Genomic DNA, 72,089 nt, shown 5'->3' with positions numbered 1-72,089 from the left:
AAAACTTATTTTTTGCAAAACTTTGCTGAGTACTTATTAGAAGCAAACTCTTCCCCATTTCTAGATAATTTTGTCAACCGCAGGAGCCCAACAAATTATTTTGTGCATCTTCTCTGTTGAATTGTTTGCCCAAAACTGACACTGCTTCAGCAAGAGAGGAGACATTTGCATGCCTTAGACAACAGCCTGCCATTGCTGAGCTGTCCTTTGAATATTACCTTGGGTTTATTAGCACAACACAGAGAGTGTAGCGTGGCAAACCCCCAAGAAAGAAGAATAGCAGCAAGTTAACACGGACTAACTGTGGGAAAAATCTGTGGGTTTAAGAGAACTGACCAAATCATTGTCAGCACAGGCAAATCCTATTAACGTGCCTCGCATCATTTGAACATAATATTCAGAAAACAAACAAACAAAACCCCAACAAACAGCTACAGGCACAGGCTACTTACCACAACAGTATATTGCCTTAAGTTCCTCACTGTAAATTTGTCCCCACAGAGGGTTATCAGCTGAATGAAGATTATTACTGTAACACTCAGCTAGCTAAGAAAGCTCAATTATTTAAAGCCTATGCATTTAATTGCTAAGAAAAATCAACTAAACGCTGAAGGTAATTTCTAAATGAGAAAGGAGTAAGAAATGCCAGTCATAAGCATATTGTCTTCATGACAGCATCTAATTGCTGACCCTATAATCCTATTGTGCTAAATGACAGCGGATCTTACTGATGAACTTCCTGATTCTGGGGAGCAGAAATGAAATTAAAACCTTGGATGAGACTGCTCTCTGATCAGGATGCTTACCGATCTTGATGGGCTTCATCCTCAAAGATGCTGAGTGCTGCTATGAAGCACAGATTGTGTGCGTTTTCCAGCGGAGAGCTGAGAGTATCCAGCATCATTCCATAGACCCCCAGGACCCTGCAGAATGGAGCTTCCTACCCAGGGCTTAGAAAACAGCTTTGGGACTAATTACTGCGCATTGTCTCCTTCCTCAGCATTTAGCATTGATGTCATCTGCCTATAAACCTTATCAGATCAGATCAATTTCAAACCAAAACCCTGACAAAAACAAGAACAAACTAATTTTTTTTTTTTCTTTTGGCTGCTACCTTGAATTCCACCTGTATGTAATATGGCTTATATACAGGGTGATGTTAAATCAGACGTTGTTTATGTGCTCATATATGCTGCTTCTGAAATGGTATGTTATCACACTGCACAATACACTGTACGATAAGCACTTAACTGTGTTAATACATATGGATTAGTTAAAAATAGAAAAAAAGATCTACAGGGTTATCAAGTCAACTCATTAAAGTTAAATCTCCCTGAACCTTAATTTAGCTAATGGAAATTAGTAATTCTCTCATTCTTAGCCTAAAATTAATTAAAGGCATTAATTTCTGGGAGACAACATCATGTATAGTTTAGTAGAGCAGGAAGAAAACAGAAAAGTGAACACTGCTCTTCAGACTGTCTGATTTTGCTTATGCTCCAAAGAGGTGTGTTCCTGTGAATCAAGAAGAACGATGATATCTGTAAGTGACCTCAGATTTTACTAATTATGCATTGGGCATAGATTAGATTATGCAAATGGTCTTCTTTCTTGGCATTTTTGTAAGGACAAAACTTGGTATGTGATGCAACGCAGTTTCAGGTGCTGCAATTTCCCTGGTAAGTACACTGTAAGTACAGTCCTTTTGCATTTCTTTCCTTGATCTCTTTGATCAAGGACACTTTGGGGCACTGAACTGAAATTTTGCAAGTACTTGGGAAGTAAATGTTTGATCAATTCAAATCTCATCCATCTAAATTTTTCATTTTTATGCTTTTAAAATGCTTAATTTGGCTTCACTTTTTTAAATTATTAATTATCATCCAAAAGCTATTTCCAAAATACGTGGAACTCTTGTTGAAATATGTGGGGTTTGTTTGCTTCAGAACTCTGTCAGAATGTTTTCTAAATGGAAAATTTATCAAAACGGATTCTTGGTTTTGATGAATCTGTGTGTTCCATAAAAAAGGTGATCAAAATATTCCTGAGCGGCTCCACTGTGAAACTTTATTAATGTTTGATCAGCACTTTGAAAGCCTAAAAATGTAAGTCGCTCTGAATATGATCATTAAAATCTCACAGCACAACAAGGAGATGGAAACAAAAGTTAAATAAAAGCAGGGAGGTGACAGTAAAGATGAAACTATTCTAAGTTACTCAAGAATCTTGAAATACATTTATTCTCGAGGTAGAATTTTGACCCATCGTGCTCAGTAGGACAGAACGAAAACATAGTCAGCATCACCACAAATATTAAAATTAAAATTAAATTGTACTTCTTCAAATGACACACACAACTTAATTTAAAAAGATCAAGCAGGTGTTATAAAACACATTGTTTCCAATATCAAATAAATGAGTGTCTCAAAGAACTGTTAATGGCGCATGCAGTGTCGTGGTCTGGCCTCAGACGGCAACAAAGACCCACGTGCCGCTGGGGAAGAATCGGAAGAAAAAGGCAAAACTCGTGGGCTGAGACACAGGCAGTTTATCAGAACAGCAAAGGGAACGAGAAAACAACAGTAACACGGACAGAGGAACGTACAGACACGGCTACGGAACCGCCGCTCCCCGCCCGGAGCCGGGACGCCCCCGCCCGCTCCCAGCGGCGATTCCCGCCCCCTCCCCGGCAGCTCGGGGCGGGCATGGCTCACAGGGCAGGGGGTACCCGCCTCCCTGCCGCAGCCTGGGGAGAGCTAACACTGTCCCCGCCGGAACCAGGACATGCAGATTTCACACATAGTTGTCATTAAACTAGAAGGTGTCTGGTTATTTCATACAGATCTATTGTTTGCTGCTCTAGAGAAATTCTGTGTGCCGAGTAAAGGTTTCCTCACACCAGCGGCATGAAACTAAGCCAGTAGAGACAGAAAGCGTAATACTGGAAGTGTAAAGCTCTCTGTCACACAAAAACAGTCAAGTCACAAAGATGATGCACTTTAAAAACTATAAATACTATAATCCACCTAAGGTTGGCTAGAATTGCTGCTTTGCAGGTGTGCAAAACAGTACTAGGATGAGAAATTAAGGAGAGGTTCCTTTTGTTAATGGAGGTGGGCTGTTGGTTCGAGCTACCAGTTTTTTCAGACTAGCAGCCTGCTTCTCCCAGTACCGAAGTCAATTGACTTTTTGTATCTGACACCAGTAAGAAAAGGCTCAAGCTTTGGTCCTAGCTGCACCAAGTATTTGCTATCACCATGCCGACTTTAATCCACAGCAGGGAGATAGTGCCTTCAAACAACAGCAGCTCCTTTGAGGATTAAAATATGTACTATCTAAATGAAAAGTAGGCAGAAATTTCACCAGTCACAGACATGCAGCTCTTCAGGAATACGATGGTGCCTATCCTAACAGAAGTCATACAAAGTGTGTATTGTATTATATTATGTTAGTATACAGTCTACTGTCTGGTTTGACGTGGATTATCGGGGAAATACTGCAGACTGATTTACCTTTATGCTTGTCCAAATACTTGGGGGCTTTGTATTGACCAGAGCAGGCTTTTTTTGTCTACTATCTGTGATTTATCCAGCATTTTGTTATACGTACAGCAAACCACTGACAAAACAGCCTCCCTCTGAGCACTGGTATTCCACTAAAAAATAGCACATTTAAAGCTAAATTGGAAATTCATCTCTTCAAAATAACCAGTTTAAAGAATTCCCAGTTCAGTTCATTTATTCTCCATCTTCTGTTTTGCCAAGGAAGAAATGCAGCAGACAAAACGTTGGAGCATTTACCAGCTGACTTTCCAGTAAGAATGATACATTTTTTTCCAAAAATGGCAAGTGCCCCAGTTTATACTGTAGCTGCCAACCCTCTTAATATTCAGAGTCTAATGCCTGCACACAGTTATCAAAGGCAGACACTTGTTTCTGTTCACTCAGGCAAAGAAATATTCCAGCTATAAGTACAGTCTCTTTCCCCTGTTTTTTTTCAAAATTCTTCCAAATAAATACGTTATTTAATAAATAATACATAAAAAGAAAAAAATAAAAAGCTTTCCTATTACTTTTCTACCACACAATGCTTTTGACATGACCAAAACCATCCAAAACCATCCTCCAACATTGATTTCTTTTTTGTGAAAAATAGACATCTGCTCCTGACCAAAAACCTGACATTTTGACTAGTGGAGGACAAGTCCACAGGAATTAACAAAATAGATTTATTGTTATCCCCATGCACCAGTAGGTTGGAATTGCCATCTTTTCTTCAAATAATATTAAGCCCAAATTTGCAAAAAGGCCATGTCTTGACCAAAAAAAGAAAAAAAAGTCCACAAATTTGTCCTCTTCTGAACTCCTTGTGTGATTCCTTTGGTTTCTACAATGTAAAAGGCAATGATTAGTTTTGATTACTAGTGTTTCAGCATATATTTACCCAGGGAATTCTGCAGTAGCTCTCTTGAAAACGTCTCAATGAAATAGGAATCCCTCGGTTGGTTCCCACTGCCTGTATTTTTATTCTAGCAATGCACCATTGATTTTGATTGAATAGAAATGTAAATTTGAAAAATGTAGGTATTCCAGCACAACCTCTGTATAGATATTTTAAAAATGGGTAAAACTAAATTACTTAAAATCGGAATACAAGATGTTACTGGTTTTTTGAGATAATTGAGATAAAATAGTGCATTTTTATGTATTCATTTAATAATTCATGAGGTATTTACTAAGAAAGAATAACAAAAAATTCTTTTGAGACTCCACTAAGACAGTCAATTAGCTAGATGCTAAATTCTATCATGAATACTTTCTAAAATGTTCAACTTCAATGTTTTTTACTGAATTGGAGTACAGTGCCTTACTGAAACAAACCTATCTGTGTTCTCTGGAACTCAAAGGGGTTCAGGGCTCCAAGCATCTGTAAGATCCAGATAACGTTAATTTAAAATGATGAAGCATCAATTAAGTCCATTAATAATTGAAGAAAAGAATAAAATTTGTACAGCAGTATGTGGTCTCGTCTTTATTGTCCAGACACTTCCATGATGTGTTATGGTTCTTTCTAGAATTGGGTAAATCTCTGTATTGATTTCACTGGTATTTTAGTGCCTAAAGTTTGAAGAAAATCTAAGAACTACCAGGCTTCAATATCTATAGTCAATCCTTTTTCCCTCTACTTACGTTTTCCTGTGGGGAAATCTCTAGGATTGAACTAGGCCTTATGTGTGGACAAACATTATTCATTTTCAGTAAGATTCTAGTCTCAATAAAAAGAGAACAACTGAAGATTTAGCCTGTAAAAAGGTGGTGTTTGTAATCCCTCAGGATTTGACCCAAATGTATAAACCCTGTTCAGGATTAAATTTATTTTTTCCTTCAGATGATTTATAAAGAAAAAATACTAAGTAGTATTAAGCTTAAAAGGGACCCCCAAGGAGTTTAGATATAAACCCACCCATCAATGATGATTCCCCATTAGCAAGTATATTTTGAGAGCTATTAGGCAATCACTTTTTAATTGTTGAATATGAGTTATTTAGTGCATTTTTCCGTAACGCTTTTGAGTTGAGATTTTCAGTTATGCCTAGTGTTTCCTCTGGAGTTGATTCATTTTCACACAATTTTCTTATAACCATGCAAGAGCAGGGGAAAAACCATTTAGTCTTTCATTTTATGTGCTTAGTCCTTAATTTTAGTTCAACAGCAAGGTGAGTTGAGTAGACTGCAGCTAATGATCAGCCAGCCTTGAACACAACACACAGCCCCACAGCGAACTCTTCTTTTACAACATATTGTTCTGGTTCTCTCCCTCCCAAATGAAGATGCATGTCAAAGTTTGATTAATGTATGTTATAACTGAAAAAAAATATCTGAAAGTTTTATAGAAAACACACTGTACCCTAAGATGGAAAATCAGCTTAGGGTTATAGTGAGTATTCTATAAAACTTTGAAATTATATTGGTTTAATCCTAACCTTTATTCAGTTCTTTCTAGGAATAAGAGTTCTTGTCTAAAAACTGTGTCCATACGGTGCTGAACAGGAAAGGAAAAGTGGCAAGACATGGGAGAAAATTGCTTAGAAAATCTCTTGGGAAAATTTAGATGGAAATTAACAGTTTCCCATGGATTTTAGAGGTGGCAACACAAGAATGAAATTCCAATGTATGAAGTATCTCATGCTATAGCTATTCATACCTTCACTCTTCCAAGAGAGATAAGAATAAGAAAGCAACTTCAAAGTCTGCGTCCCAGAAGCAGAACATTATTTCTCTCTCTTCAATGAGCCTTATAACAAAGCTACCTATGCTACTCACGGTAATTGTGGAAGTGCAAGTGGGGACTGGAACTCCTGATAACTTACGTTTGTGGGAATTTTATCACTTGTGATACCTTTCACCATAAGATAGGAAGCCACTGCTCTCAGTACTTTTATGCACTGAAAATTATTTTTGCATGCTTACTGAATTTCATTCAAACATTTGGAGAAGCGGGGCTCATATCATATCTTGAAGCTTGCAACATTCACATTACATAAGAATAATAAAGACAAAATGCAGAGAAATGGACAGGTCTTACAAAGTATTCAAGAATCCCCTAGAAGACAACAGCAAAAAGCAAAATCTCTGAGAAGGTGTAGAAAGGTAATCAATCTCTTGGATATCTTAGTTTATTGGCTGCTTCCTGTATGTGTCATACTTCAGTTCAAGCTGGAAGTTACTAAATTTGATAGAAACAGGCTTCTTCTGAAGTCTTTTCTATTTAAGAGTTGAACTAATGAATCCTTTGTTTTTCAGAGGCATCCACGTAAGGAGTTGTTTCTTTGCAAAACTGCAGAAAACTAAGGATTGATTGGACCTATTCCAAGCCAAGCTGTGAATACCTGTAGTTGCCAGGAGGCATTTTCCCAGCCCTTCTATGTTTGGAAATAGCAAAATCAACTCTTTGTGGGGATGCACTTATGCGTAAAAAGCACACAATAAATTTACTTCTCTTCCTTTTGCACTCAAACCTCAGGAATACACTCTGTCACACAAAGCCAATGCAAACAGAGAGCAGTGTAAAATTGAGCAGAGTTGCGTGGTGCATTGCACAATGGTCACAAAAGCCATCACACATCCCTGTGTGGCACATGAGTCGTCTTACCAAACCTTAATAACTGGAGGTTTTTCCTGTTTGATTTGAAACTTTTGCTTTCCAGATAAGGTGATCCTCCTGATGTTCCTATTGTACCTTATTCTAGTATCAGCTACATGCAAGTAAGATAAGAAATCCATGTAAGTTAAATAATTTTCTTCGGGCTAACACTGCTTTAAGTTACAGGAACCCTTGATAGTTAGATTTGATCTTCCAACTATCTACACAGATACTTTGCACAAATAAGTTTTCTGGTTGCAAACACTTGAAATTTTCTTGTTAAAAAAATTGTGGGAATAAAAGTTTATAGAAGGAGGCTATTAAACTGTGAAAGAAAAACACATAGAAAGAGCTGTTCATAGCAAGAACAACTCACCTAAAGACTAGACAGTTTATCGGAAAGATCTAAGAAATGCCGTGTACTTTGTTTTGTCTGGCATCATGGTTCTAGGTTTGTATTACCTTTAAAAAAAACCCTCAGCCTGAAGCACCAAACACAGAATCCACCTGTTTTTCCATACCATTAAGCTCTCTCAGTGATACCCATTTCAATTCTTCTCTTCTCCTTTTTAAAATTAAAATCAGAAAATAATAATGAAAAAAAAAATCAAAAAGCTGATTCAGGGTCAGTTCAGTGAACGTGTTTCCATTGAACCTCATGAAATACTTGCATTGAAATGATAATCTTTGAGAATGGAGGGAAAGTAAATACCAATAAGGAATTACTGTACTGGATTTTAAGAACTGATTTTGGTTTCATGTCATGAGTACCCAGCACTCAGTAAAAATTCCTGAAGACTTATGTTGCTGTTCAGTTTATAAATCATTGGGTTTTGATCTTATGAGGCAGTTTCAGAGTGTCTTTCTATTTTACATTGACGTAATACATTTCACCCTGAAAGATTCCTAAACATTCAAGATTTAATTTGCCCTCAAGTGAAGTAAAGGCTGATGCAAGGTGGAAAACAGTAATTCCTTAAACTGCTTTAAAGTACATTTTAGGACAAAACATGTAGAAAATCATGATAACCAGCAAAAGCTACAGAGTTTATCTACGTATAATATTAGGGCTAACTCTGTTACCTTTTAAAAATACATAAATAACTTTGTGGGAGAATTCTGATGCTTACTTAAACACCTCCACAATTCCTTCCACTAGCTACCTTTAAAGCATAAGAAAAATTCCTCATAAAATTTACCAACTCTTTGAAAAGCTTCTGCTGCTGTCAGACCCTCATTTCACTACTAGGTTGAAAAGGAAGGGGGGAAAAAACAAGGGAAAAAAACAACAAAAGATTGCTACTTCTGCTCACAAAACATACTTAATTGGTCTTTTTCCTCTGCTTGTCACAACCTGTCTGACACATAGATTGTAAGCTTTCTGAAGCAATGATTGTATTCTCTGCTGCCTGTTTATATAATGCTTAACATTAAGGGGAGATGCAGGATGTGGAGGTTGTGCTTTGTTCCTACACCATAACACCCTTGTTTTTTAAAAGGATCCAGTCGGTAGCATTTAGAGTAGAACACAAAGTCTAAAGCTTTTTAGCTGTATGTCAGGCCATTAATTCAACAAACCCACTGACTAAATCATTGGTATTGCTTCCTGCAGTTCCTTGATTTTTCTTGTGGGTGTTGCAGTCAAATACCAAAAAAGTCCAACCTTTGAGGTTCTAAGTGAATACTAGCCTTGTATAAATTGACTGATTATTCTACGAGAAGAGCTCTGCTTTATACAGCTTAAATTTCCAAATTTTTGCTAAGGATGAAAATTGCAGAACTTCAGTAGCCTTTTCCATTATCCTTGCTAGAAGAAGTAAAAAAATTATTTAAGACCTTCAGAATTCTTGCTATTTATGCTTAGAGTTTTGTTACTTTCTTCAGTCTCACACCAAGACAAACATCTGTTTGCCTTGGTACATTGCAGTAGCTTTCACCCTGAAGACGTTGAACTTGCAAATTTATGATTGAGCTTTTGTCATTTCAGTGGTGGCTCAGCTATAATATTGAGCTGACTGGAATAAAAACTTATAAAAATGATTTACTACAAAATACTTCTGTTACAGACAGTGCCATGTCTTTTCCATCCTTTTTTTCTACATTTACCAGACTAATTCAAAGTTTGCTTCTGTTTTTAAGCCTTCTGAGCTAGTGGTAAAACAATATGTGAATCTGGAAATACTAACAGGATGAAGTGAGAAAGCTAACAGTGGCAAAGAAAACCGTTTTCTCCAATGGGAGAATAACAAATAACAAATAAAAAAACCTAGGCTAAATGCTCTGTTTTCCAAAACTGAAGCAGGAAAGTGCTATACTCATCCTGTTTTAACTTCCGTAACACATTGACAATGTGGTCCTAAAAACTAACCTATGCCAATCAGAATAGCCATATTATGTACTAAAACTTCACAGCTGTCCAAACTGGAGACACAAAATGCAGATTTTTGCAGTAGCTACAGATACCTGCACTTCGTGAAGGTTCCACCACCTCTGCAAAGAGATGATATGAATAATAATGAGAAGGGTAATTCTACATTTTTCTGAAATCTTGGTTATTTCCGTTTGATAATGTAATGTACAGCTTGATGACTAGATTTTGCAGCATTTATGCTTAGTGAAGAGTAGAAGTAGTTGTATCTTAGACAGCTTAGTATTAAGATATCCACCTTACAAAACAGAACAAACTGCTTCACTGTATACTACTAAGGCCTCTGCCACTGGCTGGCATAACGACATTTGGCAAGCAACTTGGCTCTGTTGCACCATTTCTCCCTTTAAAACAGATATGAATAACGCTTTTAAAAGAACAGGCCCGAAATGCCCAAATAGTACTTTGAAGGACATATTTTTTTATTTTTTGCCAACTCTACTGAAGGAATCCTGCTTTAATATCTAGTTGAGCCGTCATAGCACCTGTAACATCAAAGCTACCATTTTCTGCAAACAGTACACTGACCCATTGCAGGGCTGGGACAAATAGGAAGTCCAGAATGGCCAGCCCTGGGCCAGGCACATGTGGCAGAGCTACACTACAGTTGACAAAGCTGGGGGCCTACTGAAGTTTTGAAATCAACTTTAGAGCTTCGAGGTCAGGTGAACCGATTGAATCATGTTCTGAGAATATATGTTAGTTTCAGTCCACACTGCTCTAATTGAAATCTGCATTTTCAGAGAGCTCTCATGAACCATTTTTAATCCATGTTTGGAAAAAAATGTGTAGGTATGATTTTCTCATTTGCAAAAAATACTGTATCTTGATATACCTGTACAATTTTGGACACAAGTCCTCTGGGTCAATGCCAATGAGCAATTCAGTGTTCCTATATAAATTATAATCAATTGATATGGGAAACAGAAAATTACTTCTATTTCAAAAGCAAAAGCTCATGACAATGGGCTTTTATGTAACAGTTACTTACTGAAACTGAGATAATATTGAGACTGTGTATCTCTCTGCAATCTTATCTCGTATTGTAAGATATCTAAACAACGGAACTACCTTAGTTAAGTGTTGTGATGTCAGAAAATTGTTATTTAATGCTATGTAGCACCTCTTTCTTCCCCAGCAGTCAGGGACTTCTGAATTATTGATCTCTTCATATGTTCCTCTTGGAGATATAATGGTTATTAAGTTAGAAGATGATTGTATTTCCTCCATATCCAAGCTGGGTCTGGCAAAGAGCTGCCATGTGAATTTAGTGACTTAAATCTTCACTAGCATTGGGCTATCTGTTCAGTATTCCTTTGCACAGTGTAGCCATTCCTTCATTTCCAGCATTAAAATTCCTTAGTTTACATTCTAGGCTGAAGCAGAATAATTTTGGACCAGGTTTTAGGTAACGTTTTTCACTCCTGTTCTTCAGAGCTAGCTCTTACAGACCTTTCCAGAGGCTCCAGTGATGCTGGCTGTGGAAGAAGCATATACGTGCACACCATAGTTTGGAACTGAGTGGTGAAAATGAGTTGTATCTACACTGTATAGCTTCTTTGGATTTGGATTAAATTTTGGATTAAACACTTATTCTCCATGTAGGGAAAGCACTCAAGTGTACATCTGTTCTTCTACTTTCACCAAAGGAAACACCTATGTATCAGGGAGAATCTCAGCATTTACGTAGACAGTGGGGACAGTTGAAGGCCTAGGATACCAAAACAAAGGAACATAGCTCTATGACATATAGTTGCACTCAAGTGTAGCATCTAATAGATTGGGTCTTTCCACCAAAACTGGATTTTATTTATTTATTTATTACATCTAGCACAGGAGAAGGCTTTACTCGGTACATAGATCTATGTTCCGTTGCTTTGGCTGCTTGAAGCCACCGAGTCACAGCTCAGGGGATTGCTCCAAATTTGTAAACTTCAAAAGGTGCTTCAAGGGACAGAGCACATGTCCACTGCTCTCCCAGTTAGAGAAATTCATACTATTCATCAGATCATTAAAGATGAATGGCACAAGAAAAGAAGTCTGATTCTATATTTTAGAAGATTCATGGGCTCTTGAAAAGAGAAATACAAGTTTGAATATAATTGCTTGCTCTTTTATATTTATTGCTGGGGAATTTTTACCTCTTATGCAAGGGTTCTTCCCATTACAATAATACATAAATAATAAATGCAGAGCGTATCATCTTCAGCAACATCTTCTGATTCATATTTCCTTACAATTTATAGCTACAGCTGACTATTGAAAGCTGGAAGTTAAAATACTTTCAGAGAGGAAAAGATAGCAGAATATGGGCTTCTTGGGCTATTCATAAGTATTCCACCCACACAGCTTCTGCTGTCTTCCATAAAAGAAAGTAAGTAATCTCAGTACAAAAGTTTATTAGTGGAATTAGCAACTGACTTGCAAACCAGAATTAAATCCTTTATCCCAGAGAGCGACAAGTATTTCAGAAACAAGATTCCTCTTGGTATTTCCTTCTTCTAGTGACTACAGTTTTGGCGATTCTTATGCTTAGGTATCCATTGCTTCACATGTGGCTTCGTCATTACGAGTTTGTACTGAAAAGTAGGTGATACAGTATTTAATGTTGTTTCATAGATCTAATTTTTAAGGTATCAGAAATTATTATTGTCTTCAGAAATATCATATATTTCTTGTTGTTCTTACTGTTTGAACATCAATAAATACATGGTATTGCCAAGATAACTCAAAACCAAAATCTGAACATTTATGTATTGACTATCCATGATTCAGATCAGACTCCAATGAAACAATAATAATGACCTACAGCTGCTATCAAAGATGGTAGGTGAATGTTCTACTTTTCAATAACATAACATGAAGTATCTTATGCCACAGGTAACCAATAATCCAAAAAGTCCCTTCACAACCATTTTGATGTGGTCCCTGCATTTATAATCTGTGTTTTCCGGAGAATCATCTATCTCATAGTGAAATTCATGTCTGTGTAGATAGGCAGCATAAGGCTTATGAACTCACTTACACCCCTAAATTAGAATTTAATCGGAGTATAAACAGTGTATTGGTCTTCTGCTGGTTCCAAGAACAGTCTTGCACTTTTAACTATTTAGTAAGTGTACAGAAAGATTTTTCAGGTAATTTGACTTAGTGCGTTCCCCTTTTCTGTCTTCTCATCTGCTACATTTAGGGATTAACAGAAAAATAAAATAATGAACTGTTGAAGACAGCAATTCAGAAGACGGAAATAATTTTTTTTTGTACCCTGCCAATGCTGCCATTGTGAACATTAGCAATCCAGAATCATCAGTGCCAGAGCCTGCATGGATTCAGTCCAGGGCTCCAGATCCCAAATCAGGCTGTCGTTGACTCTTTGTTAATATATAAATCATTTACTGAAACATAGCCAGTCAAAACAGAATACCATTTGTGTGCACGTGAAGGTCTGGCTGTTCCTGCCAAGAGTGACTCATGTTTAAGGGGCACAAAGAAAAAGAGGGCTCAAAATGGATATTTAAGGCTTGATTTTTTTTGTTGCTTGTAGCTTGTACCAGCATTTCTACCTGTGCAAAATGCTGCTCAACTGTTCAGAAAGTTTAACGCTTGCTTACATTGAAGTAACAGACAGTAAAAATTGTTACGGAATGGAAGTTCAGGTTCACAGAATGTGACCTGTGTATAAAAAAAGACCATATAAAAATGATTAGGATATGTGGGTGAGCTAAAAATGAATGTTTTTCATTATATTTTCTGTATTCCATTGCAGAAAAAAAATAGGTTTTATAAATTGACTTGTACACTCATTGTTTTTCCTAGCTACTGTACTATCAGAAATAGAAGAGAGCAGAACGGAACTGCTTTCTGTGATCATCACTTACACGTTGGCAAACGTGACTGCTATGCTGTTTATTACATATAGCACTGTAGTGGGCAATGACGTGTCTCAGGGTTAGAGACACGTTTGTGGCAGCAACTGTACATGCATAACAAAGATATAGACTATCTCTGTTTGAAGGCTTATCATCTAATTCCTCACCACCATGGAAAAGTTCATCACTTATATTCCTTTATTATAGCCCCTTAGTGACTACTTGGAACGCAAATTACTACTCAAGTTTAGCTTGCACTACTTCCCAGGCAACATAAAATAATCAGAAAAAGTATTTTAATTTTAATTTTTTTTTTTTTTACCAGAGTAAATGTACTATTCTTGTATCACTGCGTTAAACTGCACTAGTTTAATTCAATGTCTTAGCTTCTGACACCACCTCTCACTTTCTCATATAGACAAGCAACAACAGATGAGAAACAGAGAGAGGAACCCACCAGACAAAATTGTCGGCACAGCAATCTGTGGTCACACCAGATCAGGATCTTTATCCAGAGTCATTACATTCAATGAGATTGCCATTGATTTCAACAGCAGGAAGAATTCTTGCTGCCTGCTCTTGCCAGTAATTTGAATGCTAAATGATAATTGACTTGTATCAAAGTCCCTGTGTGTTGGAATATGACTACAGAAACTCCTGGATTACAGAGAAAAGGATTAGATATTTAAGTCTCCACTCAAACTGAGCATCTATACTACAGTTCTGTGAGAAGAAGTGAAAATTTTAGTCTGATTTCTTCGGTCCAGTGATTCCTCTGCAAGACTACATATTAGAGTAGGCATGTGTTTGACATACCTGTTAAACTCGTTCCTTACTCTTGGTAAGACCACTGTAGACATGTACCTGAGGACACAACATGCATGCTTCCGTTCTTGTGCGAGATTTGAAATAGTACCTGTTATTGAAATTCATCATTACTTCTTACTAACTAAAAACCTGAGGGGAGGGAAAAAAAAATTATAAACTTTGGGTCTTCCTGACAACTGACCTTTCAGGGTTAAAAAAGGATGATAATAACAATACAAAATAAATCTTGTGCTGGTCAAAACATTATCCCTTGTATCAGCCAAGGCCCTGCTTGGAATGTTAGTGTTTAGGTTCTTTTTTCAGGTTCTGTAAAGCCAAACTGTCTTTTTATACATGTATGTGAAAATGAATTTAGTGCCTGCTAAAGACTAACTCGTCAGGCTTCCTTAATTGGGTTGAATATGAGAAGATTGATAATTTTCTGTACAATACTCTTTGACAATAAAAACTTCATGATACCCTGCAACACTCCTGACAATCCAGTCCTGAACTCCACTGCTTAACCCTGACATAGATCTTGCTCACTGGTCTAAGTCGTAGGACTATTTAAATAGGCACACTCTCCTGGAATCCCAGAAAAAGCACTGCCTTCCCCCTGTCACTTACATGGACTTTATATGCCTTGTTTCAAAAGATGCAATTAAATCAACTGAACTAATCCTTTAATAAATAACAATATATGACTATGTGAATACCTGTATGTACAAAACAAAAACCCAAGATGATGTTTCACAAAGTACCAGAATTGAGGCTGTATATTAGTCACTCCCTGTGTACAGCTAGGTCTGACTTACAGTTTCAGCTTCATTTGATTTTCTTCTAGCCCTTTCTTACTTTCAGTAAAACTATCAATGTTTTGAATTCAACCAGCAATGGGTGAACCAGTAATTGAAACAGGATGACTGTTTTGGAAAGTGGACTCTTTAGTAAATCGTATTTAATAGGAACGAAATAGTTTTTCAATCTGAAATAAGCAACATAATGAAGCGACAATGCACTATTTAACTTTTATTTTCCAACACACGTCTTTAACAGCTAACCTCACTGGATACACTGAAAGTGGGATGAAAGACATTTTTTTTTAAAGTCCTGTGTTATATCTCTGCCGGCTTGACTGCAGTGTTTAAGTGCTCTCATAGAAAATTATTCTCAAAGACACAATTGCACTGTGTAGGAACATTTCATTTTCAGTAGTGGGATAGACATATTTTCTCATTCAGTTGAGACTCAAAACAGCAGACAAAAAAAAATGTTGTAGGTAGCAGAAAATAGACAGAATTTTCACAATTTTGGATATAGAGGAACAAATCAACAAGTCACCCATGTTTCCAAGTATTTTTCAATTTGCTGTGCAGACAACACACCTTTCTTCCTTGATAAATAACAGGAAGACTGAGAAGTCTTTACTTACGTGTCTTTTAGTGGTTTTCAAACTCTAGTTATGTAACGAAAACTTCAATTTTGCTGTCATTAAATCAATGAAATTAACACTGATTTAATATAGGTATACAGCAAATATTCAAATTAAATGAGAACACAACCTGAAGAAACCATGGGTGTAGTTAGCACCACTGCTGTATGATTACTTTCATGTAGGAGGATTTTCTCCTTGTTTGCAATTTTCATTCTTTCTTTGCAGTTGCCTTAGAGAAATATATTCCTTTGCTTCACTGGCTGACAAAAATACATGTCTTCAACATATTATTTTATTTTTTTTTCCTTTTCTCATTCCTCCTTTCTTTTAGTGAATTTCATTTTCCTGGGGTTTAGACTGGGATCTTAATCTCAAAAAGACAACTTTTGATTTCTACATCCTTTGAGAGTATTTCACTGTACAGTACTTTCCACTCAGATGGCTTTAGGACTGAGGCACTATGTGTCGTGTGAAAGATGCTGAGAATATGCTCCGAAATGACAATTTTTTTTAATGCTTATTGCTGATATGTTCTTACTTGCAGAGTGAATGTAAGTGTACATTGCAAACCAATGTCCTTAGAGGCAGATAGATAGTTAAAAACAATCTATGTGTGTTCGTAAGTCATTAATACTGCTGCAGCACTGAGAACATTCTAGGTACTGAAGGCGATTGTAAGGTTACTGTGAATACTTCAATAACATTCACAGATAACAGGTCACAGAGCAAAAACGCACACTTTTCATCCATGACCATGTATGCTGAGAAAAATGCAGTTCTAGTGCTCTGGCAGCGAAGGGTTGGTTGTGCTCCACTGCAGCCTCAGTGGCATTTCATTAGGGCACAGCAGCACAGATGACAGACTAGAGACCCAGCAGAGAATGCTCAATAAAACCACCGTTGTGTTTCAAGATGCCATCAATAAATGCCATCAAGATGCCTTCTGTCTAGACTATGCTTTAGGTTAAGCCAGAGGAATTCTAGTTCTGAGCTGTAAAGAGCAAAATCAAACATAAAACCTGACATGACTCCTTATGTTACACTGACACAAGTCTTTCTTGTCCCTGCCCTATCAAGTGACCATACTGTGGCTGTTCAGGAAATCTGAAATATGAAAGACATCTGCTTGTCTTGTCAACAAGTATATTGACTCATACTGACATTGACTCATAGCCTTTTCCAAGAACTAAAAAGGCAGAGTAGTTTTGCAATTAGGTGGCTGCAGTATTTACAGCGTTCAGTCTTTATTTTTATCTTGAATCAAGCCCTATTTAATTGTAAATTTAAACTTGTGAAGCTTTCAACCACGATTATGCATTTTTTCTCTCAACAAAAATGCAGCTCTTACATGTAGAATCTCATGCAGGTTCTTCTTTTTGGGAAGAACAATTAATAAGATCATTATCCTTTATCCACCTAATCTTGAGCAAATATTTTATCACACCTCAATAAACTTCATAAAATGTTACAGTAACATGGAGTTACAAACGCTGATAGACAGGGATATAAGAAAAGAAACTGAATATAGAATTAGTCAAAACTAGTAGGGTTTTATTTCAGTTTGGGCAGTGCAACGAGTATCACAACCACTAGAAAACAGGAAGATACTGTAAAAGAATTGTATGAAAAGTGTTTTTGAAATTTATAAAGTAAAATTCAAGGGCAGAATCTATTAATCCACAGTCTCCATTTTGAGACTAAAAAGACTGTCAAACCCAAAAGGGCAGATTATACTTTTAAAAGATGCCCTGAGAAAGGCAAACAACTGTTACCTTAGCCCAAAGGTTCAGTTCTGCTCCTGTCCTCAGCCATTAGAATTAAGACTCCCTCCCTTGGATGCAGATAGGGAATGACCTGATGAGAAACAAGATATGATTTACTTTTAGATTTGTTGTAGAGAAATACCTCTTGACCCCATGTAATGATTTTTCTTTCAAGTATCCTCAAACATTCAAATATAATTCCATTTAATGTTATATTACTGATTATATATCAAGTCAATCCAAGTGTTTTATTAAAAAAAAAAAAAAAAGGCCCATTTGTTATTGAAATTAACTTAATATGAAATTCGGGTGACTGAAAAACAAAACTTGCAAGTTTTCTACAACATGTCCAAATCTGATTACATACAAACAATATACATATTTGTAATGTTGCCATGATTTTAAGGTAAAAAGTAATGTAATATGACCTCCAAGAAACAGACAACTTATATTGGATTGTAAAACATTGGCCCTTAATATAACAGAGAACTCACAAAGATTTACAGATCATATTGACTTCTGAAACAATTCTTTATGCAAATAACTCACATTACCCAATCTTTATCAAAATTTAAATTCTGAATAAAATATAATGTTCCTGAAATATTTTTTTCTTTTTTCTCTGAAAAAAAAAAAAGTCCAACATTCAATTCAGGCGCGTAACAGTGAAGAAGATTGTTTTACTTTGTTTAGCATTACTATTATTAAAAGTAATTGAATAAAGAATTTGTCATATACTGTTTCTTGAAATGTAACCTTCAATGAAGGCATTCTATGATTAAGTGTATTATTAAGTATAACTCACATACAGTTAGATTGTTTTAGTTTGAAGTTATATTAAAAGACATTTTTTCCCCCTAGAAGGGCAGGGAGAAGAGGGAGAAAAGGAAGGGAAAGAAAAAAAAAAACCAAACACCACAAAAACAAAACCCAAACTCATGGGTTGAGATAAAGACAGTTTAATAGAACAATAACAGAAAAGGGAAATAGCAATAATAACGAATAATAGCAATAGATATTAGCAAGAATTCCCGCCCCCTGGGCAACCCCCATTTATGTACAGAGCATGGTGTCTGTGGTACAGAATATTCCATTGGCCATTCCGTTTTTCTGTCTATGTTCCTTCTCAGCTTCTATAGGAAGATGAAAAGAGTACTTGGAAAGCACAAACAGCACTTAGCAACAACTAAAACAATATACATTGCTGACATTCCTTTCACAGCAATCACTAGAAAGAAAATTAACTCTTTCCCAGCTGAAACCAGGACAAGCCTTCAGGCAAGTGACAACTCGTAAAGCTTCTTTAACCTTTTCCCAGTTCTTTGACTCATTGTGGTTCTTCAGGATTGTGTCAGTGGCAAGACCTGCTGGAAATAACACATTTTATAAGAACAGTTTTAAAGTTCACTTCTTTCTCCAAATTCCTCACTTCAGCCATAAGAACTCACATGTCTTTTTCCAGCTCCACCACAAGTTGCAAGGCTGTACTCTGAAACCTCACTGGCAGCTGAGAACAGATCAGCAGCGCTCAGCAACTGAGGACCAAGTCCTCAGCAACTTCAGTGCTTCTTCAGCACAAACTCCTCACCATGGGTAAATGTTCCCAGGTGCTTCTGGTAAGCCACTGAGATCATATCAGAAGGGGCTGGTTTCCATTATTGTTTGTAAAGTACTAATTGCATAAAGCACTCTCTATTGTTTTTTTTCATTTATTCCTCCCCCAATTAAAAATATTATCATCTGTATGTTGAAGGAAGTGATAATTACCTTGATTATTAATGAACATCACTAGTCGTTTTCTTCCTCTGTTGTTTTCTTTTTTTTATATTTATATATTAAAATATAAAATTCTGAACTCCAGTATAATTTTTTAACAAGTCAGTCAGCATAGATTTTGCTCTTTCAAAGCTCTGAGATTAACTTTGCCTGAATACTGGGTTTTTTCAAGCTTAATTTTACATTAAAACAAAGCTTACCACTTACAGAAGTTATACTATACCATCAGCAGTTACACCATTGCTCTGCAAAGACGTAATCAGTGGATTCAGCCTTCCCCTATATGCATTGAATTAAATGAGTGATACACCTTAAATAAAGGGTAGGTATCAGCCTATTTGGAACATAGTGAGGGTAGTTGGTGTTCAATTTATTGAATTATTGTTGTCCCAAAGCGGGGTCATTTACCCAGTGTGCAAGATGTCAATATACACACAGAGTAGATGTATTTATTTAAATAATTTCTGTAGAGATGGGTGCTAGGTAGTAATCCACAAAGCTAACACACAGGTCTACAAACTCCTGGGAATATTTATACGGTTTAAAACACAGAAGTACACAGCCTTGATTATAATTATTGGTTAGTACCTTATCTTAATTTCTATTGGTGTCCTGTTTTGGCAATTGGTTAGTACAGTCTCTCACTTCCATTCAAAGTTACAAGTTCCTTTAATTGATGTGGCGTGCTCCAGTACTTTGGGTGGGGTAGGGGGGTAGTCCTGTTTGGTCTCTGAGTTGCAATCTCCCACTGCCGCCTTTACCTTCCCCCCAGTTACTGCAAATCTTTGTTGACTTTGTGCTTCGTCCAGCAGCCGTCCAGTTTTCAAGTGGTTTTGCTGCCTCCTGTGGAGGAATGTTCCCTTGTTATCAGCCTTCTGTTCTTCGAGGGAACATTCATTAGCAAGGCATGTATTGTTTATATGAAGTGTCCAGTTTCACAAGGCCTTGTAACCTGTCTACTGCTCTTCGTTCTTGCTTCATGAGAAATTCTACCTTCTAAAACACATTGTACCTTTTTAAAACTACTTTATAGCTTTTTTAAGTACATCATTAAGAATGTAGTTTGATACACATAAGATGGTCCTCTTCTTGTCCTTCCCAGTCCCCCTCCTGCTCTGTTTCCTCTTCTCTGTAAATTAATTCCTTCCCTGAGGGGAGAATAACCACAGAATAAAAAGGACCTAAACAGGCCATGCAGAAGCCATTTCTAGAAAAAAAAGGCAGTAAGCCTAAAGTTAGTTCGTTTTGCAGTTCAGAGCTTGTATCTAGGATTTGTTAGCATATCATAATGATATGGGATGATGAGGAATTCTGTTTTCCTGATTGTTTTGCTTGAAACCTTGACCTCATTTATCTGCATTGTCCAGTAACAGGGTTGCATAAATATCTATGACCCTTTGGTCCAATTTAGTCCAATTATATTTACATAGCACTAAAGCATTAGCTTTTAAACTTCAATTGTCTAGCTAAATTTAACAACTAACACACTTTACCAGCTTTTATTATATGAACAGATATCTGCTGCTTGAATTTTGGTAACATTAATGTAGCAAATTGCACAAGTATGTGATGCATCACCTTCTTCACATCTTTTGCCCTTTGTGCATACTTCAAATATGTCTGCCATTTTTTTAAAGCATTTTAAAAACTGTTGCCCCTTTTGCCACACATTAGCCTCCAAATGACCATGGTTATGGTCAAACATTAAATACAATGCCTGTGACTGTCTAAAATATGTTGACTCATCAAGAAAAAAAAAAACAAAACACAGAAGGTCTATTGCGGTAGAAAACAAAAGCTCTCTCTTTTGCAAGGACAGAAAAATCAGGTCCATAGTTTGTAAATCAGTGAAGTATGCAGATTCAAAGGATTAACAAGAGCCTGTAGAAAATGGAAGATCATTAACATCATTTACACTCACCAACAAGAACGACTGGAAGGAGGATCTGGGGAACTACAGGCTTGTCACTCTGACCTTGGTGCCAGGGAAGGTTATGGAGCAGATCATCTTGAGTGCCATCATACGGCACATACAAGAAAACCAGGTGATCGGGCATGGGTTTATGAAAGGCATGTCCTGCTTGACTAATCTGATCTTCTATGACAAGATTACTTGCTTAGTGGATGAGGGAAAGGCTGTGGAGGTTGTAGTGAGGTGCGTGTCGGTCTCTTCTTCCAAGTAACAAGTGATAGGATGAGAGGAAATGTCCTCAAGCTGCACCAGGGGAGGATTAGTTTGGATATTAGGAAAAATTTATTCGCTGAAAAGGTTGTAAAGCATTGGAACAGGCTGCCCAGAGAAGTGTTTGAATCACCATCCCTGGAGGTATTTAAAAGACAGGTAGATGTGGTGCTGAGGGACATGGTTTAGTGGTGGACTTGGCAGTGCTAGGTTAATGTATGGACTGGATGATCTTAAAGGTCTTTTCCAACCTTAATGATTTATGATTTTAATGATTCTATGATTTGTTCTTTCTATCAGAGAATCCATGCTGTGAATGTGTAGGACTTTAAGACCCAGAAACTAATGTTGTATAAACACAGAAGCACCTTTAAAAGGTAGTTTCTTACCATAGCTTTCACTAGGATTTGGACTGTAACAGTGAAATCCCGCAGCAATGAAAGCCACAGCAAATGACAGTGTTGGATTACGAACCCTGTCACACAACCCTAGAAGAAAAAAAATTTCCCTTTTGCATTCATAGGTCATGCACTGTCCATGTTTTAGTCCAGTAGTAATTAGTAATTAAAGTATGTAGCATCTACATGTCATCATATGAGAATTTATGTAATGTTTATGTTTCTCTTAGTTTTTGCAGAACTAACAGTTGGTAGATTGAAGTTTATTCCAAATAAGTGCAAACCAAACAATTATGTATCACCACTCAATGCACTTTAGCCGATTAATAGGAACATTTAATCATAGAAGAAAATTATGCTGTTTCATATTCCAAAGAAGTCTGGGTGGATAAAATGTAGACTTGTATGTACATCTTAATGCTTTCAGTAGATTTAACTGAATTTTGCAGGATTTTAAGCTTTATCTCTATGGTTGGGCAGCATCTGTGGTAGAGCTAAATTCTGCAAATATGTATGTTTCTTAAAAAAGGTATTTATCTAACCACTCAGTGCAAATATCTGTGAAATGATGAGCTGTCTCAGCTCCCTTCCGTGAAAATGAAGGATACTCAGCATCTCAGAGAATCAAGCCTCAAGCTAGTAAAATTGATCAGCCATTTCCGCTTACATTTCAATGCAATTCTTTAGACAAAATAAAGAAAATCCTTAAAAAAACATTGAGTTGATGGCCTATTGCATATATGTGTATTAGGTTTTTCAGGTATCCAAAGATATCTGTGTCTCACCTGCTCTTATTTAAAAAGACTATAGTTAATTCATGATATCGCATATAGCTTTCCAAAATACACTTATGTTTATGAAAACAAGAATTACCTGGAAAAAGTGGGAAAACCCAGCATCAGACTTAAGCTTTTTCATATTCAATATTGTACTCATCCAAATGTCATATTTTCCAGTGTCATTATTAAAAAAAAAAAACAAGCAAAAACCAAACAAACCCCAAAAAACCCTATAGGATATAATTATGCAGAAAAGAAGACTTGGCTTCAATTTTTATAATCAATAGCCCAAATCTAGGGAGAGCAGAGAGTAATATTTAAAATAAGCTCAAAGTAGTCTCAGAGTTATTGATTTGATTCCACTACAGTGCATTTCCAGCACTGCTATTCTCAGTGAGTCTTATGGGTATAATTATTATGTCCTTCAGAAACTATACTGGTTAAGGCAAAAATGACAAAACCGAATACATTTTGTATTATATTTTTTTAGTACCATATTGCCCTTTAATACTGTGTAGGAAGGATTTTTTTTCTGTCATTTGTTACATACTTAAGAAAGAAAGAATGATTGAAAGTGGGTAGCTCTTGACAATTTTCAGGTAGGCTTATCCTTTCATAAGCTGTGCATCCAATATTCTTGCATAAACCTAGGATGCTTTCTGTTGTCAGGGCATCCCCAAAAATAAAGACAACAATAACTTCATTTTCTCCTGTCAGTTTTCCTACTTGTAAGAGAGGATAAAAATTATATTTACTAGCTAACAAACCTATCACACAAGATGTATGGGAGGATGAACTTGTTGACAAGCTACATTCTGGAAGCTTAGTAAAGATCAAATGTCTATTTAAATGTGCAATGCAAGTTGATTTCTATAAAATTGCATACATGTCAGAAGTCCTTAGTTACATTTTGGAAATAAACAGTTGCTCAAAGTTGAAGGTCTCAATCTTAGCTAAACACAAAAGTAAAGACCTGTATTTCAGAGCTGCTGAACACCTGTGAAAATCAGGACACCTTAAGAGTGTGCAAGTCTGCTGCTCTGTGCACTAAGAGTATACATTCACAGAATACGCAATGGCAGTCAGGATGTCACTCATTATACTGCTGATGGAGAAGACTCTGCTGGAAATTAACTTATCTGTAGGATACTCATCCAAAGAGTGTGAAAACGGGTTTAATTCTTTCCTTAGACTGAACAGTATCCAGCTCACATACTTTATTTCATTTGCAGATGCTCTAACCCTGAAAGTTTATGCAAGATGCTCTCTTTCTGCTTCAGTTAATACACTTTCCTATGAAGGATATGAGACCGATCGGGCTATTGACAGAAAATGCAAGACATGTATAGTCATACTATATTGTCCCTTAAAGACCTACACACAAGTCCTAGTTAGTATTTAAAAATGTTGCAGTTACTCAGTGTTTCCAATGGAGCTTTAGATTCTCTTGAGCTACACAGTGTATATGAGAAGCCATGGCCCACGTTCATGTGGAAACATGGAGGGTATATACAGTGAAACACCATCAATTTTATGTATTGGAATTTCTCTGTTTTTTAGTAATTTATCTCTTCTTGTACTCCCTGGTGCTGCTTATGGAATTCTTTGCACTGTTTGATGTGCTGTTTGCTACATTTGTAAGTATTAAAGCACACAATACACTTCCGATCAAGGCAAGAACTTGGATATGTCCTTTTTGGAGTCTGGGCTAGGATATAAGCAAATTGAAATCTTTATCTCCATGTGAAACCATCTTTAAAAACCTTGTCTGGAATTTTATTCAGCTTTTGTGAATGAAAATGAAAAGGATTTTCAAAGCAATGTTGTGGAAGTGCAACATCTGTTCTTAAACAAAAGGTGAATACTTTCAACAAAGTAGACTAGTCAAACGTAAGTCGCTATGTAAGGTTAAGTTTTACAGAATCAATTTCAGTATTCTTCTATGTATGTGCTAGGAAGACTGTGTGCATCTTGATATGCACATATTTATAAACACATACATGTATATATATTACAATACTTAAAAACCTCTCAAAGATTATACGAAGTAGAATACTGTTAGGCAGGAAACTAAGAGAGATTCTGTATTTGAATTAGTTTCCAGACTGTAATGTTTCTTATAAGCATGCCATGATTTTATATTCTGATCCATTATAAAAATTGGCTCAGTCTGTACAATGTTTTCAATGCATTTTAGTTGCACATTTGTAATTATATGTATATCACTGTGGTAGTAAGACTGTTGAAGCTGGCTTTGCCAGTGGAGATCATGTATGGCACACATCTCCACTATGCTAGTCCCCAATATTGAAAACAACTGACTCTAATTTGCTATTTGTATTTTCTACCAATAAAACTCATTCCTTCCTCTTATGAAATACTTATATTTTAGATGTTCACATTTGTTCTAAAGATCTACCAAGCAATATTATTATATTTTCTTCCTATTATCCTCACTGTCCAATCTCCACTCCACCTTAGCTTACTCAAGAATAATTAATCAATATTTTAAACAAATTTGATTGAGAGATAGCTATCCATTGGAAAGCTCTAGTGTGTAAGTGCTGCAAGCACCTACGCACTTGTACCTCCTGATTAGAAAAGATCCCAGTTCTGCTGTACCCCATAAGGGCATATAAAATGATTCTACTCACAGCTCAAATCAGTTTTAGTTTAATGATTCCAGAGACCTAATTTTCTCCTGTATGGTCTACACTACCATAAATCACAGGAATCAAATCCCCTTTCTCATTTACCCCATTAGATTATAAAGTTAGTAAATTGGAGTAGCCTGAAATGAGAATTTGGCCTGGCTTTTTAAGGATGATTGAAAAGGGGGAAAAAATCCAATCAGTTTAGACTCTAATGTAAGCTTTATGAATATATAGAGAACTTCAGAAGGAATAACAATCTTACACAGCTCATACCCAATTCTGAAATATTTCAGTAGTTCCAGCTTTTGTTGGATGTATATCTGCTTGCATCTTAAAAGTAAGGGCTCAGATAAATAAGGGTTTCTGAGTATCTTGTTTGAATGCAGCATAAAAAACATAAATTTGTTTGCAGACATATCCTTTCAAAATTAATAGGAACATTATATTTCAAAAAATTTATTGGTATAATATGTAAAGGCTTGAAACCTAGTATTTTACATTCATATTGACAGTATTCCCTTAACTTGTAGTCATGTATCACAAAACTCTTTTATTACAAAATGCTTTAAAGTTTAGTATACATATAAACTTTTATCAGAAATTACATATCACTGTAAAGGAATTAAGGTTTTTATCCAATATCCCGTGAAGCCAATAAAGTCTTTACACCCATAAGGTACTTGTGTGGCTACTGGAGTATAAAAGACGGAAGGGAACTCTGTTCCTAAATTGGTTTAAATGTGCTAAAATTAAATAGAAAGTAGCTAATAGAGATTATTTTGAAAGAGAATGTAATTAGCATGTTCTATCAAACTTCAGCTTCTTGAGCAGTTAAAGAAATTGGATAAACAGATTTTATCTAAACTCAGTAACGATGTATATGAGACAAAAAAGAACCATGTAGGCAACATTAAGGAAACTATAGTTCAGAAGAGGAAAATTAAACATTCAGAATGTGAGGTCTGATTTCATTGTAAGAAAAAAAAACATTCTTTTTCGTGTTTATTCCAATATAACCTCATGAACTGAACATTTAGGGTCTGTACTCTCAGGATGGTAGGACATGTTAGCATGCAAATATAGTTAAACTGACTGAGTGTTTTAATGTTTGCCGGTGTGTGTCTCTCCCTCTCTGTGCCTTTCCTTGTATTTCCTCATGTTAGAAACAATAAAAACACCCATGTAGGTGACCCTATTTGCCTCTTTCCTTTACTGATAAATTAGTTGAATACATCCTTTAAAATTTCCACGTAGGTCAAATTTTCTAGCTTCTTTAAATTGCACTTGACTAAAACTACCTCCATAAAGCCTTCTTGTTAAATCTCTGCATAGCCATTGGAGTAGCCTTGACCCCCGTCTAGTTCCCATTCTTTGTCCTTTCCTAATTCTGCATGTTCCCTTCTCTTTACAGCTGTCGGATATTCTGCCCTGACTGCTGTGTACTCTCCTCTAGCTTTCTCTCTGATTTTGCTCAAAGGCATTAATATTCACCATCTCTTTTCTGCCTGTGATGGGTCTTGCTGGGATGAAGTTATGAAGTCCACTTTCTTCATAGCAGCCCCTACAGTACTGTGCTCTGCGTTTATGGTTAACACACAGTTGATAAACACCCCTGTACTGCTGAGCAGTTCTGACACAGTGTCAGCGCCTTCTGTTTCTCTCTTCACCACCCCCGCCCCACCAAAGTGAGTAGGCTGGGGGTGGACAAGTTGGGAGGGGACACGGCTTGCATAGCTGACCCCAACAGACCAATGGGATATACCATACTGTATGACATTGTGCTCAGCAGTAAAAGCTGGGGGGGAAAGGGAGGAACTTTCATGGTTATGGCATTTGTCTTCCCAAGCACCCGTTAGGCCTGCTAAAGCCCTGGTTCCCAAGGAGCAGCTGGACATCTGCCTGCTGATGGCAAGTAGTGAATGAATTCCTTATTTTGCTTCACTTGGACACAGAACTTTTTCTTTTACTATTAAATTGTCATTGTCTCAACGCACAAGACTTTTTACCTTCCTTCAATTTTTATTTTCTCCCTATCTCCTAGGATAGAGGAGTGAGCAAAAGGCAGGGTGGGAGTTTAGCTGTTGGCCAGGGTCAACCCACACCATAGTCTGTTGTTTTTACAGTCTGGATTTGTGTCACCTATTTACACAAATTTATCTTCTGTTTCTATATGAGTTACTCCCAAATGTCCCAATCCTGTCTTTTCTGTCCAAAAAAATCTATTAATAATTAGTATTTTTATATTAATAATTTTTCCTCATGCGTGTCTATTTAAACACAGCTAAACCGATTCTCTGACTCCTCCCTTCTATGAAACAGTGCTTGTTACCATCTTCCTTGATAACTGCAAATATCTGCGATATCCTGCCTGTCCCTCAGGTCCATAAGAAGAAAATAATTTTTTACTCTTTGCAGTGCTTCATGGATAAGCTATGGCAAAATCTTGAAAACTGTGTTTCTGTAAGAGTAACAAAACATAACCCTTTTTCCCATTACAAAATCCATCCAAGTTATTATTACACTTCAGCTACCCTCACATCCTTTCTCCAGACAAATTCTAACTTGACCCAGTTGTATCCATGCTGATGCAAGGACTGTTTTCCAGGAAAATTTAAACACCTACAGCCTAGTCTATCAAAAATACAAATATCAAAATACATAATTAGACATATTATCAGAAGAATAATAGACACACATTTAGACCATCATTCAGCAAAGTACATGTAGTCAGAAAGGTATTTAAGCATTTGCTTAAACAGACGGCACGATAGCATTTAATGAACTACTGAAGCATAAACAGGGCCTAACGAGAGAATGTGTTCATGACATTACTTCAGCTGCCTTTAACACACACTTTCATAAGTAATGAATCAGACAGCTATTATCAGTTATTATGATTTTCTGGAAAGATTGCAAGATTTTTAAAAATGTCTTGCATCTTCTTCATGGTTCAATGTGATACAGGAGCACCAAGTACAACTCTAGACTCATGTGTTATGTGCAGTGAGACAGATCAAGCAGAATGATGAATACATGAATACAGGAGAGTGCGACAGATAACTTTGACAGAGAAACTGGTTTACTTAAGGTTACTAAAGCTGGTTGAACACTGCAAAACAGCGTCTATGAATATTTATTTAATACTGAATTGCTATTTGGTTCAACCACATTCCTTCTTGTTAGGCACTATTCATGCATATTTGTGCAGGGAAGCTTTAATTGTCATAAATCCTGATGAAAGGTTGTCCAGCATATCAGGTCTTATAGGTGACCAAAAGCATCTGTGTAAGAAAAATTCTCTTTATTTAAAATACTCAGTTATCTGCACAGTCAGCAAACTTAGTATAGCAATCATCTAGGACAAGCTGCAGGAAAGAGCTCACAATCTTTAAGATTTAAACAGCATTTCTAGAGAATAACATATGTAACATGTCTAGGTTCCAGATAACAGATATCTAAATGCCCCCCTACTTACAGTTTGACAATACTTCCAGACACACAAAGGAGCTGTGATACAGCTTACTACAAAAATAACTTTTACCTTTATGTAAGTCCTCCTTTTTTTACAGCCATAAATTGTTACATCAGCTGAAACTTGCAAATAAGTATGTTCTAGAAGAAGAGAAAAAAAAGTGCTTAATTCATGTTGAATATTCACTATGACTATTTAGCTAGCTCCTACCTGAAAGATATTAGTCTAACCCCTTTTCACTATCCACCACTTGGTCTTGTCTATTGCAAACCATTATGGAGACACAACTCTAACAATAAGGGAAAAAGCAAGCTCATATATTAAATGACATATGTAGTCTACACTAGGTATCTTTCCTGACTACAGTGAATTTCCATTGCTGTTAAATACAATTCATCCCCAGTAAGACTGGAGTTACTCAGCACTTTTCTGAATCAAAGGAACAGAAAAGGGAAAGAAATTGATTACCTGTAGAAGTCCTACTTAATTTGATTTTCTCATACTATCTTTGTTTTAGATATGTAAATGAGTTAAGATCTGAATTAGCAGGAATTGCATCTGTGCCTTGAAAGACGAATAGGCCCCTACTGTTTATAATTGGTTCATTAACAACACGCAAAATATTGTCGGCAGATCTTCAATTGCATTAGCTTCTGATGAGAGTCTGTGTCACCGTTTCTCACAGTGTTCCCATTTTTTTCTTCAGATGATAATTTAATGGTGTGCTTAGGTATGCATTATGTGCTTGTGGAAAGGCATTTCAGGCTCAGAAGGACACTCTCTCCTGTCGTATCTGTATTCTTCAAACTAGATTAAAGAGGACTTTAACTTCCTATTTCTCACCTGCCTTGCCCTGCCCTGCCCTGTCAGGGTATTCACACTTCTGAGGTGGGCCCTCAGTATCCCCACACAATGTATCAAGTGGCTTAATTGAAAAAAAAAAAAAAAAAAAGAAAAAAGATTTCTACAAGCCAGGGAGTCACAGGGGCAGTTCCCTAGCAGAAAACAAGAAGGAGAGTGCTTTGACTCGCTTTCTCAGCTACTGAGGTACCTTTTACCAGTTAGTACTCATGGTCATATCTTTTCACCGGAGCTAGAAATCTAAGCTATGCCTATATAAAGACAGTGATACTGCTGCTTTCTAAATTCTCAAGTAGGTCAGAATGTTAGCACACTGAGATATAAGCCTTTTACACTTACTGAGATGTGCCACTTCCATTGAAACTCTTCCACTTTTTTCTAAAAAATATTTAAATATTCATTGAGCCAAGGAGCATGTGGAAATGACTCTATAGCCAATGAAGCAGCATACTTTGTTGGAAGACTGTCATTCTGCTCCCTGTATCAGTGAATATTTAAGTATAACATAATCCCTGTGCTGTTTGCCAATTGTTTTCTTCACAGCTGAATTTTTATTACAATTAAGCAACTTTATTTTTCTCATTTACAACCCAAATGGGCCATCCCAGGCCTTTTCCATTTATTCCTAGTAAGTATAAAACTGATTAGAATTGCTTGCACTACTCAGCAGCTTTCCAGAATAAGAAACATAGAACAAGCTATTTCTAAGACAAAACCAAACTTTATTAGTTATTTTTACAGAATAATTTTCCAGATGTTATGAAGATCACAATCCAAGACTGAACACCTATTGCAGAACATTCAAAGGTTCATTCTGAGTCACAAATCAGTTATTTATAGTTACGGTGGATTAGTTTTCTTGTGTCATGGTAAGTTGTGTCAGCTAACACAGGTCACATGCAGCTACCATGGATCTCTCATTCGGAAGAGTAAACAGACAGAGAGGCCAGAAGTCCACATGTTAATTTCAGAGAGTCAGCTGAGATAGCAATTAAAAATAAATACTTGAACAACTTTTACATATTTCTTCCTTAATACAACTACTCGTTTTACTTAAGAAATAGTTTTGTGTGATCAGAAATCAGTAAAAGAGGGGAATTTGGCCACATGATTTTCACCTACTGTATAAGAAACAGAAACATTAACAAATAGCAATATATGGGAGGATGTTACCTGCATGTGGTTATACACTTGTTTCGGTGGCTGAGATGAAAAAGCAACCTTTACATTCTGAATCTAGTAAATCTTTTAACTTCATACCAGATGATTTCTTCCTAAAGAATAAGTCTTTTCCTAGCTCAAGGGTACTAGATGTGGCTTTTCTTTAAAAGATCGCAGGATCTTTTAACAGGACAGCTGTTAATGACAAAGAGATCTAGCACTGAGAAATGGAGGTCTAACCTTTGATGTCGATATTAAATATGTAAGATAACGCCAGATAATCAGATGCGTGATCCAGAACTACGTTACTCTAGAAGAGCTGGTGGCGTGCAAAGAGCAAGGGTTGTTTCTGCAGGCTGGCAACTTGTATGGCTAGTAAATCTGCTCACGATCACAGTTTCAGGACAACGTTTAATATAAAGTATAAATGCACCCATCAGTAGTAGTGCCATCCTTTCAACAGTGAATTATACCACTTCCTAGCTTTTCAGAACAGCACAGAGGGGAAATCCTTTCTTTTTGATTGCTGAGATGGCTTCAAACCTGAAAATTTACCTACCTCTTCCTGAGTACACACTGTGTTCACAGGATGAAAAGTTTTCTTTCAAAAATATCTATGCATGATTACTCTGAACATCAGCCGTGGCATGCTGTATTTGAAAAGCACAAGGTTTTCTGTTATGTTAGGAAGAAGGTCACCCTTGTACAAAGTGCTAGCACAAAGCAAAGAACTGCATTCCACTCACAGGTAATAGTGATGATTTCAGGCAGACAGGCATCACTACTGTTATTCCCTGTTAAACTTCCCTATTCCCTGTTAAGCTCCTGAATCACATTGATTCTAGTGTTTTCTCAAGGTGCACAGAATTACACTTTGCTCTACTCTAGAGTTATAGACTGACTTCCTTTCCTGTGGCTATTTGCAGAAAAGCTTTATTTTGAAAGTTAATTTACCCTTTCTTTGATCACCTGGAATGAGCACGTACATATTTTATGTGAGGAAAAAAAAAGAAAGTACAAATATCATTAATCACTTTTCCAAAGTGATATTATTCTACTTTGCCCAAGTATAGTAGTAAGTGGCAAACTATTCATTGATTGCAGTGAGGTCAGGATTCCCAGACTCTCCCTTCAATTTGTGTGAGGTGAGAATGTTTTCCTTGAAAACATTCAGGAATTCATTTTGTCTTGCTTCACGTTCAGAACTAAAATACATCACTAAACTCGAGGCAGAAAGACATTTTTTCTGGAAAAAAGTAAAAGTGGAATAGCCATACATGACCAAAGATACAGTGATTTGATGTTAAAATAGTTTGATCGCAGGGCAGTTCTGCCTAGTTAAAGCCAGAAGTATGCAAGATTGTGTTTTGTATGTGTTAATCTCCTATCATATATTTTCATTTTGGGTTTAGATATTTTCCTTGTCTCCTTTATTACCTTTTTCTTTCTCCAAGCTTTTAATATGTCTATAAAAATGAATACTTGTGTTTGTCATTTCATATAACCATCAACACACACTTGAAAGAAGCACAAACTTTTGTGCATCTTGTGTAGACATGTATCATAAAAGGAAAATGACTACTGTCCTGGCAATTCAGTGCCTTCAAAATCTACTGTTTGTCCTGTGTGAAGAAACTCATGCTTGTTTGACATCCTGTGAGAGTTTTTGGGGACTGAAACAGCAATGATACAGTCTGTTACATTCTGGGCTCCAGACCCAAGAGGATTGTTGTTCGCCAAGATGAGGTTTGAAGATGTTCTCCTCTGCAAAATAATCCAAAATGGATTATTGTTGGCTGAGATAAACCTGGAGATGCTCTCTACAAAAGACTTATTCAACACGACTTGACAAAAATCTTAAGGTTTCAAATGCTAATAGTCTAAAAACATTGAAATTAATTATTACTGAAGCATGAAATTTCAATTATTTGGGTCATTGGTGTTTTTTTATGACATCTAAGTCATTCAAGAGTAGTGATTTTAGAAGAACAAAAATTTGATGACAGGAATATAATACAAAATTCCTGATGAGGAAATACAAAATAGTCCTCATAGGAAGATGTATTTAATTCAACAGTGTGTATGACTGATGTTATTGCTTAAAAGATGTACAGTTTCTGAAACACAAATAGCTGGTAGAATATAAAAAACCAAAAAGTATTAAACTGCTTCTCTGTTTCTGAAGAATAAATGTGATGTAAAATAGTATTAGAATAGGCAGCTTTCAAGATCTTTAATTGTTTTGAGTGTTGTAAGCAATAAATACAAAGCACATAAAAAGATCATATACAATGTCTAGTCCACTTGCAGCAGTCATTCCCACAAGATATCATTAAGGCCAAAATCCGGGCTTGAAGAAAAGATTAAAGGTTTATATAGTTGGTAATAAAAGTGTTAGAAGAAAGGGGTAGGGTGAGAGAGTGAGACACCGATTTTCAAGGAGCACATAGAAGTGCTTAATTCCCCCTAAAATCCAGGCTCCAGGTTCATATATATTTTATACAGATAGACATTAAAAACTGTGAAAACCCACACAAAAAATGGAACTTAAATGTCCTTGAAAACAAATGACATTTTGGACTGGTGTACAACCATGGATAATGTACAGCATAAGGTCATTTTAAGCATGTATGAAAAAAGAGTGAAGCTGAATCAAAGTTGCCAGCTCTGAAACACCAAGGAAAACAACTAGAGTGAAACAATTTCCATTATTTATTTTTTATTTCTTATCAGCTCTATTCACAATAATTTGAGTTGATCTAGAGGGTAGTTTCATCTATTTCTACATTTGTAGATAAGGTTTATGAAGATTCGTAGTTTGGAAAAAAAATCCTTTGATTTTGCAGAAAAAATGGACTTGAATTTGTTGCTAAACTGCTCACACTTGTGAGCAGTAAACTGCTCACATTTAAACTTTGAAGTATAAATATGTACCTGTAATTACATTTTTAGTAATTCATTAAGATTCAGATCTGAAACATGGAACCATTGATATATGATATGAAGGGAGGGAAGGACAGGCTGGAAACAACCATACACAGTCTGGGAAATGTAGTTGGATGACTATTTTGTGACTGGGGGGAAGCACTCTGAGGCTGGGGGGAGACTTTCTTTTTCTTTTTCTTTTTCTTCTTTTTCTTTTTCTTTTTCTTTTTCTTTTTCTTTTTCTTTTTCTTTTTCTTTTTCTTTTTCTTTTTCTTTTTCTTTTTCTTTTTTTTTTCTTTTTCTTTTTCTTTTTCTTTTCCTTTTCCTTTTTCTTTTCCTTTTTCTTTTCCTTTTTCTTTTCCTTTTCCTTTTCCTTAAAAACAAAAAGCTCCATTTGATAGCTCTGCTTTACCTTTCTTTAAGAATCAGCATTTAAACCCCATAGTTCGTAATTATTCTGATCTTCTTTTCTTGGATGATATAACTCCTGGTGTTATCAACCACAAAGAATTACAGTTATGAATGCAGAAAGAATGTACGTTAAGTGTTGTATACTGTGGAGAGCAAAAATTAATGAGAAATCATCTCAGCAGACAGAGAAAAAGGTTAAGAGCTGTTAAGACTTCATCCCAGGAATCAAGTCTAAAGGCAAATTTTTCTCTCTTTGAAATACGAAGAACAATTATGTGGTACTGCTGCACTTGGAAATGAAGATTTGTTACATCTAAGTGAGTGTGGTTTGGGTAAGAATGGAAATGCATTTTAAGAAGATGGAGCATAATTTGGAAAACAGCATAAAATTATATATTCTAGGGATCTAAAAGAAAAAGAAACAAACAAACGTAAATGTGAACTGAAGACAGGCTGTTTTGAAACACACGGAATCTAAACAATTAGTGTAGATCATAGAGAAGGCAGGTCCAAAAGAAGACTTTAGTTTAGTTCTTGTTATCACAACTAAGTCCTTAATAATGAAGTTGAAGACTAGGAAGAAATGAAAATCCTTGTGGTCATATTTGATCCAAGATTGAAAGTTACTGACAGGTTTATTCTTGGACCTTTATGTTTCATAGCAAAAATAGGCATGTAGAGAAGAATTGTGACATAAACACTAACGTGCGAGAACACTTTTCTCTTCTAAGAAATTTAGTTAACAAGTCATTCCAATGTCATTTTTGCAGAACAGGTACCATTAGCTGCTTTAGTTTTTTTGCAGTGCGGTCAGCATCAGTGAATTGGAATCCAACAGGCTGAAGCTCTTCACCATGATTGACAAATACAGTATAAAAATAAGAATTCTGTCCTACCATCTTTCCCAAATTTATTCTTCGTTTCAGAGAAAGAAGCCATGTGGATCACAAAAAGAAGGAAAACTCATCCTAACTTTTATGTTGCTCAATGCCTGTGTGGTTTTTAGGTCTGGTTATCAGGATTTGTGACCTCCATCCTGCATTTGTAGCCATTGTGGATATATGACAATTCACCCATTGACCCAGAGGGTTAGAGCCTAGATGAGGATCATCATTGACATTTTCAAGAGGTCTGAAGAAGAGGTATTCAGTACTAGTGACCTGGAAAAGGGCATTTATCCAGTAACACAGTTAAGCGCACAATAATGTCTAAGTGCAGTAAGTACATTCCACTGCAGTTAATGTAACTCTGTATATGAAATAAATAAAACACATGCTTAAATTCTTTGCTGGATCATAAAGTTCAGCTGAAAAAATATAAATTTCAATCTTACACTGACCCTGTGGCACCGTTATTTCTTTTGCTTCATAGTAATTAAAAATGTTGTGTGTTGTCATGAAAAAAAGGTTCTCTGTAAGCAAGTCTTTTAGGTCTGCCCTCAGTATAAGAAGTAATGTGTTTGCATATACCCATTGCAATTTGAGAAAGAAAATCACATTCTTATGACCCTGAAAAAGGCAAATAAAAAGGATGTAAAAGTTTAGTCAGGATCACCTCCAGTTATGGAGATTATAGTTTTCAACACTTTCAAATGAATTGGAACCATGTTTTAAATCATCCTGTCATGCCTGTAGTATTAATACAGGTTTAGCTACCCAGGGTGCCTTTTTCATTAATGCTTTCAAATTTCCCTTTGATTTGAGGAGCAACATAAATATTTCCTCATTATTCACTGTTCTTTCCATTCCTTAGATGTTGGAAAGTTTATTCCTGTCTTAAGTATCTTTGAAGAGAGATTCTCTTCAACATCAGAAATGAAGCAGCCTAGAAGCACAAGCAAGCTTTGACAAACAAAGGAAATTTTCCTTTTTACTACCTATTTGATAAGCGTTTCCTGCAACTTCTGTGTGTTTCACTTTTTTTGTCCTACTGTGTGAACATTATTCCCCTGGTTAAAAATAACATCATGTTCACTTGGCCCACCACTTCTGTGTTATGTGTGGCTTGTACTGTCATTCAAACACAAAAAAGAACAAGCCCTGTTGCCAGCTCAGTAAAGTGTGCTTACTGCTCTTGAGCAAAGACTGAAGAGCGCTGTCATGAAATTATCAAACCCTTGAGCCTGAGGAAGAAAAAAGTAGAACACTGAAGCCTTGGCTTTACATATATAAGTAGTGAAAATGACTTGTGAGGTTTTGGTGGATTGGGTAACTGTTCCCAGTTTCACTACTTCTAGAATCAGAAGGCTTAGATCTTCTGACATATGATGTATCACAAAGCCAATGAGGCTCACACAATAATTCCCGCACAAGGCATGAAATATCAGGCCTTGAGTGAAGAATACAAATTTACATCCTTTTACTGCAACAGTTAGAAAATATAGACCTCGCTTCCAGAATAAAGTAATATTGTTTGGACTTCAGCCTCTAGAAGTGCCATTTCTTGGTATGTTAGAAAGCCAGGAATTAATTATTAGACAATTCTTTCTGATCACTTTGACTTTTATTTCACATAAATAGAAAAGAGCTTATTAACACTTTCCAGAATTCAAAACTTTCTCTAACTGCTCATCATATGTACACCAAAACTGATGTTTTAGTCACAGATACAGCAGTTCATGATGAAATCACAGAAGTGGGACTCCACACAAATAAGCATTTTAGCACATACCTGAAAGGTTTTTAAAGAAGTATTGCATGAATAAGTGAAGGCCATAATATCTCAAGATGTGTTTTTCTTTCCATGACAAATTGTGTTGTGGTCTGGCAAGACTTATGAAAATCGAATCTGCGAGTTATTCAAATGTAAATTTGAACTCAAATGCATACTTGTAGAATGTTAAATTTGGCTTACAGAAACGACCATGGAAGTAAAGAGAGGCTTGCAAAGTGAATTAATTGTATAAGTGAACATGAATGCTCCCGAATACTTCTCTGCTATAATTGTCCAGCAGTAGTCATTACTGCCCAATTTTGATTCAGATGTACATTGCATCTTGATGCAACATTAGCCTGTTCAACTCAATTGTTAATTATGCAGTTTTTCTTCTTTGCTTTGTTGCAAATAGGTATTTGATTATGTTGTATAACCTGAAGAAAGAAATGCTTTGTTATATCTAACCATTGGAGAAGAAAGTAATTCCTCAATTACACTGTTGCAGATGTCCCAGGTGGACTTGTGTTGTGTTTTTTTTCACTCCCAACTTCTACCTTTTAGTCAACAATACTTAATTTGGAAAAAGCTTGTCTCCCTTTGATATGTGTCATTGCAGTGGAATGAGCCATCAAAACAAGCCATATCAGGCTCACTTTGGGTTTTATTTTTATGTATCAAAGTATCTTGTTATTTTGATATACAGTTTAGTGTTTTAAGCAGTTTCTGCATATGTTCATAACGAAACAAAGATAGCTCAAAAATGCTAACAGGACTTAGGGCAAAGTTTAATTTTCCAACAAGTTTAAAATTTTGGGAAAGATGTGAAATTTCTGTTTGTGGTGAAGACAGAGTAGCAGGAGAGCTGGGAGGGGTGAGCAAAGTGTGAGGGGACAGGGGGAGGCCATGGGCAAAGCATATAGGAAGGACTTTTCTCTCTTTTTATATCTTTCTTTTCTTCTCTTCCTTGGTTTCTTTCTTATTCTTTCCCCACCTTGATTATGATTTCCTCTTGGCCAAACAACCCACCTCCTCTTTTCTGGCATCCTTTTCTCTTCTTGTACAAGTCTGCGCAGCAGTGATGGAGGCAGTCAGGGGACTTTGCATCCATGTTGCTATTCTACTTCCTTAGCTTACCTCATAGTTAAATCACACCAGTAAGAAGTGACATTTCTTCCACATGTTCTTGTTCTGCAAGGGATGAAGGAACTTCTATATCGTTTTCAAATAATTGCAGATTATTCTTTGCATTTCGATGGTACTTTTGGCTTTCCAGTGTATATACTATATTGATTTTTATTTATCCCTAAGTAAAATCTACTGTTGTCACTGTTGGAGGAAGAACCCTGGGCTAGATAGACCTTTAGACTCATCTGATCAAGCATTTATCATGTTCTTATTTTCTTCTCACTAGAAATGTAAAAAATGACAAATTTTCTGGTTAACATGGTAATCAGGGAGAAATGCATCCCCTTCAAACACACTTGTATTACTTAGACAAATGTTGTGCTCAAAGAAAGGGACCAAATTACAATTAAAAAAAGAGTAAAATTAGCAGTCACAACAAATGATTTATACAAATGCCAACCTATTCCCATCACCATATTTTATCTATCATATGATCTATGTTCCCATGACTGTAGTAATCTCTGATCTCTGATACAGGAATATAATGACTGAGAAAACAGAGTAAGTAAAGTAAGAAGGAAGTCAACAGCAAATCCTAAACCAGAATTAGCATATTGCAAGACATCAGTCCCTAAAAGAGTATTTCCCAACCAGCAGTGACATAACATGTAGGTTTTATCTGAACTTTCTCTGTTTTTCATTATTATTTTCAGCTGTGAACACAAGAACTGGATAAAGTATTCCAATAGCAGTATGGCAGCAACACACACTGGAAAACTGTGTCTCCTGCCTGGAAAACAGTGCTCACATTCCTGTTCTTTATGAATTGCTTTCTATTTGGTAATATTAGAATAATTCATTTAGTTATGCCAGCTAACCAAGGATCCAGATGGTTTCATATCAGGGACCTATCTTTCTTATCATTACTTCACAAACTTCTGTACCACTTTCAAACTTCATCAGTTATGATTTGGTGGGCCTCTTCCAAGCCATGGGTATTAAATAGCACATAGGCCAATGAGTAATTACTTTGTGTCCTCTCTAGAAATACAGCAACTCAGTTTGTGGCATTTTTTCCAGACCTAGTACCTTGATATTTAATATATGCCACATTGATTTTGTGTTCTTGTTCTCTCTAAATCAAAATGTTGTGAGGCAAAAGAAAACATATTATGGAAATGTAACATGGGTCCTGCTGTCTTCCTCAAGTAAACCCGTAATCTTCCAAAACAGGATATCTAGCTTCACACTTCATAGCAGGTTACTATGTATAGCAATAAAAATTTTTCAACCATATCTCGTTTCTGTTAATCTTTATGGATTCTATATATTACCCTCCTTTAACTTTTCAGTTATATCCAGAAGTTTCTGCTAGGATTGGTCCTGACATATCTTCCTCCCAAATACCAAATAGGTATACTTATTGAATATTTTAGCCTTCTATATGTTATTACGGACATTTTTTTATTTCCGTTCAGTGTTATATTACGGTAGTATTATAGTATACTATAATACTATATATTAATACTATAATATACTATACTATACTGTATTACTACTACTGTGAAAATTCTTTACTCTTAACCAGTTTCTCAAAGATCACTCTTTGAGGTTTTTTTTTTCCTTTCTTTATTCATTTTCTATAATCTAATCAATGCTGATTTTCCTTTGTTCTCTCGGTTTGTTACAAACTTTCTTGCATTTCTACTCTTAAGCAATATATAGCTTAAAAAATATAAGTGTTGTCAACATTTTCCTTTTATGTAGTAAAATTGTCTTAATGTGATTCCCAAAAGTCATTTACATTTTCCTCTTAGTACTTTTCTCTATATTATTTAGCTTATAGTTCTTTTTCATAATGAAATCATACCTAATATAAAATTTTTCTATGCCTTGGGCAGCCTCTTTTGACTGATGAAGATGTAATCTATAATTTTTAAAAATTCTAGCGATATTCAACTATTGGTAAACTTTCTAGCAAGCCTCTCAGATTGAAGTCCCCTATGATAATTAGGTTTTGTTTGTTTGGTTTTTTTTTCTAAACATAACAGTTATGTCCTTAAGGAACCAGGCATCTTCTTTCAGCCTCACTCAGAAAGAGGCCTTTTTCATTAATGTCACCTAAGTTTTTTTCATCCACTTACATAGACCATTACCACTGATGTTAGCATTCCAGTCACATGAATCACACCATCAAGCATCATTAATGTCAGATTTGTCAAATATGTACTCATAAATGAGTAACTTCTCAGGATTTGGATTACAGTAACCCCAAGAATTTGACTGATGAATTATGGTTCCAGTTCATGCAGTCTCTCTGTATGCAAATTTTGAACTAAATCTTTCATCTTTCACCTTTGCATTTTTGTTTCAGTGTCCTTGATCTCAATAAAGCACTTCACTATGAAACCACAGCTGGTTAAAAAGAAAGCCCTGGGCCATAATATTGTGCCACTCCGTTTTGATATGACTTAAACTATGTTTTGTATTCTTCCCATGTGATAATGGATATCTCACTGGGCTTGCGCAGTACTCTGAGCACAGGACTCCCCCTTTCTCTCTGTTGGCCTGCAGCCATACGTCATTTCAAGACTGACAATTATATTAATTTTTTTTTTTTTTTTGCTATGCTGCCTACACAACTCAATACTAAAAGCGTAAAAAGCATTGCTTCCAACTTCACCTATCACACCAGCATCAGAAACTGCGCCAAGGGGATGTAAGTACACTTGTTAAACCTTATTTTCCTCAGTCTATTTTGTCCAAAAGTACTTTGCCTTGCTTTCATATTTGTTTTGAAGCCTAAAGTTTAACCTTTTCACACTGTATCCTATACATTCATTTTCACAGGCCAAATCAGTTTATTAGCAGCATATTTTTACCTTTCTGGATTGATCCATCCAAATAGACACTTGCTTAGCAGTTGCACTCTATCCTGTAAAGTTTGTGAAATCAGAATGACAGTTTTCAACCAGAGCAGAAGAGAATTCAATGAACCAATTAAGTCATCCTCAGCACAGATATTCATTTGATAAACTGTTGACTATGACAATAAGTGAGCACAACGATCATTTTTTATGTACCCTGCCAGGCTATCTATCTCAGGAGCTTAATCATAAAGCCTTAAATAATGACACAGTATGTCCTTTTCTTTTTATCTATCCATTTATATAAACTATAATAATTATTAATGTACTTATATATATGACAATTAAGCCAAATACAAATTTGCTAACCCTATTAAATTTATAACTAGTCATTTTCCACAGGATGATGGTGGAAACTGTACTGATTGCCTACTTGCTCAACACTGAATTCTATCACCTCTTTCAGCTATGTAATGCTACAAGGGATTTTTCATGCTGAAGGCATGCAATATCACTATTTCAAATGTTAGCTGCAAATGTCTTTGGTGATAATACGGTTCCAACTATTCTGTCCTCTGTAGCAGCAGCGATCTGTAAAAGGGATGACTTGACATCATGACCTGCTGGGAAAAGCGGTGTCCAGATTACTATACTAAAACACCAACTTGTACTTTTCTTTTATCAGAATTTCCTAATCGATGTCTTCTGTAAATAAAAAACGCTGCCTCTTAAACATTCTTTATTAAATTATGGAAAATGTTTGTGGAGGGGAATAAAGCCTCCAAAGCTGTAAAGAAAACTTACTGAATAGGTATTAAGATATAGACAACATGTACATTAGAGCCTGACATTGCAGTAACACGGATCAGATGGAAAATGGTTTCCAGGAGCACAGAACACTGCTAGCCATCATTGCCAGAGAAGATATGTATGTCTCATGATACCTGCAAAAAGAAACACGGATTTGCAATAACTCATAATAAATGAATCATAAAAGACAGAAACAGAAAACACTGTTCTTCTTACTGCCAAGCATAGCACCAATCGTCAAAATTTAACAAGGAGCCAGGCCTTGATCCAGCAAGATCCTTACAAATTTTGATTAGGTTAAACATGATTGTTGTTTAACTGGCGTCATCTATGACTACATTATTTTTTTTTCATGTTGGAGGAGATGATTGTGTGACCTTAATTGTATTTCTGTGCCTAAAAATAAATTTTATATAATGGTGAAAAAAAGTTTACTTTTTCATATCGTGTCTGCCAACTGCTCTCATTTGGAGAGGATAAAAGGTGAAATAGAACAAGCTCTTCCCATCAGTAAATGGCAGTCAGGTTATGTGACAGGTTGTCAGCGATGACAGGATCCCACAGTTCTTCATAATATAAAAATAGAGAATTGTCCATCTTCATAAAATTAGTCGGAAATATCTACTGTCCCATTCCTAATGGAATAGTACATATTCTGCAAAGATAGGGTAATTTTAAAGCACTCCTGGAAAAGAAATCGGAGAAGCTTACTATAAGTACCCACAGTCAATAAAGAATCACGCTATCTTCATTTGCCCTCTCTCTTAAACAAAAATGCACACAAATAACCATCAAATTCCCAATCCTTCTAGACAGCTGGATTGCAATGACTGAAATTCACATGCAATCAGTTATTAAGCCCTGTGTTCCTTTTCGTCTGTTCCAGCTGACTGGATTGTTGAGTTAGTGCACAGAGAAGCAATGTACTTTGGTTTGCTTTCAAGGACCAAGTGCCAGAGTCATTAAAATAACTCCTAAGAAGAAAAAGTACAATTGACATTAATATTAATCTTGTGGGGGAAAAAAACCTATTAAATTAATTTGGGCAGAAGCACTGACTATATGTATTTTTAAAAATCATTAGGACTAGTTCTTGGCCTATTTAAAAATCATCCAGATAGGAAAGAAGACAAGAAAAGGAAATGTATGTGTGAATGATGGAATGCATGAGAATACACATGTATCTGGTAAAAAGTGAATCTACTATGGAACAGTGATCCTATCCATATGGGGGCCAAATATAAAGGGAAGGGAAAGAACAGCAATTTCAACTCTTCTGGCGAGGGGACCAACAGTTAAAGGCATTTTATAGGACTGGAGGAGAAAACAATTCTACTGTGTATGAAGGAAGGAAATACGGGAGAGGTTTGTATCAGACTGTCCATGATCCTATCTGACAGAGAGTTATCTTCATACAAGAGCCCAGAAACATACACAAATACAGGTTCAAGAAAATATTTCATATTTCAAATCTATCATTTGCTCACCTGTTTTGTTTGATGAAGCTCTATACAATTTCCTTATTGGCCTTGCTGATAAATTTGCCGTGGTCCCTTACTTAAAAGCATCACTATTGGTAGTATGTTTAATGTCAGAAAAATAAAGAGACTATCCTAATGTCAACCCTTATGAGATCCTGATGATACAGCCATCATAAGGAAATAGAAACAACTGCTATTTACAATTAAAACAAGAGACATGGACAATCACTAAAAATAATATTTTTTAAATGGTACCTTTCTCTTCCAGTAACTTAATAGCCAAGATCATACTGGGGATAATCCAAGGTTTGAAGACAATTTTCTGTTGAATAAAAAGATAGGAATGAAATATTGCATATGGGCTGATAGTAAAAACGTCTGTGGAAACAAATTATCCACCAATAATCCAATTACTTGTTGCTTGCAGAACTTCAATCTGTTAATTATCTCCATTCATTCTGAGTCACTTCTCCGTTACTGAGATTCATTAAAGGTCCATTCATGTCTCTGAAACTATTTAACATCTTTTGTGTCCAAAAAAGTACAGCGTCATCAAGCTTTCAAACCTCAAAGCTAGGCTTATGTTCTTGGATATATTTATGTATTTCACGTTGTAGTCAAATAAGTTAGAACACAATAACTGGTCCACCATGGTTTTACTGTTTTATCACTATTTAAAAGATTCTTTATGTATTTTTATGATTTCTAATATCGGCTGGAGATTAGCAGCAGTTTGATACCTGTCTACCCGAAAAAAGTCAAACCTAGTATGCGCATACAGTCAGAGGTTTTTGCTTTTATTACCTTGGCCCCTCATCATGGTTTAGTAAGTATTGAGAACAGTTCAGTTTTCACATTAAATATTTTTTGACAATCTGTATGCATGTAACTATTTAAAGATTTAGATTTGAGTGGAGGAATTCTAACAGACACTCAGTATGAAAAATGTACTCCTAAGACTACAGTCACCATTAGGGCCTAAACACAATGTAAAATTTAGCCATCCTGATGTCCAGAGGTACAATAGGATCTTTATTTCAACACAACAATTAGGAGCAACAATTAGGCATAAAAGAAATAAAGTTCATTCCCCCAAAATAGCAAAGTGAGCAGCTTTATAGGAAATATTAAGGTTTGGGAGATGCCCAGGTCCTGTCAAAGGTACTGAGAATCCTCAACAGAGAATAGGAGAAGATGCTATCTCTACTTGGGATTCACAAGAGCTGAAATAAAATTAGTCCTGACTTTGACTGAGAGAGGCAGAAACTAATGTCCTTCCTTTGTTTAATATTTGACAGTCATCAGGGATAAGGAAAATTAGGGTATTTATATAGCAAGATATATGTAGCATATCATATATGCATTTTATTATCAAAGCATATATTAATCCTTTTTCTTTGTTTCTGAAGTATATGCAAATCAATGTATCCTTCAAGGTGGCTCTAGTTACCAAATACTAAATTTAAAAGTACTCTGCAATCATGAAAATATCTCTGTACATTTTGGTAATTAACATCTTCATATACTCTATCATCTGGAATACATCTGGAATTGTGTAGATAATATAACTTTGCAGTTAGGTACTAAGAACAATAGTAATACTGATATTTTCTAACAAAGTAACTTTAGAAAACAATGGTTTAGGTAAGACAGACTTCTTCATTACTGAGTAATTCTGTTACATGCAAGCCTTTAAAAGCCATCACCCTGATATTCCAGAGATGCCTGGATTTTTTTAGCTAGCTTATTTCATCTACTCTAGGCTGTATTTGAAATAAAGAAAATTGAACGGACATACTCTGTATCTTACTATCTTACTCATATTACAGTATGTTACAGGTTAAACGAAGCTGAAATGATTCAGACAAGCTTTGCTTTTAGGAACTTTCACGTGAACTTTCACTTTTTAGTGAACTTTCACGTAAGGTCCTTTTTACAGTCCTTGTTTTAACAGATTGCTAGATTGTTTTAATAGATTACTAGATGTGGAAACTCAATGAACTTTTTACTGTTTTCAGGAGCTGAGAAGATAAACATTTCAGTGTGAATTTTTACTTTATTAACAAAAAGACATTTAGAAGAAGGTTTCCAGCTACGCATTCAGTTCTACATTGACTGACTTTTCCAAGATCACTATTGAAGGTTGTAGAATTGGTACCTTAGATTCATCAAATATTCATTCTACTAGAGGAGTATTATTTTCCCCCAATTTTCAGGTGAATTTAACTATTAAGAAAAGTATTTGCTTGACTGTTTGGAAATTACAGCCTTTTCTCCAATAGACAAGAAGAGCAATATGAGTAATAGCAGTTGAAACACCCCATTATTAATACTTCTCATCAGTATTACTGTATCCTATACAGGACAACATTTGTGACTTCCCCCCACTTCCAGGAGAACAAACAGTTTTGCACAGACATCATGGAAACAAAATTTGGCCAACAAATCTTTATGACCAATGAGTGTGAAAGACTCGAGAAAAAACCACAACTATAGTTACTAACAAACAAACTAAAAGAACAACAGACCCCTTCTTCCCCAAATAATCTTCTACTTACAAATTGAAGAAGATGTTTGATCGGCAGCCTTTGGAACGTATTGAAAAGACCCGTGTGCTTCCAGCAGCTTTTTTATACAGCTTCACAGCGTTAATCTCCCTTAGTGTGCAAAGTTACTGATTACCTGTGACACTGATTTCCACTAGAACCTGAGGAAACATCCAATCAAATATGGACTCAGTCTTTCCTACAACAATGTCACATAAGAGCTGGACAGTTACAAAAAGAATTTAAGTACCCCAGAGACATATTCACACTGCATTGACAGCCACAAAGATGCCTTTCTAGGTGTCTCTTGTTACAATAAGTTAGGAGGCACAGCTTACATTTTTCACTCACACTATGGTTCAACAGATATGATAACAGATCCTATTCCAGTATTTATGAAAAACCTATAACATGCCAAGGGTGTCCTACAGCTTTGGTTGCACAACAGGCAGCTATGAGCTGTTGGTGTGAACTATACACAATAACCTCATGGAGTTACGTGGCTTACTTTAAAAATTAAATTCTTTATGTGTAAGAAAAACTTCCTTAATATTGAGGAACTGCTAATAATAAGATGGAAAAATGTCTAGTGGGGCAAATGCATTATATTGATATGAGAACAACCTTCTAAACTTATCTGCTTGAAAAGGATGTAATTTCCAATAGCTGATCAAATAAAATCTATTTCAAGATATATTAGTCAGCCTTCTTGGAAGCCTATAATTAGTGAGCCATTAGTTGGGTCATCATTTTCATATGCAAAATCTGATGCTAAATAGTTTGTATTTCTTACATTTACTTTTTTTCTAAGTCATGCTAGGGAACATGAAATGAAATAAAGCAGCGTATATGAAATAAAAGGCTCCCTAAAGTTTCAATTCATTATTTTCAGTGCCACGAGATAAAAGCACAGAGAGCGTAATTTCCAAAAGGACACGTATATACCTATTTAGGAAGAATGACATGATTTCACAGGGTGGCAGTGTCAGCAAATAAAACATAGGAAGAAAATCTTATTTATCCTCTTCCAATTCAACCACAGTCCCAAATTTTGTGAACCATCCAATTCAGTGTGCATGGCTAATAGCTGCAAAACAGCGATCTGATACCAAAGTCACTGCAGGTTAAAGGGTGGTAATTAGCTCTAAGATGAGCATAAAAAAAGAGGGCAAAGCAAGGTGTGTAAGGGGAGTTATTGTTGATAAAGGGCCAATGTGAATTTGTTTAAGGTCTATAACCTTAAAGAATGCCAGTCTAAACTTTCTTCATTTGTGCTGTTGTCTCTGATAAATCCAGTAAGGAAGCCTGACAGCCTCATACCGAGTTACTGGACTGAAGCTGTGCACTAAAGACAGCACAAATGAAAAAAGAAAGCAAAGTAAAAAATCCAAATAAAGAATGATGAGTTTCTCAACTTTATGTTAAAAAAATATCTCTGGGAAACAAGCAAAAGTTGAATGTTCAGTGTTAAATCCCTGACAGACAATATTATCCTTGTCAATTTATTATTAAAAGCACAGCACCAAAGGCATGCACGCATCTATTAGTAAATACTACAAAAGATAAAAGAAGCAGAAAAAAATCTGCTATTATCATTATAACTTGTAAACTTATGGGTAAATGGCATATTGGTTGGGCATTTCATAAACTACTGGGCCCATATCAGTGAAAATCATTCATATGTGTGTTCTTAACGTAGGATAGATCAGCAACATCTTTACTTCTGCCTCTACTAAGTTTCAAAGGTTCATGGTCCTCCAAGTTCCACTTCTGAGCATGCAGAGAAAGGCTCCAAGCTAAGTAGCTCATACCTAAGTCTAAGAAGGTCACATCTACTTAACTGTTAGCAAATGCTCTCCCCTGATCCTGCCTGGAATATGTTTGACCTCACTGGCACTCGTCAAACCCCCCTCAGAGAATGTGTTAAGTTCTGTTCCCAGTTAGCACTCTGCATGCAGAAACGTCATTTGGGGAACAACAAGAAAGTTAAAGAATGTAGACAAGATGAGCCATGTCACTTGACTCGGGGCCAGCAAAAAATTTCTGGAGTAAGTTCAAGAAGTCTTTAAGTCTAGAACCTGCTGATTAAGATTTTCTTCTAGAAGACAGATTTTAGGCCCATTAGGGCAAGAGAGTAAGTGAATTTTTGGCTGCTTTTTGTTTGACAATTGTTGCAATGACTATTATGATAAGAAAGGTAAGAGGACACCACCACCACCACCTACAATTGGAGGCATTAACTTGTTTATGGCTAGAAATGTTTCCTGCCTGTACACCAGAAGTACAGTAGCATTTCCCTGCAATTGCAAATTCCTCAGCTCTGGGGAGCAAGGAAAAGGGAGGTAGGATCCTAGACACATCCCTTAGAATAGGTTCAAAGGGTTATGAGGCATCTTGCTCAAAGCTGAGTTTTAGTACTAATATATACAGAGGTACTTAATTCTCTTAATGCACTATACTGAGAGTTGAGGCACATTTCCTTTCACTATGTTACCTCTGGTACAGGAAGAAGATGGAAACGATATATAAGATTTACACCATGTATTGAACGTGAAGATTAACACACTTGGGCTTCCTTGGACCAACTAGAAAAGCTAATTCCAGTGTTAATGACTCTAAAGCAGGACACATCAATTTCCACATGCTTTCTTGGGATTAACTCATAGATTTATTCTGTCTGTGTAGGAAAGAGACATAAGCAAATAAATTTTGCTTCAGTGAAATTGGGCTGGCATAAGCAAAACATGAGCAAGAGCCAGTACATACCTTGTTTTCCACTTGCAATTCAAGACTACAGGCCCTCAAACTTTGCAGTCCAAGGAATACCTTTCTGCATTAGCTGTCTCTCTGCATTAGCTGTCTCTAGAGATGCTTATAAACATGATATATGAGCTTGTAAGGTGGCTGCCTCAGATCCTGTGCAGTTTAGGATCAGTGGAAATGTTGCATAAAGCAGACATTGCAAGAATTTGGCAGTCCCCTGCATGTGAATAATTTTTAAAATGAGGGTCAGAGGTGTAAAGTAGAACAAAGTTTTTAGATCATATTCTCCAATATAGTGAGCTCTCTGTCCCTGTAACCTTCAGCCCTCAGATTGCTGAACTGCATGAAGAGCAGTGCTTCTATAAAGCAAAACAAAATCTTTCAGCACAAATACAATACATGCACGTTATTTCAGCGTAACTAAATTTAACACAACAGAGCATGTTGGCAAACACAGAGCACCAGCTGTCAGCACTCAGACCTGACATGGTTATTCTCTGTTCCGTTAATTATCTAGGTTGGTTCATTGCTATATTGCAGTCCAATTATAGTAGAAGTTACACGATCAGTTCTTTCACTGACCATTTGGCTCTATGGATCAAATCTTACTTTCAAAAGCAAAATTCTCTCATTTGTATAAATTTGGAGCTTTGGGTTACAGAGATGAGCACTAGACTACTCACTCATCTCATTTTTGTTCATAATTTTAATGGAAGAAGTTTGTGGGGTTTTTTTACTCTTAATACTATCACTCAGTTTCATGTAAAAAATACTATATGTGTTAGAAGTGTAAATTACACATTAGGCTGCTTCCTAGTGCTATGAATGTTCTGAAATACTTAGGTTCTGGGAAGAGAGGGATTTTGTAATTTCTTTTTTGACTGCAGGATCTATGTAGCTCCACACACAGCAATCACAAAAGGGAGAGCCTCACAACACTTGTCGAAGAGTTGTTCACAGTTGGCAGCGTATGTAACAGGCTCTTGAAATTTGATAGCAATCAGAAAGTTTTGACTCAATAGGCTCAAATGTGGGTTTTGTGTTATCAATAGGCAACCCAACGCACATGGCCCATTCTTCTGTTCCTACTGAGAAGCAGAGGAAATTTAATGAGAGACACTACTAATGAGGCAAGATAATAGCAAGTACTACTTCTGAATAAAAAACAAGTTCTCACAAAAGCTGATTGTATCCATATACTTTGTATAGAGGGTCCTGTCATACATGATCACATGGAACCACTAAACTGAAAGACACAGATTTCTCTTAGATTCTTTAGGCTTTAAGTAATTACTTTGCAGCTTCAGATTTCTGCCATTTCGTATGGACTTAACAGAGTACCAATTATGTTATTTAGTCGGGGAAGTACTGGGAAGTATAATACATGAGAGTATACTGTGTCATCACTTAAAAAAAACCCCAAACACTCACTGGGCATTTTCTAAAAGAATTATGAATATCTGAATGTCCAACAGAAAGGTTACTTTTGCATCTTGTCCTGGTTCCGGCAGGGATAGAATTAATTTCCCCTGGGCTCTGTCAGGGACACGGGTATTCCGTACCATGGGAGCCATGCCCAGTCTGTAGCCGGGAGCTGCCAGGGCAGGGGGCAGGAAGTTGCTGGTTGGAGGGGGCTGGGGCGGCCTGGGCCCCGTTGATGGGCGGTGGTACATTAATAGTGTTTTGTATATTCCTCTGTCAGTATTGTTGTTGTTGTTTTCCTGTTCCCTTTGCTGTTCTGTTAAACGTTCTTTGTCTCAGTCCACGAGTTTTGCCTTTTTCTTCCGATTTTCCCCACAGCGGTGAGGGGTTGACAGAGCAGGGCGTGGTTCTTTGTTGCCACCGTCAGAGTCTAAACCACGACGCATCTGGTTTTGCACATGCAAAGAAATGCCATTGAGGCATCATGAAAGCTTGTGTTTGTATTTAATAATCTAAGAAAAGGCTTTACTCCGTAAACTTGTACTGAACTTCGCCCTAATGTGGCACTGCATCACACATAAAGTTTTTATCTCTTCAATTCATAATATAAAAGTCCATTTATAGCACAGAATAATGGGCATATTTTATTTCCAATTAAGATTACTCATCTGTTCACACCCACCAAGATTTCTACTGTGCCTTTAATTTATCATTGCTTACTTTAATGCACCCGGTTTAATCACAGTAGCACCAGGAATCAGATCATTATAACCAGAGCTGTACTGAACTAATTTAATCTTCTTGGGGGGAAAAAAAGGAGAGTGTGAGAGAATACTTTAGATTCAAAGGACTCAGGCTTTTCTTTTTACAACGTTACTTACCATCTATCTCCCTTTTTATTTCAAAACTGCTATTAAAATGATGAGGCCGACATACCATTTTGAATACCCTGACTCCAAAAAAATGTTAACTCTCCATCCAGAATGGTACAACATTGAGATAGATATTACAAAGAGAAAGAGTTAATTTGATGTAGCACTAATCAACAATGAAAAGAATGTAAAGGCAGTGCCCTTTAAATCTTTGCTCAGGACTGAAAGTTGTTAAAATTCCTTAGAATTGTCATATTTTATTTCACACTTTTGCACATTTCAAAAGCACCACAGAAAATTTCCAACATCTGTGTATATCTGTGCAAGAGAGACCCAGATCCAGGGAATATGGAAGATCAGGACTGAGGTGTTCTGACAAAGCTGCCTCAGGAGTATAGGAAAGTTATTTTAGCAAGTGCTGCAAGCCAAGATCAAAATGCTATGTTGAAATAGTAGGGAACTACAGATAAGAATTACTGCTGCTTGTGATATACAGGAGAGGTGAAAGAGTGTGAGACCTGATATTGGAAATACATGAAGGGTTAGGACTGCAATGAATCACAGTAACAGCTGAAGGATCCTCTCTCGCAATCTTCTACTACAAAGGCATTTCCAGGACTGAAATGTCACGATTGAAATATACCATTTTAGAAGTAGAGACTATTTAGGGTTAAAACTTTGCTGCTTGTTCAATTAGCTCCAAATCTTTCACTCAAGGAAACAGAGGGCACAGGCTTTTTTTCTTGTAAGAGTTATTTTGCACCATACAGTAGAGATTTATTCATACTGTCTGCAAACGCTAGAGGCGTTTTCATCTCTACAATGCAGCAATGCAGCTCAATGAAAGTTTTTAAAGCTAGTAAATATATTTATTTTTGTCACTAGAAAAAAAAAAACTATCATCACTTGCATAGTTAGTTGAACTTATTTTATTTTCTAAGTGTGTACTTCTAAACTCAAGTTGGCATCAATATTGTAGACGCTTGGCAGGCTTCCTTATGAAGCAGTTAGTCAGCAAGAACTTCAATCAGTAGAGAAGCAAGAAGTCCCAAAGGTCATTTTCCAAAGTGAATGTTTTAGGATGTGAATACCCACTGGCCTATGAGTTGCTCTGTTTATTGTCATGAAAAACATCTTAACTGTCTAGAGCGTTTCGGGGAAGTCCCAGGCAAGGACCACAGAGTAGGGAAATGCTACTATACTGACACGTGACTCTATCTGTAGCCCCTTCAAACTGCAGCCAGTATAAACAAACACAACCTTCAGGATCTGAGACTAACCAAAGTAAAAATAACCACTGAAGAATGGAAAGGTCATTGTAAACTGCGATGGGATGCTATATGGGTCTCCAGCAGCAGTGAAACAGTTTTTGAAACCTTAGTACCAATACCAGCTTTACATATAGGCATTTCTGTTGAAAAAAATTCTAGCAAAGAAAGTCCTAGCATCAGCAGAACCCTAAAAAGCACAGAAACACAATTTCAGGACGTGTTTCAAGCCAAAAACAAAATCCAGTGTTAGAAAAGGAGTCGAATACAATAAAAGCTAAGGTATGCCACAAGATGTGGAAATGTCTAGCCTTAAATACTTTCAGAAGCCAGAGAAAAGCAACATGCACAACACTGCTGCTCATGTCAGGAAATAAGATACAAGTGCACGTAAGCAATTTTCATTAGAAGGCACAGCATTGTCTCTTTCTTACAGACTTTATGGCCCTAGTTGCTTGCTATACATCAACTTGGTGCTGTACTGACAATGAGACTTTTTCTATCAAGCCCTGTCAGCCTTCATTACTTATGGTAATGAGTGACTTCATTCTTTGGTTTTTTTCTTCATTTCAAATGCTACTGTATAGGAACCGATATGCTTCTTTCTGCTAAGCAACTGCAATTTTCAGCCCAGTTGAAATATTTTTTCTTGTTCATCTGAAATAGATGAAATTAATCTTAATTTTTTTCATGCAGGTACTGTACAGATGATAGAAATCTATTTACAGGTAGAAGGTATTGTAGGAATATTGACACACAAAGCTGTCACCCCTACAAATAGTTATCACTAGTGATATACAAAACATCCGTATCAGTCCTCAGATTACTTGTGTATAGATTTTGGAAGATTCCAGGGAACCCTACACCAGATATGCAAGTGCATGCACTTTCAGACATATTGTAAAAATATGCCCACCTTTTTAGCAAATGCATGTTGGAAGAGATTTTTTAGCTTCCTTTCCTACAAGGAAGGTAGAGCTATCGTGGTCTTTTGTATCTCATATATACTGCAAGGGTTGAATAGTATCTTCCTGCTCTCCAAGACCACCACTATTCTTACAAAGGACTTGAGACTTGAAGCCTTCAGAGATGCTGTGGAAAGGGAAATCCTATCCAAATACCACAGGAAAGACCCGTTCTAGAGAAAAATAAAATGGGATATGGAAACAAATTACGGTTCATAAAGAGATACCCAAGACTGCCAAAATCAAGGGACTTTGGAGGGATGAAAAAGAGATAGAAAATATCAAGAATGTTAATTTCATGAATTTCAATTATATTCAAGACAATTCAGCATTCTACAGTAAAATGATCCTTCTAAACTAATTCTGCTTGAGGTTGGAGCACACTGATGAGCAGAAGGGAGTTATGGGACTTGGGGAAGGGGGGTCAGTTCAATGCTGAATAGTGATACGAATAAAGACAACTTGATTCTGCAGAATTGTCAATCTGGCCTTTTCACACAACATTAAATTAATTAAATAACAAGACCAAAGCATTTCTCTGCCTGAATTACTCCATTTTTCCCTGAATGTGATAGAATATAATTATGCTCACATATGTAAGAGGCTCCTGTAAAAAGCAAAATCTATTAATCAGTTAATCAGGCCACACTTCAATAGAATCTTTAATGCTGTGCATCCAGGGGTGCTTCACCAAAAGGCAAATTATAAACTCAATTAATTATGAATTATTTTAATAAACGACTTGTAAACCTGGATTTAAAGGAGCTATACATTTGCCAACATCACAAATTAACATGGATACAGGAACCCCAAAGCTAGGGTAAACTACAGCTGGGAACATCACAAACAGATGAGACTAAAGGTTGGTTTAACCTGAATCTAGAAAAAAAATCTGAAAGCTATTGAGTTTTGAATATCCTAATAGAAATATAACCCTGCAGGACAAAGAGGAAGAAGTAAGTACAACATACTAACCATGCAAACTTCATAGTGGTTACTAGCATTCTAAGTGCCAAAACCTAGAATAAGATAAACAAGAATTGGCTTTAATGGATCTGAAAAAGTAAAGCTTACTATAGGATTGAAGCTAAGTGGGTTATTACATATATGGTGTGATACGAACACAGAATGAAGTCAGGTACAGAAGTCAACATCAAAAAAAGTCCTTGCATTTTCCATTCCAGGTACCTAATAACTGTGGCATATTGGCATACTCAAAATCACAGAATCATAGAATGTGTTGGGTTGGAAGGGACCTTTAAAGGTCATCTAGTCGAACCGCCTGGCAGTAAGCAGGGACATCTTTAATGAGATCAGGTTGCTCAGAGCTTCATCAAGCCTGGCCTTGAATGTCTCCAGGGATGGGGCCTCCACCACCTCTCTGGGCAACCTGTTCCAATGTCTCACCACCCTCATTGTAAAGAGCTTCTTCCCAATGTCTAATCTAAACCTACCCTGCTCTAGTTTAAATCCATTACCCCTCGTCCTATCGCTACATGCCCTTGCAAACAGCCCCTCCCCAGCTTTCTTATAGGCCCCCTTCAGGTACTGGAAGGCTGCTATAAGGTCTCCCCGGAGCCTTCTCTTCTCCAGACTGAACAACCCCAACTCTCTCAGCCTTTCCTCATAGGAGAGGTGCTCCAGCCCTCTGATCATCCTCGTGGCCCTTCTCTGGACACATTCCAGCATGTCCATATCTTTCTTGTGGTACTCCAGAATTGGACACAGTACTCCAGGTGGGGTCTCACCAGAGCAGAGTAGAGGGGGAGAATCACCTCTCTGGATCTGCTGGCCACGCTTCTTTTGATGCAGCCCAGGATGCGATTGGCCTTCTGGGCTGCAAGCGCACATTGTTGGCTCATTTCTGTGCAGGACTAATGCAGAGGTTTGAATGGTGCTTACAGAATTAATAACAATTTGGTTTTATATAAGCATACTGTATTGTCCTTACTGTCATTTAAAGAGTCATTTTTACGCTTTCTATTGCTTAAATAGTTCGAGCTTACTAGGAGCTTTGTTCAGTTTATATGAAGGGAAAAGAAAATTTGTACACTGCAGTCTCCCTAATTCCCTGAACTACTGAGATCTGTACACCCAAGGCAATAAAATGTCGTACAATATCATTTCTTATATGAGAAAGAATTTTGCTATCCACGGTACTTGGGTATGATCAGCTTTCTGTCTTTTGGTTATGTTGGCTCCCCCAGCAACATACAGTTTCCCTCCTGTCAGCCCTGCTTCTACCCCTCAGTGACTCCTCACCCTTTCCGAGAGAGTGAGCACTTACAAATGGCTCTGATGCCTTCCTATTGCTGTACTTTGTCTGATAAGCAGGTGAAAGCCTCCCCAGGCATGCAACCAGACTTCCAGAAAACAGAAAAGAGTGACTCAGGAGATCTAACACTATCTTCGAGGGAAAAACATGTAGAATGCAGAAGCAAGGGAGGTGAACGGAAGCTGGAACAGCTTAATATTTAGCTGCATGTCCAGGCATAGAGCCCACTGTGAATACTTCTTATCTAAAAAGTTTTCAAGTGGAAAATTCTTAAAACAGTTAATAAGAAAATATCAGTCTGTCATATCCTCTGTAGACTCAAGTGAGAAATCATTCATTGCCCCACAATTGTTCCATTGTTTCTGGAGAACATTTTCCCCAAATGTATTTTTTTTTTCCGGCTATGTACTTTTATAGCATGGTATATTGCTACGCTCAACAGAAAGATTTCAAATAATCACCAAAGTAATTTTCTTATTGTAGTAAGTCTGCTACCCCCGGGTTTCATGTGAATCACATTTACACTTTCTACTTGTATTCATCTGATATGTTTTGGGTTTTATTGAGTACCTTAGCAAAGGTACTTAAACATCACTTTCCTCATTCTTTAGATTTTTATCACTAAAATTGCTCTTGGAATACAAAGTGGAAAAATTGAGTGACTTATAACCAAAAATAAGAAACGAGGAGTAGGCTTTGTTAAAACAAACAGCAGTTGTAGAATTCATGGTATATTGGCGGCAGCCTGTGAGAGAATTGTTGTACTGCTGGAGCAATTCAAGGACTCAAGGGTAGGAAGAGAAAAGGCAAAATCCTATAGAGTGCAGAAAGAAAAAAGATTTGGGGAAATCAGAAAGCAAGTTACATTTGGGATTTATCTTACCCAGCTGGAAAAGACTAAGGGAGAACCTGTCCAAGGAGTCCTGAGGATTTCCATAGCCTCATTTCCAAGGCCATTAAAGGTTCGGTTTACTTCAGGCAATGCTTTTTTTAATTGGAAATTGGAAAAAGGCACTGATGCTTTAAATTTATCACATTGCTTTGCATGATACAAATGCCACCATTTTCACAGACTATTTTGCAGAAGCAAACGTGTATTTCTGGTTCACACCTGAGGACATGAAAGATATGAGGATGCATGATATGAAACATAAACACAAAGCTGGGTTTCATGTAAATGTGAGTCTAGCCCCAGAAGTCTGTAGTAAGAGTGGTCATCCACCATTCTGTGCATTCAAATCTGGAGCTAATGCTTATAACTAGAAAAAGACTTCATAACATATACATCGCATCAAAGCACAAAGACATTCAACGGTACTGCCCAAAACCCAGAACTAGTCAGGTTCGCTCTTTCGAAGGCCAGTTCTGCCAAAGTTTCAATACCCAATAAACCGTGATGAACAAAGCATCCCTAGTGGATGATGTAAAAACTCTGACCTCTCATCGATCTAATGTGAATTCTCTAATTTATTGTTTCAGACTGTTCTTGTTCATAAATGACAAAATCGGCAGTTGCTAAACTGCAGTTCTAATAAGTCACCATCTCTCATAGCAAATTTTGTGCCAGGCTTTGCTTTACAGAATTTTGTGACATTCTGTAGTTTTGTTATTTATGATTAGTATTCATTTATTATTCATAGTATTTATTACACCTTAGTCATGTAGGCAGATATTAAGTCAAATACAATTACAGGAGCACAATAGCAGTTCATAGTTTCATATACAGTTCTGTATATAAAATGTTGCCTTTCCACTACAACATTGATCTTAAAGGGCTGTATTCAGGTGTTGCCCAGAAGCACCCACAGTCCTCCGGCCTTTAACTTCCCATCACTGAGGTCTCCAGACACTGAGACCTATACCCATGCTACAACAGTCAACGGAGACAGGACATTGGAACATGGTAATCTGGCAGAATGTTTTCTGAGAATGTTTTCTCACGCACCTTTTAGCCTGGCTAGCACTCTCACAAACAACAAGTGGTCATCAAGCTCTTTTGGTCCCTCCTACTGAAGCTGTTCCAAGGATGAATGGGTTAATTAAAATTTCACTGTCCAACTGAGACTCAGCAAAGGAAGCTCTGAACTGATCTCTTTGATCAATATTTATTATAAAATGTTTTGTTAGCTATTTGAGAAAGGGCTGGAATTTGTCTGCTGTTGGGACCAATATGCTAATTTATAGGCCAGGGAAAATAGCAATACCGCAAAACAGATTCACAAGTGCCACATCTATACTGTGGGTCTCAAAGCATATGAATACTAATATCACTTCTCTATTGTTAACAGCTAACAGAGTTTTTCATATTGCCTTATGTCTCTGTTGAAGGTTGGCTTCCTTCAGCTATCACTCTGCAGTTTGTCTCTTTCAGAAAGTAGTCTGCAGATATTATCTCTATGCAGCAGTAAAGTCATCTTTCTCCCATAGCAAATAGTAATAATGTTGCAATGTTGGTATTTTCACTAGAAAATAAAATATAGCTTGGATAAACTTAAAAATTACAATTTTTCATCATTTCATCCATTAAAAGGCTGAAATTATTTTAAGGCAGTTTATATTATTACTATTCCGTGTTGATAAAACCCATAGACTCATGTCACAAAAGTGACCATAGACTGAAAAATATATAAGAAAATTAGGTGATTCTTCCTTTTTGTTTTTGCTACGGTTTACATTTTTATCTCATACTATAATTGTTAATACCATAAATATATTTTCTTTACACCAATAAAGATAGATTTCTGTAACAGCCATTTGAGAATTAGGAGGTGTTAAAAATGTTCAGAAGTTATACATGGTGATAAAAATACTTCTAGATAGAGGAACAAACAGGCAGCTCTGTCCTGCAATGTAATTCTACTAAATCTGGTAACTCGAAGGATCCCTTTGACACCCATTGAAATCAGTATGCATTGGCATTTACTATAGGATTAAAGGGAATAACTTTTGTGCACATATGCATATTTACCTGAGCAAACTGGAAAGTGGTTCTTTCCACCTTGACTATAGTGAAGTTTGGCAAATGGTCCCATATCCTTATCTCTGCAGAAAATGGGAAATCAAGATTGTAGAAATGCCTAGAAATCTTCAAAAAAACCTGCAGAAAATATGAACATTTCAAATTTTTTTTTAAAAAAAGCTTTTTCTTATTTCAATACTACAGGGTTAAGCTGTGGCACTCATTGCCAATGGGAAGCTCTGACATCAAGAATATAAGACAAGGTGAAGGTTTTTAAGAAAGTCAAAGTTTTCGTAAGAAACAACTGTTAAATATTTGGAAGGAATATTAAACTTCAGGATAATCTCTGATTTAGCAAATCTCCAACAACTAAAACCAAAGATAATATTGAACATTATTGGATTTTTTTGACATTACACAGGCACACACACACGCACTCACACAAATAGACCTTGGGCCTGGTTCAGCACAGGGGGAAAAAAAAAATCCTCGTATCTTTTTACCTGAAATGAGAAAAGTTTTTTATATCCACTTTAAATACTAGCGGAAGATAATTTGAGACCATATACAAGCAAAATAGGAATAGAATGACTGGGACTGTCCCATAAAATATATTTTTTTATTTTCTGTAATTCTATTTTCCATGTACTTTGTGAGACACATACGCTTGCTGCAAACACGGAAATTGAAATTAGGTATATTTAAAATAATAGGCACTTAAAATAGCTTTCGGAAGAGAAAAGGATAAAAAAAAAAAGTAGTGATACCATATTAGTGAAGCAAGAGAGATGGATTCAGGCTTGACTCTTCTTAATTACTTTCTTTCTAATTCAGCGGAATCTACTTGGATTCTTTTCAAAGTTGTGACTAAAGATGTATCTTGTTACAGATTTGCTTACAAATAAGCACCTGTGCTGTCTTCTGATGAGAAGTACACTTTGTTATTATACTTTTGGCTTAGCTGTCTGTAATAAGAAGCGACTATTGATAGGTTGATTTCTGGATAACTAATCAACTTTAAAGCACCTGAATTTCAAAGTTCTGAAATGTCTGTTTATCTGTTCTATAACTTTTGAAACAGGAAACTGAAAAATACTATTCACTTTAGGAAATTGTTTGCCCTGAATAATGACTTCCACATCAGTACTCCAGTGTAAAGCACAAAAATTTCTAATTTAAACTCATCACATTAAAAAAGTTGTTAAAAATCAGGTAATAATAAAATAAATTCATAACTCTTAACTTATGTAAAATGCAAAAAATATGATTTCTAGATACAGAAACACATGTGCAAAATTGAAAGTGAAATTTTAGACTTTTTTCTTTGATGTGTAGCGCACTCTGTGACTTTCTTTTAAAGCAGAACTTGAGAATAGAAGGGTGCTGCTAACCCATTTTTGTTTTTCAAATCAAGTATAATTAATAGTTCTAAAGCAAAACAGAGTTAAAATCTTGGCTGGTATTAAGGTATTAAAGGTATCGAATAATTTACCAATGGTTTTATATTCTTTATTGCTTTGTTTCTGGAAAGATTAAAGTAACTTTTTCTACAAGGGATATATTTTCCTCTTCTAGCGTCAGACAAAAAGCAGTGGTCTAACTTGTCACCTATCAGCTTACAAATTGATTTAACTCACAACCCAGCATGTGAGAGAGTCGTTGGAATTCACATTCACACTGATATCTAACAGTGGCAAGCAGCAGCTTTCACTTCAAATTTCCCTCTATGAATAATATTAGCCATCATCTAATGTCTCTGAACATTACGCACTTTTGCAATGAGTTTGAAAGCATGCACACACGTGTACACACGCACCTATATGCTGAGACAGGGAAGAACATTCTTTAGATAGTTTTAGGAGGCTAAGGGAATCAAATTGCAGTTTTCTCCTTTTACAAGTTAAGTTGGAAACATCAGATAACTTCTACTGGGCAAGGAGAGCCTTAGAAGCTGCCTTGAAAATAGCCTGCAGAATAGCACTGTGTAGTGGACACCAAAGGGGAGAGAAATAATGAATCAACAAACATCTCCAAAAGTCCCTTGAACTAAATAAATTCTAAGTGTGGGTAATATTTGACATGCATTAGAATCACGCTACCTGCGATACCAAATGAATAGGTAGCAATGAACAGAGAATCATGCTTGAAGCCATCTATTGTGCTTTACCTCACTCGTTGTAAGGTCATTGCTCTAGAAAATTATCAGGAAAAAAAATTTTGGTCACCAGAGTGGCAGCAAAATAAAAGTCTTACTTCTAAAGCACTACTTATAAGCAAAGCAAACAAAGATTAGTAAAACACGTCAGTTGGTACTTCCTTACTCAAAAACAACAGATAGCCTAATGTGTAATACTGCTGCATCATTGTTATCATTTCCTTCATGTACTTCAAGAATTTTATTTCCTCTCATTCAACTGTGGAAATTGTTCATCTTGCTTGTCAGCGAAATTCAGTGAGTTCAGTGCTTGGCCTTAGAAAGTGCTTGGAAGTACAAGGATTAATACAAATGGAAATTACAAGTATACTCTAGTAGTTATATCTGAAATATAGCAACAAATTTCCTTGGTTCTGCCTTATCCATGGTACCTTCAAACCAATACCTTTCCCTCAAGGCAAAAATTCATACTTGCGATGAATAGTGCCTGTAATTCTGTGAAAAGAATAATTCTTTTTTATTCCACCGCCACTTTATGTGCATGGAAAAAAAAATTCCTTCAGAAGGGCATAACTAGTATAAAATCAATGAACCATAAAGCTGGATTTGTTTTTGTAGTTTATCACTGAATGTGAGAACACAGGTTCACAGTCTATTCTTCATTTTGAGGGCATAAAGTCCTTGACAATCAACAAGAGATTGCTCAACTCTTTTAGGAAATATATCAGTTTATAAGACTAAAATAACTTCAATATTCACTAAATGTCAAAGGCAATTATTTGATTTTTTTAAATTACTAAATGCCCACAACTTTCTAATGGGAAATAATTCAATCGTACCATTGCTATTTCAGGAAAAATCATATCTAATCCTTTGGCTAACGGATATTTTCCCAATTTTTAGTTAACTGAATTGTCATTCCAATGGGTGTTCTGCCCCACTAGAAGGAAAATAATGAAAAGAAAAAAGAATGGTAAAAATGAAAGGAGGAAGAAACAGGGAATGTACTTTAACTATCCACGGTAAAAAAGTGAGGTAAAGGTGAGGAAGGGTCTCTCCAACCAGGGCTGTTACACAGCTTTTTTTTTTGAGGAATTTGATATGGTCCAGATTTTCCAGAAGAAAAGAAAAAGGAAATGCATATCCAAAAAAAGGGTACTTTTCACTAACAATGATAATTTGTGAAAGCTAGAACTTTTTGAAATCAGTAGTAAAAAAGTCAGTTGAGCTGAACTTCAATCTTCGTATAGCTTTACTCATATTAGTACAATTCTGATTACTTAATGCTATTTAATTCAATGAACTTCTGCATAATTAATTTTTCGCTGATTGAAAATGTATTGAAATAGAGTAAGTGACTGAAATACATTTTGCTCTTGACTATGCTGGTGTAAGTCAAGATCAACTTTAGAGAAATCAGCGTCAAGATCAACTTTATAGAAGTCAGCATCAAATTTATGAAGTTGTTATTAAGAGCAGAATCCTTTACATTTGCTACCATCATTCACCATTTAATGTTTTGATGTCATTTAAATGCGGAGCTGAGATGCTAGGAAGATATTCATCACCCTCTTTTTATTATTACATATTTAATTACCTTTGCTGAGAGTTCCAGATGAGTATCATGGACTGGTTGAATTAAAATTCGTTTAATGAGATGGAAAAGTTTAAGGCCCCCAAAAAAGTTAAATGCCATCTATCATTTATTGTCAAAATACATGACATATTTAAGTTCAGTCTTATTATTTTCCAGCTTATACATAGCTTTCAGAATCTTTATGAATTCTGAATAAATCATTTATTGCTCTGTGAGGCTGCAAGCAATCTGGTACAAATGTTTATGAAAAAAACATATTCACAAGGAAAGCTCTGTAAATTTCTGTGTAGCTCAAGACTGTCCTTATCCTCTAAAGTATGAAGATGGAAAATTGAAGGTCTGTGTGGGATCATTTAACTTTGACAGGCAACTTCCTTGTGGCTTCTCATTCATAAATAATTTAAGCTCTGTCTTTAAATCAGCTATATTGTTTTCTTTTCTTCTCCTTTCCAAACATGAGAAAGCCTTATTCCAACCTCCTTACGGGCTAAATTCACTCCTAGCCTGTTTATTTCCATCTATTCTAGTGCTGAAATTGTCCTTAAGCTTAAACAGCTTTCTTCATCTCTGATGTTTATCTTCTGAGCCATTCACAGTGAGCAATTATCTCCCCTCTCAGGCTTAGTTTTATCAGGTTAAACATCATGCTCTTCTAGTCCATAAAACAGGATCTCTGTTCTCGTGATCATTGTATTTGCTCTTGTCTTTGCCTGCTCTTCTCTGAATTTAGCAGCCATGGACATTGCTCTGGATGAATTCTTACTCGTCATTTGTACAGTGGTATCAATACTTCTCTGATGGTTCTGAAACTACTTCGCCTGCTTACAGTCTGAAACCATATGTGATTTTTTGATAGCCGCTTAACCTTGACAGGTTACAGTCTTTTCTAACTACATTCCCACAAGTTGGAACACAATTTGGCTCAGCAAATTTGTCACAGCATGCAGTGTCCAGCCTCAGACAAAACTTAGAGTGGATTCACTTTATGATTTTTTAAAAAAAATATTTTATGGTATGGTTTCAGCACTTCTGTTAGCTACAATGCTTTGCATCAAAGTACTGCAACACATTTTAATAATGAACTGTTATCTTTAAAGGAAGCTTGGGAAATTCATGTTGTTTTTCATTGTCTCAAGTATTGTTCATGTCAGAAGATTTTTTTTTATCACTCAGAAACCTATTTAAAACCTTGTGTTAACGTCCCACTGTGTGTGATCTCCTTAGGGGTCTTAGGCTATGCTGGCAAGAGGCGCACACTCTGTAGACCAAAACAGTTCGTGCTGACGACTTAGCATCCACAGTGACATTACAAACGGGGTTTACTTTGCACTGACTCTAGCCTTGTCCCAGGGGTTGAGCACTGATCAGCAGCTGGAGTTACTTGTTTCCACCTGGAGAACATCTTTTTATTGAATTTACTCTGAAATTGGCACTGTCTGAAAGACTGTCTTCAAAATCACATTCATGATCCAAATTGAAATGACTGGGTAGACACATACGTAAGCTACTCTGTATGGGAAAACTCCACATAATGAAGACACTATCTACTTTTAGTAACAGGGTTAGATATAAAACAATGTCCAGTTTGCCTTGCACAATAAAGTGATTAATAAATTCCTACAGAGGAAGTGTAAAAACAAGAGAGTTTGACACCTTGCAGCCATGACATTCTACCCTCTAAGAACAAATTATTATCAGTTATCTTCAGTACAGAATGGTAAAATATATATCAAAAGCCAAACAAAGCAGCACATAGAGTTTATTCACAATATATTTGAGGCCAAAATAGCCTCAGCTATTTTGCCTAGCTACGTAGTCCAGATAGAATTTTGCTTACCTTCCTAAAGTAAATGAAATTGTGACAGCCAAAAGAAGTTGGTCCTAATATCCAAGTCAATCATAACTGTTGTGTCTCAGGACTTAGGTAACAAAATCCAAATCCTTCCTGAGCAGGAACTGTATGTATCTTTACAATGTCAAGCATGCTTTTGTTTTTTAGTGATGTAAATCCTGTGGTTTCCAATAAGAATTGTTCCCACCTTACCTGTAGTTTCAAAATGCAATATATTAGGATACCTTAGAAAGACAAGCATATACTTCAAAAGACCACGACATGCTGAAAAATACATGCTACTCTTGGGACAGCTTTAATTTTGTGCTATCATATGTGTTAATGGGCAAACAAGAATGACCACAATGAGCTGCATAAGAAAACCTGCTGTTTCTTCTCCACAGCACGAGCCCCGGTGAAACTTTGATGACAAATAGTGATTTGCTCCAGTAACTATTACTTAAAGCATCTGCTGTACGTACTGCAAAAACACTTGTGTGATCTTCTTTGACTTGATTAAAGATACCACTGACTCAAACAGCTCACGATCTATATTATTTTGCTTACATTTGCAGAAGAAAATAGACCTTCCTAGGGAGCTGTAAAGCAGGCAAGCCAGGAGACAGGCTTCGCCTTACAAAATATTTACTTAATTTAAATCTGGGGTGAAAGTAAGGTTAATTATCGCTATGCCAGCATTTTGTTTATGTATAGCAACAAAAACAGATTGTGGTGTTTAATTGTGCTATACCTAATTTATTAAAAGATTATATAATAGAGGAACATGGGAGTTTTCTAACTTTTTCATAGAATGGTCTTATCTCAGGAGAGACTGTCTTATGTATAGATTTATATATACATATTTGTGTGTGTGTGTCTATGTATATAATTATGCTGCCTAGTCACTGACTTACTGTGCAGTTCATTTCACCTCCCAAACCTCAGTTTGTCTGCCTGTCAAACTGCATCGCAGATAGGCATTGTCTGTCTGCAAAAACTTATGGAGCACTTGAGGTCAATTTTAGAATCTATGTATTGCTACCTATAAAACTCAGTACATACATTTGGGGACATGCTTCTGGGGGAGAAAAGCTTTACAAAATTAGACTGATGCATCTACTGTAATAAAAACATAACTGAGTAGTGAAAAGGCCAATTGTTACAGCCTCCTAGTTTTAACACCTATTAAGAGCAATCTCTGATGAATGCCAGAAAACGCAGTGCAAAATATTAAGCAGTCTCCTGCCACATGAAGCCTGAGTACGGGGACAGTGATCATTAGTGGGCTCAAGCGGCTAAAGGCAAGGATATTTTTGATAGTGTTGGCAAACCCAAAGTACTCTATGCCACTGTGTTAATACAGAATGAGTTCACACACTTCCGATTATACTGCATATTATCACTGTTGGCATCCCTGTGATAATTCCTTAAGAATGATTGAAAAATGCCAGCTATAAAAGGAATTCCAGCATTTTGCCCAAGGCTTCTTTCCCTCCCAAATGGACAGGGAAATTATGGTAAAACCTTAGAGCTCAATTAAGTTAACAGACTCTTACTTGGAGCATGGGAAGCAGCATAAGCTGGCAGGGTTTGTTCCAAATGTAGCTCTCCATTGCATGCTCCCAGGGCTTGCCACTGCCATTTGAGTCCTTCTGTGCTACACCATGCCACTGCCTCTAACTCTGCCACCACAGCGAAACCTTCACATATAAAAAGGGGCCAGTTCATTCATCACAAATTTGATGAAAACATCAACAAGAAAGAAAAGTTCTGGTGTAACTTCTCAGAAGTATTAGGCTGTGCCCATTTTATTCTACTTTTCCCCATCAGTTATGAAGCAGTCATTATGTAAAAGGTTTGGAATTAACTAATTCGCCCTATTTCCCATTCATCTTAGTGTGACACATTTACTTTGGGAATGGTCGATAACAAATAGATAATTCTGAAGCTACAAAAGAAAATCAAATCAAAGATTATCAATCAAAGATGCTGAAGTTTAGAAGACAAGTCCAGCCTCTATACGGTAAGATCTCTGAATTCACCTGAAAGAACCTTTGGGCTTTACAGAAACCATTCATAACAAAAAGATGACTGATCATTTACATAAAGTGTTTGCAAGACCGAACTACTTGCTTGATCTGGTCTTTTCCATTTATTTATAGTATGAGTTACCAGTTCTGGTTTCATTCTCAGCTCTGATTTAAGTTACCAGTGGAACTTGCATCAACTTCAGCAAAAATGTTTACCACCTGCTTAAAGTTTCAGCTGCTGACTGAAGGATGGCTGGCCAATAAGACCAAGTTAGTTGATCCATTTTGTGCTTTACTGAGATGTATGCTCGGTCCATCTCAGCTTTGAGCCTGGGCTGGAGGACAGTCATCCCAGGGTGGTGAGTTCAGAAGCTTTGGGCTTAGTCATAGCAGCAGTCTGGGGCCATGCTTATGTTTCTTGATATTTTACACTGCTTCAGATTAACATTTGTGAAGTGGAAGAAGATAATACTTCTCTGCCACAGACGCTATTTAAATGCTGTGATATGCTTGGTTACTATAACGATTAACACCAGGAAGGTAGATAATTTGACATCAAGGAGCAGGCTGTAGAGTTATTTTTGTTACAGGGTGAACTTAGTACTCTGGAGAACGGTGTCTAGTGCAGAGGGACTTCAAAATTCTGACATGAGCACTTTAAAAGCAGATAAAGAAGGAGGAAATGCATAATGCATTTTAAGAGGTACTTACATGTTAAGCAGTGGCAGTATATTATTCTTAGACAGAGCTTTGAATTAATAAATTCTTTGGATTTATATATTTTTAAAGCCTTTTGATCTTACTTTTTATAATTAAAGCAATGCAGCCTAAATGCACATAATAGAAAGTGGCAGAACATGCCAACACACCTTTGGGGACACAGAATCATAGAATACTTTGGGTTGGAAGGGGCCTTTAAAGGTTATTTAGTCCAACCCCCCTGCAATGAGCAGGGACATCTTCAGCTAGATCAGGTTGCTCAGAGCCCCGTCCAACTGGATCTTGAACGTTCCCAGGGATGGGGCATCTACCACCTCTCTGGGCAACCTGTTCCAGTGCTTCAGAACCCTTATTGTAAAAAATTTCTTCCTTATATCTAGTCTAAACCTTTCCTCTTTTCATTTAAAGACATTACCCCGAGTCCTATCATAACAGGCCCTGTGAAAAAGTTTGTCCCCTTCTTTCCTGTAAGCCCACTTTAAGTTTTCTCCAGGTTGAACAATTCCAACTCTCTCAGCCTGTCCTCACAGGAGAGGTGCTCTATCCGCCTGAGCATTTTTGTGGCCCTGCTCTGGACCTGCTCCAACAGGTCCATGTCTTTCTTGTGCTGAGGGCTCCAGAGCTGGACACAGCATGTGGGATTTTATGCTCCTTCTTGCAGCTTTGTTTAGTCTCAGAAAATTAATGCCAACATTGATAAGCAACACTCATCATAAATTCAGGTCTGATAGTGCTTCTTTGCCTCATTTGGAGAGTAAAAATCATTTCGAAGACTTAGATCTCCTGTGTTGTGCTCAGAGGCTTGAACAACACCCAGGGCACTCAGACAGTTGCCAACAGAGTTTTGTCAACAGAACATCAAATTAAGCTTCATTTTAATGCTAATTTCCATTTGTACATGAAGTTGTGGTGAGAAATGAGTACATTTCACTTGACGCTTTGGTATCTGTAAATAACAAATGGGTTTGTATCTTGACAGCAGGATTGGTGACTTTTTTTTTTTTTAATTTATCTTCCTTTAGAACCGAGGTGGAAAAAAAAATGTATAAATCTCTTATTTGTTTTCAGCTCCATAAGAAGCAGAGCGCTTATTTCAAGACAAATAAATTTTCAATCACAAATGGATTTGACTGGGTAAACTCCAGGGACTTGTAACAAGATAGAGAGCATTTCAATCCTATGACATCGGTTTGAAATTAGCCCAGGTGAACAGAGAGCAGGAGTCATTTTCATCTAACGTCTGTTCAGTAGCCTACACAAAATGAGTTCCTGGGGTTTAATGCATGCATCTCCTTGGGGTCACACCGCCACTTTACAGAAACCAACATTAATCAGTAGTCAGCCTGAATTATGAATATGCACAGACAAACTAGCAGTAGTGTGCAAAGTAATCCACACTGCAAAGGAACTATTCTAATTAAACATACCCAGTAACAGACGCCAAAGGATCTGCTGCTATTCAGGAGAAAAATCTTGTCGACAGTGTTCATAGTTCTTTGAAATGACCCGCTCAAAGCATGCAGCTCAACAGCAATCAGAAAGGAAAACTTGTTCAAAGTTACTAGGAAATACACAGAGAAAACAGGAAGCAGCATTATTCCACTGTATGAACCCATGTTAGATCTACACCTGGAATATAATTTTCTTTTTTCATTGCCCCATCTTAAGAATACTGGAGATCTAGAACAGTTCCTAGGAAAGACATGGGAATAATGATGATCTGAAGTATAGCACTGATTGAAAACAGAGAAAGACTAGTTAAACAATTGTTCAGTTTGGAGGAGGGTCAATGAAAAGATACATTAAAAACGAGTGAAATCATGAAGGGGATGAAGAGGAAGAATTGGCATGTTTGTTCATTTTTTTCACATAAGAGAAAAACTAGGAAGTATTAAATGAAATTATTAGGCAGCAGGTATAAAATAAACAGACATACCTTTTCACTCCATATGTAATTAAATTATGGAACGCATTGCCACAGGATGTTACAAAATCCAAATGTGTTTAGAAAGTCATTAAAGAGGTTCGCGGAAGTAAGGCCCACCATGAATAATTAACACAATGCAGTTGGCAACCTCTGGTGCTGGGATGCCTAAGCTGCTGATTACAAGTAGCTTAGAATATAAGCTTGGGGGAAGCACTTTTCTATGCTATCATTATTTTTCTGTTTTCCAAGTATATTTTTCTCCTGGGCATCTACTATTAACTCTGCCAAGAGAGGCTACTAGGTTAAATGGTATGATCATTTCCACAACAGTCTAAAAAGTCCTACTTGCCTATTGTTTCTGTGAATATATTCAAAGCAAACAACCAATTGCTTATTGTGGGAAATGTATTTAAAAGGTATCCAGCATCTGATTATAATGAGCACAGGAAGCAAATTATTCTCCAAGGGCAAAATACCTCTTAGAAGGGTTTTCTGTTGGTTGGGAGGTGGGCGCTAAACACAGCTGCCTTTTTATCATTAATTCAAAAGTGCCATGATAATTCCATCTCTGAATATGCACGCTGAGAAATATTTGGTTAATTTATAAGGGCAATAACATCAAATTCAGGGGAAAAACCTGTTTAATACTTCAGAAAAAAACAGAAAACAATGTTTAGCATCTTTGTAATTTTTACCAAAATGTTTTGCTTCAAATTTAACTTTCTGAATGCTGGTATTTTTTAGAATCCTAAAGAATGTAAGGGCTTATTTCAAATTATCTCCTGTAGCACCCAGTATACTGTAATTTAGAGATGCATATGAAGTTCTTTCCACACTGAGATTGTCCAGTTCTTGGTATAAATTGGAATTCTGTATTATAGCTTTTTTTTCTTACACTGCATTTTCAAAATGAGAGTTGTTTACCATATTTGTTGCAGAGGAAGTTGTCATTTTCTGACTCTGTGGAGCCAGCTACGTACATACACATTATATATTCCTTGTGTACTTTCCCTGGACTTTTTAGTTTCTCAGTATAAAAAAACCCAAACAACAGTTAATTTTATTTCTTTGTGCGCTCTTGCATTTAAGTGTCATATATAAGCATCTAGCGTTTTCTTCTTTTAAATCAATAGGTTGTGTTTTCAAATAGTTCACAAGCATCTAACATAAGTGTCTGCATTTTGCTTGGAAGCAAGGAAATAGTCCACGAAAAGGACATTGTAATAAGAGTTGTATATGTGTCAAGGCAATGGCTGCAGGAGCAGACAGGACCAGTTTTGTAATTCAGTCGATTCTCCAGCACCCATCTGCATGAAAGCCGTGGACATTCATATACTCACCAGTATTTTCGCTCAAAATCTTAACCAATATAAAATACCAGCTAGCATTGAACTGGCATATACAGATGAATATTTAACTTTCTATATCCAGAATTTTCAAAGGAAAAGAATAAAAAACCCCAGCAGTTTTACATGAAGACACTAGTAAAAGCAATAGAACTTTCCATTAATGTAGTAATCAAATTTGTATGTCTGGAACATTATCGCACATAATGGATGGGAGATTTTTTTAACTGTTATTTCAGTCTATTTAATTTGAAGAACTGCTATACATCATGAGAAATTATTTTTGGACCTTATCTCTGAAATCATCAGATACTGAGAAGTGTTCATCAAGGCTATTGAAATAATCTAAAAAAAATGTTCTTGGTTAAATTCTTAGCTAAGCTTTTAAATCTCCTACCTGTCAAGAAACAAGGGACATATTTATTTATGAAAGCCCAGAAAAAGCAGAGGATCAGTACCAAACTGAAGGCTCTTCCCATTACAATGGGAACCCACTGACAACTGACAAAAACCAGTTTGAGGCTGTTCCCAAAGGTCTCTTTCACACTGGGTACTGCAGTCCTAGCTCAAGGGAAGGAGGTAAAAACCTTATACTGACCGCAAATAGCTTAATGAACAAATACCAACACATTAGAGAATAGTTAAACAGTATTATTCCTTCTAAATCATGCACATAGCTTCAATTAGCTTCCCAAAAAGCTACTGAGATTAAATTGTTTTAGAGAATGATAAACTCTACTCAGAAATTTGGTGCAATCATCAAGGAAAAAGGTCCAATCTGCTTGACTACAGCATGAAACTTAACTTCTACAGAAATGTTCTTTTAAATTCTAGTCACCAGAACCCGCAGATCTTAGAAAAGAGAATGCAGATATTACTGATGTGAAGATGACAGATAATCCAAACCAACAGATAGTGAGTACTGAGACTATGAAGACTGGACATGAAAAGGCCCAAAAAAAGGCACAAGCCTGTGTGGAAAACTTTTTGACTAGGGAATACTCTACAATCACTGCTTCCCCCTTTGTGGACATGCTATGTATCTCCAGCAAATATATCTATATTTGGCAACAAATACCATGCTGTAATTACTTGCATTCAATAATAGCATATTTTCACTTTTGATAGGATAAACATTTCTGGGCCTTCTATTATATTTATCTAGCAGATTAGCTGAATAATTCACATAAATAATGCACCTTCTTTTCTCTCTTTTATCTTCCGTCGTCTTTTGTGATACAAGAATCTCAATTGGTAGATTTTAAGAAAGTATGAAGATAGCAAAATAAAATAAATTAAAACATCAGAGTTCCCCTCACCGTATCCCTCCTTGCTGGGGTGCAGGGACAGTGGAGCTCTGGTTCTGGACCCGCTTCTGAAAATGAACAAACCAGCCCAACATCTGCAGGTGTGACTATGGAGCAGGAAAACAGGTTGCATCAGTATGCAAGTCTTTCTATAGTTCCATATTTTTTTGCATTTGGTTAATTAAGTTCTCCCTGGAATGTCTGACTAAAACAAGATAATCTCTACTTTGCAAAGATTAACCCCATTAAAACCAATTAACACATAACAAAGAAGGCTTTTAACGTTTTACAGCTGAAGGCTAAGGAGGACTCTACTGAGGAGGATTAGAGGGGATCACCTGTATCTTTAGTTTATGACATCTCATTAAATAATTTATAATAACCGTCAAACATTTTAGATTTAAGAAGTTGTAAATGTTTAAGCAGTAGGATCCATTAATTGCAGTGGAGAAGTTTCTCTTATACTATTCAATGCATGGGAAAAGAGGAAAAAAGACAGGTAGGACAGAGGTCATAAGAAAAGCAAAGACTCAAAGATAGTACCTTCAGCATGTGGAGATGCTGGTCACTCTCCCGCTACTGTGAAAGACAGTAATAACAAGTTATATCTTGCGTTTATAGTAAAGGAAAGCAAGTCAGGCAGCAGCTATATCACCTGGGACAGGCACTGCTCTCAGCCACTGCTTCAAGAGTTTCGCATGCACCCTCATCTCCCACTGATAACACTGTCACATGAATGCCATACCAGCTCCCTGCTGGGTCAAACTGTTCTAAGATAAAGATGCTTAAAATACAGCTACTCTTATGAGAAGGAGACTAAGTCATCCTGATACAACTTTGTAAACATCAGACTAGAGAATTTCCCTAGAAAGCCACACTTGTAATCAAAGGACTTCATACTGAAATCTACCTTTGTTTCCTCGACTATAGGAAAAAACCTCAAAACCCCACAAACAAAAAAACACCCCACCTGCCCCTTTAAAGCATTCAATGCAGAGATTATATTTTTTCTGACTATGGATAATGACTATCTATATAGGCTCAGTTTTTTCTTTGCATTTAACCCTAATTCTCCTGAAGAAAATCTCTGACAAATGTCCGTGA

General features: G+C 36.4%; 2 long non-coding RNA genes across 3 annotated transcripts; both read right to left on the bottom strand.

The window, feature by feature from the left end:
* Positions 1 to 36,710: 36,710 nt before the first annotated feature.
* Positions 36,711 to 41,643, bottom strand: LOC128908843 (uncharacterized). The gene is made up of 3 exons (XR_008466145.1): positions 41,516 to 41,643; positions 40,727 to 40,779; positions 36,711 to 38,126 (listed from the first exon to the last, which is right to left on the bottom strand). It is a non-coding gene; the product is annotated as an uncharacterized LOC128908843 (long non-coding RNA).
* Positions 41,644 to 43,296: 1,653 nt separating this feature from the next.
* LOC128908842 (uncharacterized) lies at positions 43,297 to 71,619 on the bottom strand. 2 transcript variants are annotated; one of them, XR_008466143.1, is made up of 5 exons: positions 71,529 to 71,619; positions 67,833 to 67,966; positions 63,662 to 63,868; positions 58,082 to 58,210; positions 43,297 to 43,324 (listed from the first exon to the last, which is right to left on the bottom strand). It is a non-coding gene; the product is annotated as an uncharacterized LOC128908842 (long non-coding RNA). The 2 variants fall into 2 exon arrangements; XR_008466144.1 differs by lacking the exons at positions 67,833 to 67,966; positions 71,529 to 71,619 and adding an exon at positions 65,212 to 65,310.
* Between the last annotated feature and the right edge of the window lie 470 nt (positions 71,620 to 72,089).

Source organism: Rissa tridactyla, chromosome 4 (assembly GCF_028500815.1).
Source record: "Rissa tridactyla isolate bRisTri1 chromosome 4, bRisTri1.patW.cur.20221130, whole genome shotgun sequence".
Classification (NCBI taxonomy): Eukaryota; Metazoa; Chordata; class Aves; order Charadriiformes; family Laridae; genus Rissa; species Rissa tridactyla.
This window is presented reverse-complemented; position numbering and strand designations above follow the sequence as displayed.